Source organism: Mustela nigripes, chromosome 2, assembly GCF_022355385.1.
Source record: "Mustela nigripes isolate SB6536 chromosome 2, MUSNIG.SB6536, whole genome shotgun sequence".
NCBI lineage: Eukaryota > Metazoa > Chordata > Mammalia > Carnivora > Mustelidae > Mustela > Mustela nigripes.
The window spans coordinates 73507212-73579300 of record NC_081558.1 but is presented as its reverse complement, the minus strand read 5'-3'; the positions used below and the strand labels follow the sequence as shown (position 1 = coordinate 73579300).

The 72089-nt window shown below is 39.2% G+C and overlaps 1 long non-coding RNA gene across 1 annotated transcript; it reads right to left on the bottom strand.

Moving 5' to 3' along the window:
* Positions 1–36122: 36122 nt before the first annotated feature.
* LOC132009950 (uncharacterized) lies at positions 36123–69316 on the bottom strand. Its single transcript, XR_009402105.1, has 4 exons — positions 69228–69316; positions 58307–58395; positions 42179–42233; positions 36123–36293 (listed from the first exon to the last, which is right to left on the bottom strand). It is a non-coding gene; the product is annotated as an uncharacterized LOC132009950 (long non-coding RNA).
* Between the last annotated feature and the right edge of the window lie 2773 nt (positions 69317–72089).

The following is a 72089-nucleotide window of genomic DNA, read 5'->3' as shown; positions in this document are numbered from 1 at the left end:
TGAGCCAAAGGTAGAGGCTTTAATCCACTGAGCCACCTAGGTGCCCCCAAATAAACAAATTTAAACATTATTTCATCAAAAAAGTAAAATAAATGTAAAACTTTTTAAAATAAAATTATGCAAGTGCTTTTAAAAAGATATTTTATTCAAAAATTAAATAAAAAATATTAAAATATATACTACTTTGATAAGCAAAATACAATCAGAAATCATGAACATTGATTTTACACTGAAATTTATTTAAAGTTGAATTTTAAAAAATATTATTGAATACAGAAAAAAATCTTTTAAAATGTTTTTTAGAAAGTAAAATTTCCTAATTCTAACATTCAATATCTGTCTGGTTTATGATGAAAATGAGTTTATCATGTTTCATATGTTTCACCTAAACCCATATACATAACAGATTTAAAGAACAAGGCAAATTCTTTAATATTATAAATTGCTCATCAACTACTAAGGGCAAGCATTGTAAATATTGTGCTAATTCATGAGTATCCCCGAGCCCTGTATCAGAACATAAAGAGAAACAGGGAAATGATGTTTCATTAAACAAGACAATATTCCTTCCATGTTCTCTGAGAAGGATTTAACAAGTTGATTAAATTATCTTTATCTTTACCCAATATATTAATCATAACAAATACATAACAAATTGCTCAAAAACTTAGCTACTCCAAACAGCATTTATTATCTCACAATTTGGGTGGCTCAGGAATCTGGGTGTGGTTTAGCTGGATGCCTGTGGCTCAGGTCTTACAAAAGGCTGGATGATGAAAGTGTTTCTCAGGCTGTGTCTCAAGGCTCACAGAGGGGGAGGAATTCCATTCCAAGCATACTTACGCGGCTGCTGTTGGCAGACCTCAGGTCCAATCTGTCCATTGGCCAGACACATCAGTTCTTGGCTCTCTCCATAGGGCTGATCGCATGTCAGCTGCTTCCTTCAGAGAGACGGAGTCACCCAATAGAAAAATATAGTCTTGATTTCTTCTTATAATGTAATTTCCCAAGTGACATCCCATCACTTCTGTGCTACCTTATTTGTTAGAAGTTGGTCTCCAAGATCAAGCCACATTCAAGAGAAAGAAATTCCATAGGAACGTCAATACTGGAGAACTAGGACTTTTCAGGGGTTATTTGGGATGCTGTTGGTCATACCCAACTTCTTCCATGGGTCCAAACCTCCACAGGGGCCGAAGCTTGTACAATTTGGAGGCCCTTTTAAACTAAAAGAACACAAAATCACAAACAAATTAGGAACAAAAGTAATTATTTAGAATAAGAAAGTAAATTACAACAACCTATAAATCTAATAAGATGGGCAACTGCAGTAATGACAAAATCTAGAAAAATTAAGTATTTTTACTAATTCACTGCTTGACACTGTGTAATACTTTTTCCTTACATTTTTGACAGTAAAATCTTTGATCATTTCTTTTTATGACAACAATTTTAGTACATACCTTTTTTATAGATAGAATATAAAAATACTGTAGTCTTTCATCTGGCATGGCTGATCAAGATTTATTTTTCATTTTTGGTATTTAGAAAAGTTTTTCTCAGCTTTATACAACATTTTATTGGCAAAGTCATGAGATTTGTGACATCAAATTTGAGAAAATATGTATGAAGTTTCTTTCTTGCCTGAGCTGTAAGAACTGGAAGATTTTTAAAAAATATTTTATTTATTTATTTATTTATTTATTCGACAGAGAGAGAGAGAGAGAAAGAGAGAGCCCATGTGGGCAGAGAGGCAGGCAGAGGGAGAGGGAGAAGCAGGCTCCCCGCTGAGCAGAGAGCTGGATACGAGAGTGGAACCCAAGACCCCGGGATCATGACCTGAGTCAAAGGCTGACTCCTAACTGACTGAGCCACCCAGGTTTTCTTTACATAGACTTGTTTCTAGCACTGGACATTTAAAACCCTGCTTCTGTCCTATGACCTACATATTTCTTGTGCTAGGTGTCATGAGATACCCTCACTTCATAACACAACCTCTGGAACCTGGGCTCCTGTGTGGCACAGCTCTGGGTAAGTCAGCACAATTGAACTGGGAGTATTTCTAGAAGCCATTTCTACAATGGTACAACTATCAATAAATATATAACTATGTCAGCAGATTTTATAAATATGAGTTACTAAACATCCTTTCAGTTGGAACCCCAATCTGCTTCCACTTGATACAAGGATAATGTAGGAGATGTTGTCAGAGTAGAAAGAGACCATGGTCTAGTTTTAGTTAAAACAGAGCACTTCTAGTGTCATGTTACAAAAACACGACTGAAGACCTGGACTTTCTGAAACCTTTCCCATCATTCTGAAAAAAATCTTGAAGTCTAAGCTTCATTAGTTTCCTCATAAATCCACCTCTGTTCTTGACAAAAAGAAGCCAAGGGGGGAAAGAAATCTATATGGTAGTACACAGAGCAGATCTTTTAATTTTCAGAATTCAATAGAATTGAAGTTAGTCTTGATTTAAAAATGTAGTCACTGTGTGGATCCATCTTTCCTGAGGGAAAGAATAAGGACATGGATTGGCCTGTCCTTCCAGCCTCCTCCAGATTCTATGACCCTGTGATTCTTTCTCTAGTGCATTTGACATCCTTAGTTCATTCAACTGCTGAGGAAGACTCAAAGTTACCCACTTGAACTAGAGGAATTTTCCCACTGTCAGAAGAGTATTGATAGTGAAGGGGGAGTTGGCTACAGTGCTAAGATCTAAATCATGCTTCATGATGATGGCTCCAGGAGTAGGTGCCTGTTCGGAAAGCTGGAGCACCCATCCAGAATGGGGACGCTGACACAGGGAAACTCCTACGTTTCCCTGAACGTTTTACCTCTGAACCTCAGTTCTTCCTGTTTAATTTTATTTTCATTATTTGCCTCTGTTTAACCTGGTATTAATGGATTATTTCCTCTCAGATGGTACCATATTCCAAAAATAAAGTCTTAACTATAAGGGATAAAAGAATTCAGCCATGACATCTGTCATTGTTTAATTAATTAGAGTGCCTCTAATAAGACCCAGAAGAAGGAATAATATCACATCTGAACACAATTACATTGTATCTGCATGACGGCCTGTACTTAGCAATCCTGGGCTTCCTGTTTCTCCATATGTTACAGAAATATAGACAAATCAGAGCATGCCACAAATCTAATCCACGTTAGATTATAGGAACCTAACCTAAAGACAGGCTTCAGAATTCAATTTTACAAATACTCAGTGGAGGGATTTTTGCTGTTCACAGAGGTTAAAATGTCTCAGTGGAAATTGAAGTAAAATAATTAGGTGTAGGTCAGGGAATTATTTCAATGTTTTGTAACATGATCATTTTTACCAAGTCCCAGTTTATGTCCAGATTTTTTCGGAACAGTCCACGTTTCAAATTTACTGTCTTATCCCCACCATCCCACCCCCTAGGGAGGTTCACTCACATTTGTTGCATTTCTGTGACCAAATCTTTGGTTTCGAAAATATGAACATACAAAAGTTGGGCAAAAGAGAATGCGTGCTTTACTTCCTGGAATGATTTTCTTAATTGCTAAATCTTCAAAGATAGAAGAAGAAGATAGAAAAGTTGACATAAATTCTGCAAATTAACAGGCAATCTGAATATGCCTCTGTGGTATAAGGATACGGCTTGCTTGTTAATAGTGAAATTCAGGAAGAATCTTTAAATCAGCTTTTAAGAAATTCAACATGGGTTGAGCCAAATGTGTGAATAACATTCAGTACAGGTTGATTTCTACCGCTGCTTTTACTGGCAAACAATGGCCACCTGCCAAAGCATGGTCAACCCACACAGCTGTTTTCAATGATTCATTTCCCTTGATTTCCCAACAGACCCATTCGGAAGGAGAACAGCAGGTTTCAAGCCCCAGTTGCTAGCCTCATTGCTGCTAGGAGCCCTCCCCTTCAATTGTGGGAGTATTTTAAAAGCTAGAGTGAAGGACAGTTGCCCTCGGGAACCAAGTTGTATCCACGATTAGAGTGTAAGCAGGCAAGAAAGGTCAAGAAAAAACTGAAATGTTGATTTTATGGTGAGGTCCTCACCATAGCTCTGAATCATTATGTGCCTACCACTAAGCTTTCTGTCACACCCAGACTTCAGCACAACATTCCAACCATGCTAGCATTTCCAAAATACAGAAAGTTCTTTGAGCCATTAGTACCATTGCTATTCCCACTTACTGGAATATTTTTCCTTTGTCTTTGTTTGAGAACCTTCTGCTACCCACCACCAAGATGGAACCCAAGTATTATAGTCTCTTGGCATTTCTTGTGAACTTTCCAAGGTAGGTTAGACCCTACATTCTTAATGGGGGGATATTGACCACGACAGGGCGAAAATTTGTTTTCAAATTTTCAAAAGTTTTCAAAAAGACTCCTACTATTTTTATATATAAAGCACAGATACGCATAGAGTACCTAAACAGGCATATCATTTATCTGTGGTATGAAATTTTCATTTTTGGAATGCATTAGAAGAAAATATCTGAAAAGGCTCCTTAAGTGGACATTAATGAAAAAAGTTTGGGAAACCCTGGGTTATAATCTCCTTTATCTCCCTTATATGTACTTTTTAGCCTGAGTCATTGAGTTTGGATGGTTCGCTACTCATCATTACTGCAGCAGAACCTTTCTAAACACATCTTTCCTCCCACCCAGTCATGGTCATAATGTTCTTGAGAGCCAGGACACTGCCTTGTGTTCCACTGCCCTTCAGGACAACACACAGTGCTGGAATGTAGCAATTACTGAGGATACTGGTCGTTCAGCAGTTGTGTCAAGATCATGGCTTCTTAGTCTGGCTCACAACCCACTGTGCTCTAGAAAGGAAGTTTCAATCCTTCTATCTGCAACAGCCAAAGAAGTGGTGACTAACATTTGAACTTACAGTGTGGGTATGTCCTGTTCAAATTATCCAACATGTTCTTTGGCTCAGCCATTGTCTGACATGCTCTATTTCTGAAAGTGATTGTGCACACCGGGTAACCAATGTCTCTATCAAAACATTCTCATTTCAACATCAGCTGAGTCAGAAGAAGTACTGGGTGCCAATTTGCAGCTTTATATAATGACACAGATCCCTATGACTGTTTTAAATTACTTAAAGGTTGGTATTGGGAGCCCTCCTTACAATGATTTGTGTATATTATTCTTTTATTTGATATAACTTGTATCAATATCCTACATTAAAATGATGATGAAGAAGAAGGTAATGAGGGAGAATAGCTAAATCTATATAGCACATTCTATGTTCTATCCATTTTGCTAGGTATGTTCCATCCACAGTTCTCTGAGAACTGTATTACTCTTTCCTGATTTACAGATGAGGAAATTGATGATTAAGGCAAGTAAACAATTAGCCCGAAAACTCACATTTAGAAGTGGGAAAGCTAGAATTCAAACCCAGAAAAGTCAGACTCCAGAGCCGAAGTTTTAAAAACACTATGCCAATTAAAAAAAAAAAAAATCTGTCTCAAAATTACATGAAGAAAATTCTACATTCTAAAGGTATCTAAAATGATGGTGATGATGATTGCTGTTAACAAGATTAAATATATGGACAGGGCATTTCAATTTGCAAAGAAAGATGAAATCTTGGACTGGGATATGGGCCTAACATCTCAGTTACAGGTCTATGTATTGAAAATTGCCTGTCCCCACAAGAAGGAGCTGAAACAGATTCTAAGGAAAACATATAAATACTTTGGAGGATTTGCATAATCAAATTTGTTGTTAGTTATAATTTATAGAAAAGTATGTGTGTGTGTATGGAAGGGAGTAGTTGGTGAAAGAAGACAGAGAGGGAAGGAAGAGAGAGGGAAAAAACTAAAAGACCAAGTTCTAGTTCTCCACTCCAGTTCCTTGTATGCAGAATTTTTTTTCAAAGAAGGCTGGCTTAACAGTAGAACATCAGGTCCTAAAATAATAAAAATAAAAAGAACAACCCACATGTGGAAAGGAGTTCATGGCTCAGAGACAGTGAAACAGAACAAAACAAAAAATGTCCCCTTTCTAGGAGACATCACCTTTTCCTTGTGGCAACATTTCACTTGGCCATTTTGAAAGATTCAGCCTCAGTTTGTAGTGTTTCAAAGCAATACGGAGAGAGTGATATTCCTTAAACTTACATGGAATTATTATTATAATTATTATTATTATTATTTTTACAAATGGCCTTAAAACAGAGGGGAAGCATGATAAGAGCAAGATAGAATTCAACTCTTTAGCTAAGAAATTTCTTCCAAATGAAATTTCAGATTTTATTTTTATCCTGAAAAGTCCTACTCCCCAAGAAGCCCCTTTGTGAGCAAAAACACTTTTCCCTAAGACTTATCACTAAGGCTGGTTTACTTCTACTCATCAGCTCTTTTGTTATCGGGAAAAAAACCCCAAAAATACAGCCTAGGTAAAGGGCTGGTCTCTGGAGTATGACATACCACCACTGTGATCTCAGGCAGATGACTTCCCTTCTCTGACCCTCAGTGTCCACACCTAGCAAATCAGGCAATAATGTTTATTTCTCATGGTGAGGAGTTGAACGAGGAAGCATATGTAAAGTTTCAGCTCAGTATTTTCTCCCCTTTTTTCTTCTATTGTAAAATGACTGAATATTGGTTCACTGTCATTTCTCTATGATTTTTTCCAACTTTATAGTTCTATGGTAGTTGATTCACATCATTAGAAATGTGTTTTATATTCAGTTGGCTTCGCTGTTGAGTTTCCTGTAAAATTTTCATAGGTAGTGGGGAATAGGGCAAATAGGAAAGATGGCAAGGGGGAAATACCGTAGTGTGTGCTCATGTGCGAAGCTGAGCTCTGCTGCTTGTAGGCTGAATTAAGGAAAGCTGCACGGTCACCATTGGCACAGAAACTTTTAAAGTCACTCTGTAACTTCTAGCTAAGTAGATGTTTCTCAAGAATGCCAGTTGGAAAGAGTGATGGAAAGCTGTGAGGGACACAGTAAAAAAGATACTGCACGTTTTAGAGAAAAAAGGTCCTTCATTAAACTATTTGTTTAATCAGTGAGCACTTTAGCAAACATACCATGTACCTTACATGGTGCATATTTTCAAAAACACAGGATAGAAACATTTTAACCCCTTTTGCAGTTAAGAAAACTGAGACTCTAAATGTTCAGTCAGCTAGTAAGCAATTACCTCAGGATTCTAACCCAGTGTGGGGTCCAAATACTGTCCTTTTTACAAGTTGAATGCCAAAGATATATGAACCAGGATATATAACATTAGTCAGTTTAAGCAAATATAGGGAATGTGTTCATTTCATGAGCAAGTCATCGGAAAGAATAAGAAGAACCAGCTCTAATGGATACACACACAGTTGGGTTGCCCTATGCCTTCCCTCCTACTAGCCCTCCACCCCGACTCCCCACCTGTGCGGTCACTTCCACCTCTTGTCTGTTTCCCAGGGAATGTTAATTTCTTCTCTGCATCATCTTTTCCTAGGTCTGAACCCATGGCCACAAGCAGCTTCAGTGCTGTATATTACAACCCACCTGGCAAGGGAAATAAGGGTCTCCTCTGCCTTCTTAAAGACAAACTATTTAAGAAAGAACCCTTATTGTTTTGGTTCAGTTGCATACCCATATCTGAAACAATAGGATGGCACCTGGATATAGTTCCAATGACTAGGTCACACACTTACACGTATTACCAGGGGTCTGCAGCTTGGGAATTGGAAACCCCCTACAGAATCACAACCATGGAGGAGAAGCAGCTACTCCCCCCACCCCCCCGCCAAAAAAAAAGAAAAGAAAGGAATTGTTGTTTGGGCCAGATAAAGAAACAAATGACCACTCTCTAAGTAAGGAAAAACCCCGGAATTTGGAGGTGGGTAGAAATAAGTTTTAACTCTATTCTGCTCCTTCTTGAATGTATGACATTAAATTTTAGTCAAGGTGGTAAGTGAGCTACAAAGTAACAAATCCAAGAACAAGCAGTGCTAAATAACTAATTGCTAAATGAAAGAATGATAAAGTGCTAAGTAAATGCAGGTCCTCATATCAATATAACTTTGATCTGTGGTGTAAAGTTTTCCTTATCAAGGCTTATGATTTTATAACTACCCACCACCCCCATCCCACTCTCTGGCCATTTTCCCCAGACACTGTGTTTAAATAGACTCTAACCTCAGAGAAAACAAGGATGGCATTTTCTGCATCTTTTGTGTCCTCAGAACACCTGGCAAAGGTCTAGGCACAGACCTGTGTTAATAGCACTTTCTTAAGAAGTACTTTTTAACTTATGTCATTGAAAATATTTATAGACTTACCACATTAGGAGTCCATACTCAACTTGAGCATTGGTTGTGCTCTAGATGTTCTAGATCCTGGGCAAAAAAGTATTTCTGAGTATAGGCAGTCAGAGTGTTAACGTTCACTTCTGTCTAAAATGTGCAAATAAGTGACATTTTATCAATTTTTCTGGCCTAAAGTTACAAGGTTATGTTAAATCGTTTTCACATTCGATAACAGTGTTGCCTTGAAAAGGAGGAATATTATGGATGTTAAGCCCTTGCAACACACTCTGCATTATGAATTCCCATTATTTAATTTTGTTCTTCTCATGATCATTTTTCATGCATTTCCATTTATTAATTATGTTCACACTGATGTTCTGAAATCACCTCAGCCAAGCTCATTATATACTTTGATGGAAAGGCACTTAAATCTAAATGACAATTTACATTTACCTTTCTAAAATAGATTTGTAATGATGTTGAAGACTTTTCCCTAAATAGGTGCTTATTTTGAAATTCTAATTGAATTTTATATTTTGTCCCACAAAAAATAAGCACAGCATTATTTTGGCTGAAATTACAGTGTCTCTTGCCCAATTATTCATGGCTTTGAAACACAAGCTGCTCTTTCTTGTCCTTTTGTCATCCGGTTGAAAACCCTCTTCCACAAATGTTATGAACTGTGGGTGAATACGGAAGAGACATAGGCAGTCTGAGGATACCTAAGGCTTATGTGTATTGTGTGTGGAGAAGGTCAAGGGTCGAAGGTGCTAGAACACTAATTTGGATGTCAACATTTATTTTGTATGGTAATGGAAGGCATGAATTTGCTAACTTGCATTGCTGATCAAACTCCAGTTGGCTTGAGTTCCTTTTCTTCTGATGACTTTTCAGTAAATCTTTTGAAGAGCTTTCTGTTATTCTAGAATACATTCTAAATTGCTAAAGTTTGCCCTGAAGGAGCTGTCGATTTTAGCCTCCCTCTGTCTCTGGGGACTTAGTCACTCTCACCACGCCCCAGACACGCCCCAGACACGCCCCAGAGACGCCCCAGACACGCCCCAGACACGCCCCAGACACGCCCCAGACACGCCCCAGCCACAGTCTCCTTCAGTTGCTCTGATGAATGCGCCATGTTTCCTGCTACTTCATACAAAATGTGTTCCTGTATCTATTCTTCCTCCCTACAGTGCTCTCTCCTTGCTCTCCTTTCTTGGCTATTTCCCACCTGCTCATACATTCGTGCTTAAATATTATTTCCTCCAGACATCCTAGACCAAGTGAGAATTTTCAAAGAGCCAGCGTTTTAGTTTTAAATTTCTAAACTTAACCTTTATCATTGCTCCATAGTAATGAACAATTTTTTCTCAAGACTAGCGGGGACCAAGAAGAAAGAGCAGAAAAACAGGAACATGTGGATTCCTTAAATGCTTTTTGTGTCCTTTTCCCAGTTCTAGTTGCCCAGAGAACGAAGTCAAGGAAATAGGAACCGAAAAGGAACCAAAAGATGGAGCCTGCCAAAGATGAGCCAACAAATTCAATGGCTTTCTTGGGCTATTCTGTGAGTAAGATGAATAAGGTGCTCAGGAACCCACAGAGAGGAAGTGGTCCGAGAAATAACTCCATCCAGGCAAATGATAGTCCTGCCTGTCCGTGGAGTCTCCCCGGGCAGCTCTGAGCCCTGGATTCCTTACTGTCAGCAATGGTGCCTCTGAGAGCACTCTCAGTCTCTTACGTATGCTTAGCATTTTTAGCCCATGTTCTTATCTGTTTTTTATTTTATTTTTAAAGAATTTTATTTATTTATTCGAGAGGGAGATAATGAGAGAGAGCACAGAAAGAGAGTGAGGGGGAGAAGCAGACTCCCCACTGAGTAGGGAGCCAGATGTGGGACTTGATCCAGGACCCTGAGATGGTGACTTGAGCTGAAGGCAGACCCTTAGCTGACTAAGCCACCCAGACGCCCTCTCTCTCTCTTTTTCTTTTTTTTTTTTTAAAGATTTTTTTAAATCTATTTGAGAGAGAGATCTGTCTTTATTTTAAATAGTTTACAGAAGTGAAGAGCGTGTGTGCGTGTGTGTATATTCCGATGACTCTAAATACACTTCAGCCTTAGAGTTTTCATATACAGTATTCCATGTTCGCAAATGACATTTTCCTACTGCTTCTGAAACATAATGGGTGAGACCCCCTGAGCCCTGTGAGTAGATAAGAGGAGAGGAGAACTCTGCTGTGTTGAAGACTGACCTCAAGCTACAATTTCCTATCTACCATTCATCCCCTACTTTCCTTATTGGCAACATCCCAGCAATTAATTATTTTTTAAAATTATTTGACGTCTCCTCCCAGTCGTCTGTGTACTTCGTGATGTTTGGTACTGTCTTTTTTCTTCATTGCTCGAAGAAAGTTCAGTTCCTTCATTGAACATAGCAGATACTGGGCAAGTATTTACCAATTAAGCAAATGAGAGACTCAGGTGAGAAGAGGAGAAGGAGACCACAAAAGCAGATTCTAATTTTGTGTTTCCATGCCAGCTCTGGGCCTCAACATTCTGTGCTCCTGAAAGGCCTCTTACTTTCTTCTTTGCTCCTCATGTTCGAATGTGAGTTTTAATTCCCTTATCATGTACTTATTTAAATGCTCTATCACTGAAAGAAATAAATCACTCATTTTTGTGACTGTGGAGGAACCACTTTATAATTGTTCCTAGTTTTCACATTTGGTTAAATCTTACTGAAATCTATAGGGATACAAGATCTTTCAGAACAAGTTCTAAAATCTTGGTTGTTGACGTTGTTTCTCATACCCAGGTCAGAAAAGTTGATTGTGAGTCATCATTATTTTATTTGCATATAGTGAAAGAGTCATTCCATACATATTTCAAATAATACAGTGGCCAGGTACTTCTTTGAAATGAAGAGTAAAAGGTAAATACTGTCTTGCCCTAGAAAAATTACATATGACCACAGAGATTCACTTAATGAGTCCACAGACTACACAGTTGGGTTTCCTTTCAAGATGAGGAAAAGAAAAACAAAGTGAGAAAACAGCATATTACAGAAAACTTCTGATTAGCTGGTGACAGAGAATAATATCATATCACTGGGCTTATTCTGAGTTAAGCTAGTCTGAAACTGCGAAAAAGGTAGTTAAAAGCATCCAAATGAGTTGCCAAGAGACACTCTAATAGAGGTCTAAAAATTAAGCACAGGAGATGGGTGAGCTGTGTGAGAGGCAGTGTTCATTCTAGTTGACTGATCCATATTAGAAGAAGTGCTGTGTGTGAGTGGACAAGGAAGGATCCAGACAGGGGCCAAGAAAGGGCTGTGGGTCACCTCCCACTCTCCCCCTTCGGTGGGCAACTTTGTGGAGTGCACAAACCATACAACCAGAAGCTGTGGCCTGGCTTCCAGTTTTAGCAAGATACGAAACAAGTGGACAAAGGTTGATGGGAAAGATCCCTGTTGTACCCTGGTACAGTCTTTACACATTTATTTTCTTTTAATTAGCATGACAGGCACTTTAACAGAATGAACAAAGACTCAGGCTTTGACATGAGAGAAAACTGCAGGATAAATCCCAAGTTTATCCCCCAAGAGTTCAGAGACCTTTTACACTCCTCTCTGAACCTGTATCACTTTATTTTTTTAATTATTATTTTTCTTTTTTTTTTAAGATTTTATTTATTTATTTGACAGAGAGAAACACAGCAAGAGAGGAAACACAAGCAGGGGGAGTGGGAGAGGGAGAAGAAGGCTCGCTGCTGAACAGGGAACCAGAAGTGGGACTTGATCCCAGGACCCTGGGGTCATGACCTGAGCTGAAGGCAGACACTTAAGGACTGAGTCACCTAAGTAACCCTAGTCTGGATCACTTTAACTACAATATTGAAAGGATAGTGTCTTCCTTAGTAATTTGTTGTAAGGACTAAATAAAATGGGGTCTACATTGTGTCTAGAACACTTTTTGGTATATAGTAGGTGCTCCATAAATCGTTTTGCTGCTGTATTATTTAGGGTTTTGGTTTTTTTTGTTTTGTTTTGTTTTTAGGGTAGGATTTCATTGGGAGCCTTGTTTAAGGGAAGGATGCTTATCTTGATCTGAGTAAAAAAACAAAGATTGTCTTGTTCTGGGCCACCATAACAATTGCTGGCAATATATCAACATGTCAAATTAAGCTAAAACATTTTCTTAAATATTTAACTATGAACAAATAACAATGACAATTGAATGAATTGGAGCTCTTGGCTGATCTCTGACAATACCAAAAGGTATAACAAATTGTCCTTATTCATGAAGTGACCTAGATACCAATGGATCATAAAAATGCAAAATAGGCTCATTTCTAGGAAAGGATATAGTCTATGCCCACAGAGGTGTCCACTTGGCTTACACAACCGAGCCAGTGTTATGACTGCTTTTGTTTAAAAATATATATCATACGGGGCGCCTGGGTGGCTCAGTGGGTTAAAGCCTCTGCCTTCAGCTCAGGTCATGATCCCAGGGTCCTGGGATCGAGCCCCACTTTGGGATCTCTGCTCAGCCTAGCAGGGAGCCTTCTTCCCCCTCATTCTTTCTCTGTGTGCTGCTCTGCCTACTTGTGATCTCTCTCTCTCTGTGTCAAATAAATAAAATATTTAAAATATATACATATATATATCATAAAAATAAATAAAAATGTATTTAATCATATCCTCATTTTTTTCTATGACTTAAAGAAGTTTGTTTCTCTCTCTCTCTCTCTCATACACACACACACACGCATGCACACACACACTGCTTGTGTGAAGAGAGCAGAGCACACCCATTGCAGAGGTGAGAGGATGTGGGGTTGGTACTTGATATTTCAGTCCTAGCTTCCCAAGTAGTGATTTTGCACATGGATTTCAAAAAATAATCAAATTAAATAATTAATCAAAACTCTATTTGTTCCTCTGCATCAGTATTGATTTCACCTACACTCACCAAATTTATATTCAGTCTCTTTAATTGCCTCCGTCCTACTGCTTCTCCTTTCCCTGGGCTAAGGGGCACCCATGGGTCTTCATATCACAGATACACTCAGCCTTGTCCTTTGAAATAAGATGTCTCTGAAACTCAGATACAAAGAAGCAGGAATTAGGCTCATTCTTTTCCTACCTTTGTTTCTCATCAGACTGCCTCCTGACATTCTTTTGTTGACCCTTGTGTTTAATTTACATTTGTTGGATAAGCAAGTGATGATTGCATTCCATTTAGTTCTCCGAAAATGGATAAATTACCTCATTCTTGGCATGGCATTTTAGACTACAAAAATTAAATGGCAACTCAGATCTTTAGCAGCAAGTTAGAAAGCTAATATTAAAATGGTATGAGAGATCAACATCGAGTGTCTTATTCAAAGACACAGAAAAAATAAATAACAAATGTAATAAAGGTTAACATTTGCAGAAACATGAGCAGAAAATAAACAGTAATTCTTGTCCTATTATTGAAATGATGTTGTTAGTCAGAAATTATTTCAAAATTTAAAAATTTGAAAAGACAATGCCAGATAAAGATTTGAAATAATGATGACCCATGACCATGTCAGGTGGGGACTATGTGGTGTGATTTCGCAGAACGGGCATAATTAATGAGACCCACAGGTAAAGTATACAGTCTGAGTCCTTTAGATAACATCCTGCACCAGAGCTCAGTCACCTTTAAGACACGTTCATCTCATCTTAGTAAATCCTGATCAAGATCTTAATCATTTTGGAAATCCAACACTAGTCTTCCAAGTCACCACCAGCAAAATAAAATAAGATAAAACACAAAATAAAATAAAATTTGAAGGCTTTTGAATAAAGTTTGCTTTGAACATAATTCTAGCCAATATTAAATACCCTTGCTTCCCATTACTAAAGAATAGACCAAAAAAAAAAGCAACCCAATTTCCAAGTCATACACTGGCTACCACATCCATATCAAAGTCTTCTGTTGTTTTTGTTTGTTTGTTTATTTTCTAGTTGCTGGGCCTTTTAATTACCTCAGTGGTCTCTAGGAAACCCGCCAGGCATCCAGCCCCCACAGCACTGCCATCCATTCACCCCTCTCCCTGCAGAACAAAGCCATCTACATGGAAAACATGGCATTGCGCAGTAACATGCTTGGGAAATAAGTGTGCTCTGCAGAGTCTCTTAATCCTTTATTCACTTCAAAATCATGACATGTTATGGCCTCCCTCGAGAGACAACTCCAATTATTTTCACAGTTTATCTAGGTTTCTGGAAAAACCTGTTTGAAAGTTGCCTCCTTATCCCCTCTCCCCTGACGGTAGGCTTACTAAGGAATGCCTATTGCCTTTACATTTTTATTTCTGAGGAAAAACTGCTCACTGGACGTTTGTTTTCCACATGGCTCCCCGAGAGAGACACATACAAACAGGAAGACTGTAAAATAGAAAAGGATAAATTGGGACACCAAGATAAACATGTACTTCAGTTCTGAGGTCCTGACCTATTTTTAAAAGCTAAGGGAAGAACAAGATCTGTTCCTCCTCCTAAGAAATGCCATGGGAATTCTCGAAGTGCTGTAGTAACATAGAGCATAAAGTAGCTCTCCCTATTCCTGGAAGGGAAGTTCAGCTTTTTGAATTTCCAAAAGAAATGACTGTCACTCTTTCCCTTTCAGCAACTCTCTCTGTTTGGTAGCTCAGTGATGGCAGCTGTCAGAGCTTGGACTCAAACACTAGTATAAGCACTAAATATCCAAGATTCCTTAATTTTCAGAGTTTTCAGTTCAGAATGTTTTGGGAAAAAAGTCAAAAAACAAATAAACAAAAAACCCAGAGTTTGAAAGATCAAGTGTCCATTGCCTGATTATATAGAATGGCGTCTTTTGGGGAACAGAAACTGGGAATCACTGGGAACATGATTTCATCATCCTGATGGGAATACAATGAAATTTATTCCAAAGAACACATTGAACTGGAAACCTGTCAATTATAGTCAATCCCAGATTACCCACGAACACTACGGACAGAGAGGACAGAGCCAATGAGATTCCAGGATTATCTGGAACCACCTTTTGCTCCTTTCTTCTTACTCCCCATGTTCCTTCCTACCACAGGTTCTTTGAATATGCTATTCCCTATTGCATACAATAAAGCAGTATCCAAGTTTGCCTTTTCCTTATTTCTGTTCTTGTACCTGTGTTTAAGTATAATCCAGAGGATTGAGTCAGCAGAAGGGACCTTTACAAATTCAACAACTATTTATGTGGCCAACAACGGGCAGTACTTTCTTGGCATTTGTATAGGAATGAATAAGGTAAAGGCTTTGCAGTCAGCAAAGGAGACACAGCCATGATCCTTATTCTAGCTGGGTCAGCGCTCTGGCAGAGGCACGAATGGTATGGGAAGTGACATAACATGGCGGCTAAGAACTGGTGTTCTGGAGCGCCACTGCCTGAGTTTAGTGCTACTCGGTCACTTCCTAGCTGTGTGACCTCAGACAAGTTATCTACTCTCTCTGGGTCTCAGTGTCGTCACCTAAAAAATGCAGTTGATGTTAATATGGTATCTACCTCAAATGGTTGCTTTAGTGATTAAATAAAGTATAAAATGTGTTTAGAAGAGCGTCTGCATGGAATAGGGTTTGTTTCTATTAGCAGCGCTATAGGAGTTCAGAGGAGTATGTGACTAAATCTACACAGAGACTTTTCAGGAGACCTAGCATCAGACCTGCATTTTTAAGAGCACACCAGCTTAGAAAGCATCAGCTTCTCTTTCAAACATGCTGACAACACCGGAAAGCGTTTCCAGATTGCAGAGAGCCGACTCAGGACAGCTAGGTAGGTTCTAAGTCTCAAACTCATACTCTTGGCCTCGAGTTCTTTTTCTAACTCTTTGAAGAATCCATTCTTTTCTATTTTGAACAAATGTCACAAAACCATGTCAGAATTCCCTCACGAATGATTCTCGTTCTGGAGAGAGTATTTTCAACCACAATAACCAAAGTTATTGCACGGTGAGACATCTGGAATGTGTGTCCAAAATTTCCCTGGACTCCAGCTGGGCTTCAAAGGAAAGGAAGCTGATGACCTAACTCTGCTTGGGACATTCTGAAAGAGGCCACTTGGTCAAACTAGTTGGAGACACTTGCTGAGAACGAAATGGATCTGGCTGCAGTTGCCATTATAACTCCCTCCGTAGACTCTATCTCAGACCATCAACTAATAATTGTAACTGACTTCTGGTCACATCCAACCAAAAAGTTATACCCTGTGTATCAAAAAGAAGACAAACCTCAGATTGGTGAGTTCTTTTTTCCTGGACAGTATCCGTGCCATATGATACGTGAAAGGTTAAAAAAAAAAAAAAAAACATTCTGAAGGTTGGAGCTGCGTTAAGTTTCTGTAGAATGTAAACATGACAAAATAAACTGAAAACTCCTAATGTTTAAAGTGTTAAACTTACATTGGGATTTAAAGAAATTGAAACTATATGTATGCTTTGTTTGGCATAAAAAGCAGCCTTGATAAGAGGGGGAATGGCGTAAAGTGATCCGGCCGGGGACGAGAGAATAAATGGGAACCCAGTGTAGTTCCCTATAGAAATATTCAAAATCAGAGTGCCTGGGTGGCTCAGTCATTAAGAGTCTGCCTTTAGCTCAGGTCATGATCCCGGGGTTCTGAGATCGAGCCCCGCATCAGGCTCCCTGCTCAGCAGGAAACTTGCTTCTCCCTTTCCCACCGCCACCCCCCCGCTTGTGTTCCCTCTCTCGCTTTGTCTCTCTCTGTCAAATAAATAAATAAAATCTTTAAAAAAAGAAACATTAAAAATCGAAGCAATACTGTGCACTTTTTATATTCCCATAAGCTGATAGCCTTTGAAATTATTTCTGTACATTTATGAACTCTCCCAAATACCACTTAAAATGCTTAAAAAGACTAATTAAAATGTGGCCCTGGGCCATAGAAGTGCATTAATTGTTTTGTGATAAAAGAAATAAATAAAAGGAATTTTGGTTAGTTTCAAGTGAATGAAGACCTTTGACAAGATAGCAAGCGGTCAACCAAAAGATTCATTTATTTTTCGTTCACTCAAGAAGCACACTCATTGAGGGCCCAGTATATGGTAGGGTTGATTTTTTTTTTTTTTTTTTAATGTAAGGTAAATTTTTTAAAAAGATTTTATCTTAAAGAGAGAGAGAAAAGGAGCTCACATAAGCACAAACAGGAGGAAAGCAGAGGGGGGGGGGTAGAGGGGAAGGGAAAGAATCTCAAACAGACTTCCCACTGAGCACAGAGCAGGACATGGGCCTTGATCACATGATCCTGAGATCACAACATGAGCCAACATGAAGTGTCAGTTGCTTGACCAACTGAGCTACCCGGGGGTAAGGCAGATTTCTTTCAGTCCTCAGGGAGTGTGCCAGGAGACAGATGAGAAATTGGTGGATGTGACCCAGCTTAGGAAATGCCAAACGGAGGCAGGTGCTAACTGGAGGCACCTAACTCAACTCAGGTGGGGCAGAAAGGGGATGTGAAAAAAGTCCCGGAGAAGGCAATTCTGAGCTCCTACTCGGCTTGATGGTTGAGGCAGCATCAGCAGAGGGGGTCTTGGGAATGGTCTGCAGGCATGAGGAAAAGCAAAGGAGCCAAGTCCCAGAGCAGTGATTCCAGTACACATTCCAGAAAGAAACAGTTACTTCTGCTGAGAGAAGTCTGGAAATGCAGTATTAAATGCAGGGCGAGGTCAGGAGGTTGGAATTCTAGATCTAGCCTGGGGCCAGGTCTATAATCACTTTAGGAATGTAGATTCCATCCTTCAGGACTAAGAGAGCTGTGGAAGAGGCAGGGAAATGACAGGAAGAAATGAGAAAGATCTCTCTGGGCACAGTGAAAAAAGAATTAGAGAACAGGACATGGAGAGGAAAAACAGTAGGACTTCATTTTTTTTTTTTTTTTTTACTTTAATTAAAAGACTATTTTTTTCCCTTTGAAATAATGATATATTCACTATTAGCAGCAAAAATATTAGACAGAACCGATGTATCCTTAACCCAGCTTTTCCTAATAGCAACAACTTACTGAACTATAATATAGTATCAAACCAGGAAACTGTCATTGCACAAGACTGTTAACTAGATACAGACTTTACTCAAATTTTGTCAACTTTTGCATATCTGTAGTTTTATGAATTTTTATCACATATATAGATTCATATAATGGCCACCACAATTAAGATGAAATCTGAGTGAGTTTTGGTAAGGACTTGGGCAACAAAAAATGAAGAATAGGGGAGAGATTCAAAAACTAGTTAGAAGAAAAACTCTAATAGTTAAGAGCGTGGATTCTAGAGCCAGACTGCCTGAAGGCAGCATCCCAGCTCTAGCACTTTCTAGCTTTGTGACTTGGGACACTATGTTTCAGTTCTCTTGTCTGCAAAATGAAGATAATTGTAGTGATTTCTAGAAATATAATGAGAAGTAAGTTAGTGTTTGTAACAAGCATATGGTAAGGGCTATGAATATGTTATCCATTACTGGTAAGTAGAATCTAGAGATGGATGGGATGTGGAGGTAAAGAAAAAGTCAAGAAAAAAACAGAACATGGGGGGCGCCTGGGTGGCTCAGTGGGTTGAGCCGCTGCCTTCGGCTCAGGTCATGATCCCAGGGTCCTGGGATCGAGTCCCGCATCGGGCTCTCTGCTCAGCAGGGAGCCTGCTTCCTTCTCTCTCTCTCTGCCTGCCTCTCAGTGTACTTGTAATTTCTCTCTGTCAAATAAATAAATAAAATCTTTAAAAAAAAAAAAAAAAAAAGAACATGGGCTTAGGTTACCTGGTAAATGGCATTGGTATCCACTGAGATAGAAGGATAGATTGGGGAAGAGTGGAGCAGGTAAAATTTGAAGTGTCTTTTTTATTTAAGTAATGAAATACAAGAGTGAGTTCAGTATTCATTATAGAGCTGAGGTTTAGTATAACGTTTGTTTCAAATTTTTATTCCCTACGAAGTATAGCATGAAGATCATCTAGAAAGAAATATAGCTTTCCTTCTGTAACAAGTGCTTTTTATATATACAAATATATATTTAAATTTAAATAATTTCTATAATATTTACTATTGTATAACTATATGTTATACAATAGTATATATTGTATGTTATTGTATATATTGTATGTTAAATATATGTTAATATATTTAATACATTATAATATATTACATATTATAATTTATAATTATTTATTTATATATTCATATATATTATATAAATATAAATTTATATTTATAAATATAAATATTATGTATATTTATATATCTATGCAGAGAATTCTCATCAAAATAAAAATTGGAAACTAAATGTCCAAGGAAGTGATCATTTGCTGAAAAAAATAGGGTACAGCAATGTACTAGAATATTATACAACTATTAAAAATAATGATAATATATGTATATTTACTAACTAGAAATGATGCCATAAAATATTCAGTAGAAGAAACAAGTATAAAAAATATAGTATTGGTCTAATTTTCATAAAATAGCATGACTATATAAATGTGAGTGGGCATGGAAAGATGTGTGTATATGGGTGTACATGTAGCTGGAGAAAGATGTTTGAAAGGATATATGTCACATTCCAGAAAATGGAGACTATTTCTGAATGATGGGACCATGCCTCCTTTTTATTTTCATCTTTACTTTATATTGTTTCTATAACCTCCCATACATGTTATTTATAATTGGATTTTTTTGGAAACATGAGGTATCTCCTCTTATGCAGAAGTCAATATGTATTTTCTTCGGCAACATGGGAACATTTTTCCCACAGTTGTTTTATAGAGCAGGAAAGACATTTGAATATATAATATGTTCAGAAATATCTTGTATGGGTTAAGGATGTTGAACCCAAGGCCTTATATGTGTCATAATTAGGGAAGTAGCACTCATATTAGTTTTCTATGGTTGCTGTAAAAAATGAACACAAACTCAGTGGCTTTAAACAATAGAAACTTATTCTTTCATGGTTTTGTATATCAGAAGCCCAAAGTCACTATCTCTGGGCTGAATTCAAGGAGCTACACTCCCTCCTAAAGTTATAGAGGGGCATTTGTTTCTTGCCTCTTCCAGCTTCTGGTGGTCACCAGCATTCCTTGGCTTGTGGCCATCTTCTTCCTTATAAGTTCATATCACCCTACAGTAAAAATCTCCCCCTCCCTCTCTCTCATATGGATATTTTGATTACATTTAGAGTCCACCAAGATAATCCAGGATACTCTCCCCATCTCAAGGTCATTAACTTAATTCCAGCTGCAGAGACTCTTTCTTAATATAAAGTAACTTTTTCAGATATCAAGGATAAGAACCTGATATCTCAGGGACACATTTTTTTTATCCTACCACAATATGCTATCCTAAAAATAAGAATCCCTGGATTTAACATATATTGATTAATATTAACCAAAATGAGATCTTGTTGCCACCACCGTGCTGATATGGTCTATGAGCTAGCCTAAATGTTTAATGCAAAAGGACAAATCTGCCACCTGATTTATAAACCCAGTGCTTCTAGTGTCCAAGAGAGGCTTCAACCTCTTCCCTTTTCTGAGATCCCGAGTTTATTAAAAAATTAGGAAATTCCAAACAGGGGCCACTGGATGGTTCAGTTGGTTAAGCGTCTGCCTTCGGCTCAGGTGATGATCCCAGGGACTTGGGATGCTCTGCAGGGAGTCGACTCTCGCTCTGCCCCACTCCCCCTCATTCTTTCAATCTTCATCATTCTCTCTCTCTCAAATAAATAAAAAAACTTTTTTAAAAAGAAAGAAATAATGGAAATCCTGGGGCACCTGGGTAGCTTAGTTGATTAAATGTCTGACTCTTGGTTTCTGCTCAGGTCATAATCTCAGGGTCATGAGATCATGCCCCACACTGGGCTGTGCACTCAGTGGACAGACTGCTTGGGTTCTCTCTCCCTCTCCCTCTGCCCCTCCCCCTGCTCTCTCAAATAGATAAGTAAATCTTAAAAAAAAAAAGAAAAAGAAATCCCAAATAGCTTTAGAAAAAATGGTATATAGTACCTATATTGCCTGATCCTCCTAAGAAGTTCTGCTAGGAGGTCTATATTTTTGGAATTGACCATCCAGCTTTCATACCATCATCTTACTCATAACCCAGTACAGTGAGCATTTTCTTTTTGGTCCATTTAATGTCATCCATAGCCAAGGCTGTCATGCTGTCATATCAGACCATAACTAACCTGGCCATTGTGCATCTCCAAGATGCCACAGCTGTCTAGCGTCTGGGAGAGGAAACCATAAACGGGTGAAACTGTGTCCAAGGAGTCCTAAATATAAAGCTGAATGAATACAACAGGAAGCTGAAGATAAGCCAGACCTAGGACAGATGAGAAAGGGACAGAGTATGTATGAGGTCTAGGCTGTTACAGAAACTAAGTTCAAGCCAACAGAAAGTTCAACCTGGATATTCGAGCAGAGCTGTCAGCTCAGGATGTGAGGTTAAGAGGCAGAACCTGGAGAAAGTCCCCGGAGCTGGAATATTGAACATTTTTTACTTTATACCCATCACCGTGGCTCAGTGCTTTCCATTCATTCTATCACGCAACCTTAAACGACCTTGCAAGAAAGACATGATGATCTTTATATTACAGATGATGGAACTGAAGCTAAGAGAGGTAAAGTAAACTTTTCAAAGTTATCTTGGGACAGAGACTAACCCGCGAGTGGAGAGGGAGATGTTCGGGAGAGCCAAGTTGGCTCCAGTAATTAGAATACTCTTAACTCCTTTCCCTGGGCCTCCCTAAATTTATGTTCAAATTACTACCCAGTCATGCAAAATGGGTGATAATTGGCCATCACATGGTTGGGAGAAAAGCAAATACGTGACAAATTAGCTAATTTTGTATCTGAGAATAGAAACAGGCTCTAATTGTGAGCTGTCTAGGTTTGTCCTGGCTCTTTGTCTCCATAGCCACAAACTCTACTTTCCAACTCTTAACCCAAAGGAATCCTATGCACCACTGCCCTATGGTTTCCCTGCCAATAAAGCTGTAGTGTGTCAGGTCACCGAGTGTGTCCCAGAGTGTGTCCCCTCCTCTGAACATTTGTTTGATCTCCCCAAGGCTCTACCCTCTTTGGTTTTCTCAAGTTTCTGACCTGAAATGGTTCTCTCATCCACGCCAACCCCAACTCTCCCAGGTAGGATTCTACTCCCTCCTCCTAAGCCTCAGGACCCCATGTTCAGCTCTGCCCTGTTGTAATCACCCACACCAGCAACCTAGTCCTTCTTGAGGAAGGGAACACCTCCAAGAACTACCATGGTAGAAAATAGCCCCCACCTCTTTTCCAAAGCAATAGAAAACTCTGTACCCATTGGTCTGTCTCTGCCAGCACATAGGAACTAATTTCTACAACCCTGTTGATGGATAGCAAAAGCAAGGGATATTTTAAAAGGTCACATCCAAATTTAAATGGGCTGAAAGTAAGAATGATTCCAAAAGCCTGACCAAGAGCATAGATAATGAAGAGGATAGAGGATAATAAAGAGGATAGAAATGACAGGTGGGGGGGGGGGGAAGAAGAAGAAGAAAAAGAAATGGCAGGTGGGTCTCGAGGGGGCTTCTGGGCCACAGACAGAGGCTTTGTGTGCAGTATTCCAGGACAAGAATGTGCAATGGGGTGGGGATAGGTAAGGTCACTGTGCTGATTTGGACAATGAGAAATCTAGGGCCAAGACTAATGCAAAACTTCTTGTGTGACTTCATTCCTAGGTCTGTGGTCTGAGTCACGAAGTAGCCTTTCTGAATGCCAGGCTGCTGTTCATCTCTTGTTGGAGGTGAATGCAGTAAGGTTACAGAAACTCTTTATAGGAGCAGAATTGCTACCCCAGGCAAGTGCGTGATGAAGTGACACTTCCAGGAGGTGTATGTTGCAGGCTTTTTGCCAATCCCTGAAGTATTTTAGCTATAGTACATTCACTGGGGCCACAAGAATGTGTCTGGTTAAGGCCCATTAAAATAGAGGGAAAAAAATGAGAAACTAAGAATACCTGATCCTCTGAAGAATGCATTCAACAGACAGAACAGTCTATTGGAAGGAGAGTAGAGCCATTCAGAGCCACCTTTGTTAAATCCTTTTGCAGTGTCCTTGTTTTTAATGCAGCCGATGGATGCCATCACATCTTGTTTTTTATGTTTGTTGGCTTACAAGAAGCACGCCGGCTCACTGACAGCATGTCTAGTGGATATAATTTTGACCAGTCTGTCTTCTTTCTTCCTTAACACAAACCTGAAGGTTGACTTTTTGCCTTTCAAGTCCAGACATTTTTTAAGATGTTGTCATGCTGCTTGAGAATGTCCAGAGGAAACAGTTCCCCTGGGAGGCGTGCATGTCCTCCAGGCAGGGACGCAGAGCGGTCTCCTTGGAGCACTTGTCCTCTTTGATCGGCCGAGCACTTCTCCAGTTAGGAAGAGAGGGCAGAGGTCTGCGGCCACCACGGGAGCTCCCACTCCCTCAGAGCAGAGAAAAGGAAATGCTTTTCTCACAGAGATTGGGCTGAGAAGTCTCAATCCAATTTAGGTCGATGGCTGCCACTTTTCTGTCCTCTAAATGCTTCTTCAAAGACAAAAACTAGTCTTACGCTTCTGCCTGTAATTTCAAATTTAAAAGAACACCTGGCCCTTCTGCCGAGGTTGACTCAGACAGCTGGTACAGCCATCGAGAAGCCGAGCCAGGAGCTGGCGGGACTCCAGTGCTTGCTCCCTTCTCAGCACGCTCCACACTTTCTGGGGGTAATCAGAATATCCCTACGAGTGAAGAACGGTCTGCACTTTCTTCACCCTTCTGAAGTGCTTACTGTGCTTCTACAAATGGCAAATAGAGGAGCAAGTACTTTGGAGAGTGTTCTGTGTTCCTAGATGTCTTAGGTGAAAGCCTTTCCTCATGTAATAATGGGATGGCGGCGTGGTTCTCCTGGCTTGGCCACCTCGCTGCTTCAGTCTCACAGGCACAGTTGTGATTTGGGATAAATACTCTCACCCTTGGATTTTGTCATTTAAACATAGCCCCTGAGCATTGCAAGGAATTCTGTTTGGAAAGAGTTCTTGATTCCTTTCACTTCCTGTTTTTCTAAAGTCAGAAACAACCAGTAATTAAAAGAAAAAAAAAAGTTTCAGTTTCTACTTAAGATGGAAATGATGGCTTCCTCAAATTCCTGCTTCAGAGAATGTTCTGTGAGATCAGCAGCCTGATGCATGCCAGTTTTTCCTGGGAGGTTTGAAGAGTGGAATACACTCTCTAGGACAATATCCAGGTTCCAGCATTTTGAGAAAAAAACATTTATTATATTTGAATTTTTAAAAAGATTTTTATTTATTTATTCATGAGAGATAAAGAGAGGGGGAGGCAGAGGGAGAAGCAGATTCCGTGGAGCAGGGACTGCAAAGCAGGACTCGCTCTTAGGACCCAAGGATCACTACCAGAGCTGAAGGCAGCTGCTTAACCGAGGAGCCACACAGGTGCCCCATACCAAGTTTAATTGTTATCTGTATTTCCATCTCGGTCCTCCCAATGGATGAAAACACCTCATAGAGCAGGACTGTTGGCTACTTGACTCATAGATCAGAAAATTACACAGAACCTAGGTTACTGCAGATGGGCACTAAAGTTACTACATAAAAATAGAGGGGAATTTTAGAAAATATCTCTGGGAATGTCTTATACATACACATTCTCTGGAAAGACAAAGGCAATTGGGATGCCTTAAATCAGGAGTCAGTCAGCTACAATCTGAGAATTGAATCCAGCAGCTATCTTTATTTTTAATAAAGTTTTATTGACACACAGCCACGTTCATTTGTTTACAAAATGTCTATGGCCACTTTCATACCACAACAGGGTTTGAGTGGTTGTGGCAGGGGCTGTGTGGGCCACAAAGCCAAAGATATTTAACATCTGGCCCTTGATTTAGGAAAAAAGTGGCTAAGCCCTGACTGAAGTGGAAAAACAAATGCAGCACACAAGTAAGTAACAAGTAATTACTGAATGCTTGTCATGTGCTTAATATTATTGCAGGATTTGCAATAGATGCAGTGAGATGTATCTTACTTTTGTGAGTAACAGATACTTTAACCATTTGAGGGCATTGATTTTAGCAGCTGAGCCAGTAAAGAAGAGAAGGAATCATCCATGAGTTGGAGTGAAATGGAAGTTGTTGAGATGGGACAGCTGGTAAATCAAAGAGGGGGTGGGCAGAGGGGACAAAGCAAGTGTACAAGTAGAAATTACTTTGAAGGCAGCATTGACAACAGCAACCAAAAGAACACAACCATCCTCCAATCTTTACCATCCCTGTTTTCCTGGAGGAATAGGGGGGAAGCATTGCATTCTGCATTTTCTGTATAAAGTTCCATAGAATGAAAACTGGAACAATTTTCCTTGGATATTGAATAAAAAATGATTTCAGAAGGGTGAAAAACCTGGTGACAGGTTGCAGAGTTTTGATCTCTACAGAATGTAGTTATAATCTTTTTTTAAAAGATTTTTATTTATTTATTTATTTGACAGACAGAAATCACAAGTAGGCAGAAAGAGAGATTGGAGGAAGCAGGCTCCCTGCCGAGCAGAAAGCCCAACGCGGGGCTCGATCCCAGGGTCCTGGGATCACGACCTGAGCCAAAGGCAGAGGCCCTAACCCACTGAGCCACCCAGATGCCCTAGTTATAATCTTTTTAAATTTTACTGAAGACCGACTATGAATCAAAGGGCCATGCTAAGTGCTTTATATGTTACCGAATTTAATTACAGTTTGTGTGGGAACCTTATTATTTCTGTTGTATAACATCAATATCTTCATAGAAACCCCCTAAGCCTCACAGTGTATGAGTCAGAGTAGGCCAGATTATGCTTCAGTAACAAACAGTTCTCACACCTCAATGGCTTAGCATGACATTTATTTATTTCCTTTTTACGTTACATGTTTACCATAGGTCAGCAGGGGTCACTGCCTTCTGTAGTAATTCAAGGAACCAAAGTGGTAGAGGGTCCATTTTGACCACCTTGCCGGGGCAAAAGAGCATTACAGCATCTCCTACTAATCTACAATATGTCTTGTCCAGAAATGACACAAATCATTTTTCCTCACATTTCATTATCAGGATTGAAACCCACTTCTATCTGACTACAGAACCCATTATTGTTCTACCAGTGTTCATAGTTATACAATATGTCCATATTAATATAATACTGTGTCTCCTGGATCTTTTTCACCCAATCCCTAAATTTACACAGGCATATGCTGACATTTACTCACTTAAGAAATATTTATCAATGTCTCCTAGGAGCCATACATTATCTTAGCTACTAGGAATGCAGGATAAAACAAAGTGGACATAACCATCCTCTTGCATTCTACCAGGGAGAGAAAATTAACACATTAAACAGATGACTTAGTAAATAAAACAGTAAAACATGTATGATGGTTACTGAGAAAGTAGGACCTGGCAGGAGGTAAACAATGCTGGAGGCTAGGAGCTGAGATGCTCCCCCACCCTACACAGCCCTTTAGCATTTATGCCTGAGCATGCCACATGCCCTAGGGAGTCTAGAAATCTGCTGCTTGATGGGAACTAGTGTAAGAGGCCGATCTGTATTATTTCTGGCAGTCTGCAGTCCCATACACATCCTGAGGCCCTATGTGGTAGAGAAGTGAGGTGAGGAGTTGTGGTCTTGCAGGGACATCTAGTTTTTTGAGGCCCCTTCCAGATGGAGGTGAGGAGGTTGTGGGAGAGACAGGTGTAGGACAATATTCAAAACTTGGACTCTTCTATGCCTCCTTAAATAAAATATAATTATGGCCAAGAGAATAAGGGTCCATAAAGAAAGTCTTCATGGGATATACTAAAGAGAGGAGTGGGGGTGGTCAGTTTGGAATTAAAAAAAAAAATCTGAGCATGCGCCTTAGGTGCGTGTGAATAGATGTTAGATCTATGCCAGCTTTGGGCTTGGCTGGTAGAGGCATGCAATATTTCTCTTTATTTGTAATGAGTGTCATGTTTGTAATGAATTTTCCTAGCCCAAATTTGGCTCCTCATTTTCCTTTTCCTAAAATAACTCTCCTATGTGCTCCATTCTACTACAGCGCCCTCTGGCCCATTCAGTGTTTTAAAACCAGACAATACTTGTTACGTTCAGCAATGCCTTTCTCTTTTCCCCTGCAATTTTTCCAACTTGCTATCAATCTTCATGTAAAGGTTTCCAGCAAAGTGTGTGGATAAAGAATATCCTCTTTATAAGTGGCTTTTTCTATTAACCTGGCTCATCTCACCTTGTCAAAACACTTAGCTTGGAGATAGTAACTCCCTCAAAGTCCTGGCTCAGATTTCAATTTGCCAGTGACCTTGGGTGGATGAATCACTTTGCTATCGTGACAAAGAAGGCTCCTTGGGGAATATAGGATTATTCATTTTCTGTACAGCTACAGAGTCAGAATTTGAGCATTTCTTTATATTTGACCAGTGCCCTATAATTGAAAATAATGATACAAACATCCTATTTGATTACCTTGCTCAGGTAGAGATATGGGGGAAGCTGGTGTCCAGCACACCCTCAGAGCTCAACATTGTTTCCAAAGATCAGAACACCACTGTAGCTTCTCAACTGTACCTTTTTCTTAAGCCAGCATCACACCCCTGACCCCCACCCTCTAACCTGCGGACTAGGACTACCTCCCTCTCTCCCTTACCTGCTCTAATCTACTCCACAATGAAAATATGAGTCCTCTCTTACTGAATGCTTATGGTGTGCCAACCACTGTACGATATTGTATAAAGAGTCACAATTATTCACATGTCTATGTTTCCATGGTTTCCATGACCTTTGCCACATGACTTTGCAATTCCTCTCTTGGATGTAGGATGTCCCTCCTCTGTTGATATTGGGTTTGGTCATACAACTTGCTCTGATGGGTAGAATATGGTATAAGTAATGTACCACTTCCATGCTTCAGTCTCAAGAAGGCCTGAATATATTCACTTTATCTCTGAAACCTCTGTCTCTGCTATGAGAAAAGACTGAACCAAGTACCTGGAAAATGAGAGATACATGCCCCAGTTGCCTGAATCACTTCATTGGCTAGCCAACATCTGGTTAATCTCCTGGCTTGTGAACAAGGCCATCTAGACCGGCCAGCTGCCAGCTGACTACAGGTATGTGGGTGAACCACATAATATCAACCAAGCTTGGTACAGGCAGCAGCAATGTCAAGCTCACCCATAGTCTCAGGAGAAATAAGAACTAGTTTTTTCTTTTTCTTTTTCCATGTGTGTCAGGATGTTTGTCATGCAGCAATAGCTAACTGGCAAGCATTTTACAAAGATTACTTTATTTAATCCTAATAATGATCTTATATAGTAGAGTCAATTACTATTCCCATTTTACAGGAGAGGAAACTGAGACCCTGAAAGTTTTAAGGTCTCACAGTCATGAAGTAGCAGAATCAGGCTTGCAAACCCAAATGTCTAATAATTCAAAATCTGACATGTTTTACCATATATCCCTGTGGACACCCCTCTCTGTGCTTGTTTTGCTCTTTTCGAAGGGAAGGGCTTCATTCTAACCAACCGAAGTTTGCTAAAACTCAGGATTTTCCTTTCAGGGTGAATTCCTTTTCCTTAGACTCAAAATGAAAGCTTCAGGTAACTGACCTTTCTTGGAGTCTCTGTTGCCTTGTGAAGTTCCTCTGAAACCGGTGCTGGTAAAGAAAAAGACATAGGGCATTTCTGAACAAGTACAGAAACATTTTTCTTATGGTAATAACTTGTTTATGCAAATAACACCATTGTATAGTCTAAAATTGCCCAATGCCCTTACCTCATAAGTTAACATAATTGGTGGATCCAATCACTCAGTCAGAAATATGTTTGTTCCTGTCCTGAATAACTAATTAAACAGGTCAATACATACACGATTATCAGGGACAGCTTTGTGAGAAGGAAGAAATCCTTGCTGGAAATTACTTAAATTTCATGTAGGTAGTGGCATAAATCTTGGCATATTTCTTTGGACTAACTCCTCTGGTTCTCTACAAAGTTGCCTTCAATCCATACACCTTTTGTAGAATAGAATAATGAAGTGATTATTCTCTATTCTTGTATGATACACATAAGAAATGCTTTCACTCTCTAGAAACATGAATTGGTTTTTATTCTTTAGATTTCAATACATAACCTGTTCTCTTAAGCACTCATCTGCTGTTAATTTGCTTTTCTTATTTGCAAATTCAGAATGAAGACTTCCTTTATTTCAAGCAGTTTTTGTTTTAAACACTCCATAGTTGCTCTTCCATCTTGTTTGAACATTTTGTAGAAGTGCAGACAAGAAGTTTCAACATTTCTAGTGTGTCATGGAGCTTTTCTATGGCTTAACGAGAACAAGGAAAACAGCTACTATCTTTCTGCTCACAGCCAGTAAATCTGTTCTATTACACATTGCTATAATTACTTTCCAAACACACAGCTGAGAGTGCGAAAAAGTTGAATGCTTGTGATTCAGAATCATTCAGACCCTTCGTGTTTGTTCTGTTGGCAATGACAATTGCATGACATTTTTCTGATTTTCCATTCTATAAAAAGTTGAATAAGTTGACATTCTTCTTCTTCCTCTTCTTTTTTTTTTTTTGGCATTCTTCTTTTGACTCATTCTCACAAAATGGGAATGGTTCCTCAATAGGACTTCTTGACAGACTTAAGGCCTAAATAAGTGAAAATTAAATACAATTCATTTTAAAAAAAAAACACAATTACCAAAAGCTATCTTGTTTAATGTTGAGAATACTAATCTGCCAGATAATCCTGTAAGGATTAGAAGCATGATGTAATTTAGACCTTTTTTTTCTGCCTCACATTACTACTTAACTTAAAAAATATGTTTTGATTCAAAATGAATATAACATTCTTTCTAAGGTATTTAGCTAATACACTCTCTCATGATGGTAGTATTTTTGTCAATCATTTTCCATTCATTTAATTATTTAAAAGCTCTTAATAATATTTGGCATGTGACATTAACAATCACTACTAATTATTGTAGCATTTTATGACTGAATGAATAAATGTAAATTTATATGCAAATGACTGCTATGTTTATCATAAAAAGAACATGAGAAGCTTTTTCACTTCAACGTACATCTGAAAAATGTACTTATATTTGGAAGTGAGTATCCGTATATGAACAGTGAATCGGAATGCAATTTCTCCCTCTTTTTCTGCTCTGATTATATGTTCTTTAGAAATGATGGTAACCTTCTCATCACATGGGTCTACAACATGTTTAAGGATACCAGAAAAGGTATGAAATTTCACATGAATTTTTGGGCTGAATCTTTCAAAGGCCAATGGTAAGGCTGAAGCTGATGAGCACATTTTGGCTAAATACCCAGGTCAGAGCTCAATACTGATGCATCCCTACATAGTTTCCATTGAGAGATGGATATATTTTAAGACATAGGAAGGTATATTTTCCCAAAACATTTTGGATTTCTCTTTTATATTTGGGTGCAGTTCAGAAAACATTAGATTCTTTCTCCACTCAGTTCCGCCAAATTTAAAAGGCAGCAGTTAGCAAATACCAACCATGATTTGGTCTAGTAAATCACACCCTTTGCCTATGGGTAAAATGACTGACATTCAAGAAAGAACAAAAGGAATGACATAGAATGGAGCACGAAAAACACCCAGAAATGAGGACTTGGGGGCAAGATGAAACAGTTAAGCAAGGCCAAGACCATCCCAGTCCTCAGGATCTAGAGTTTAGAGTTTGGGCAATGAGACATTTGTGGTCTGGGGTCACACAGGATCTTAAGATGGATTGTCTGTGACAAAGTTTGGCAAATGGAAGTAGACCAGATTTGACCCCAATTCTGCCTCCTTGGGCTTGAGTTCTTGGGCAGTGATAGGTAAGGGTACTATCTGGAGCTAAACACTATAGAAATACAAAAAGAGGTGTGTTGTGCCATTTTGAAGGGTTAGAAGGATTCTGAAAAAAGTATCTTTAACCTGACTTGTTTGTCTGCGGGCAGGACCAGCAACTAAGTCCTGAAGTGGACATAGATACAAAGGAAACGATCTGGCAGTTCAATATGCCCCTTTAAACTTTCAAAATTAATTTATTTTGTGAATATTTGGGAGTGCAAATGACAAATTCATATACCGACTCCAGAACAGAAGCCCATGTTGATGTCACTCAAATCATCACTGAAACAAGATGATTAAGACAAACAGAATCTCACATCTGTAACTTACTAGCTTTTTTATATTGCCAAAATTATGGAGATTCCTTTAATTTCAGTATAGTCTGCTCTGAAATGAGAATACTAATAGTTTCTGGAATGTTTAAATGAGATAATGCATGAAGAGAAGGGTCACAGTTTAGTACAATACAACCTGGAAGGTACATGGAATTCAGATTCTCTATTTCTATAACAAGTACAATTTTTTTGCCATTCTTATATCCACTGATGGCAGAAGTAACAGCAAACTTTCCAATTACAAGTAATAAAGTTTCTTCTATTGTAAGCAGTTTCGTTCGGGGGTAAAATAACGTTAGCGTGTGTCTTTCCGAAAGAGCTCTTCATCTCCCATCTTCTTCCAAAGATGGCACCTAGACAGGGAGAAAGTTCACATAGGGAGCCTTCTTTCTCCGTTCTGTGTTTCCCAATGGCTTCTATTGACCCACAGGTGAAGTGCGGCTGCTTGTGCCTGTTCTCTACGCATTAGGTCCTGCCTTCCTTGTATCTACCTCAGAAGCGTTCCCAAATGCTGCAACTCATGGGCTGGCCTCTTGGCACCATAAAGACTTGGTTTCCGTACATCACTGCCTTGGTACGACTTCAGCTCTTTCTTATGACACAGACTGACAGGGATTCAGCAGTCACTTCACTCCTCATCATGACCATCCTCGCTGCCACTGCCCATCTGGTCCTCAGTTTACTTCTCAATGTATCAGGAGCCCATAAGAGGGAGCACCCTATTACTGAGTCTCAGTCTTTATCTTTCCTTCATATCATCCTTCCAAATCTCTTTCCGCCTCCCATCTGGACAGGTGCTATTTTCTTTTCCTCTCTGAGAACTCTCCCTGCATAGTACCATCCTTGGTGCTTTATTCTAAGGTTAACCCCCTTTTCTTTTCTTGGCATGAGAGTATTCATGACTGAGGTGTACACTTGTGAAGGGGTGCAGAAGGAGGAAACAAAAGGATGATCAAAAATCCATCAAAAGGTATTGCATAAATATTACTCCATTATATGAAAAAGTACTGAGAACATTAATGCATAACAAAAAATAAATAGAAGCCGTTATTTAAGATTAAAATAGCACAGTACAGCCAAAGCTCTGAATCTTCCCTTTCTTATAGCTCAAGAGGAAAAAGCAAGCAAGCAAAGAAGTCCAATTAAAATAGACTAGTAGCAGTCATAAGAATATAGAATAAGTTGGTGGCCAGTAAGAAAGATTGAATATATTAATAATTGGCAAGGCTGAATATGATAGGATTATAAGAGGGCCCCCCAAATTCCCAGCCCCTGATGTACATGCATGCCTCTTATAATAACCCCCGTCCCCTTAAGTATGGGTGGAACCTATAAATATCGTGGAATAGCACACCTGTGGTTAGGTTACTAACTGGCTGACTCAGAATTAATCAAAAGACAGATTATCCTGGACCTGATTTAATCTAGCGGAAGAAGGGGAAGCATCAGAAAAGAGAGCTCCTACTGGCCTGGGGAAAAGGAGCAGCCACACTACAACCTATCTAGAGAGCTTCGGGCCTGAGAGTAACTTCTGGTTCCTAAGAGGGGTCCCTGGCTGGGAGCTACTAAAAAGGGGGGAGGTCAGTCATAGAACCACAAAGAAATTAAGTCTGTCAAGTTATCAATAAAATGAGCATTTTTCAAGATCACCAGTGGTGAGTGGTGGATCCAGCAAAGCCCTGGTTCCTGGCGCATGGGAATGGTAAGATACTAAACAGGGATGTTTGTAGTACTTAATTACTCAGTAAGAGACAGCTAATATACTGGACCTGGCAAGCATCCAATTCCAAAGTCTGACTTCCACAGAAGCCATGCAAGGGGCAGTGTAAGACGAAGGGAAGGTAAAGGTAAACGTACCCCTCCCTCTTCCCCTAACACACACATCCACACTCACACAAACACATGAAACTCTTAAAACACATATCCAACTTGGAAAGAAGTGGAAGGACAGTTACTGCTGTCAGTTCCAAAAGGAGAAGTAACAATTCCCACAAAAACTCCATCCTGACCACCTCTGAGCCCTAGCAGAGCCAAGGACAAGCTTTAGAGGTTTTAATTTTAGAGGAAAGAGAGGAAATTAGAAAGAAAAAAGGATTATTTAATTTCCCAATCTAGTTGTTTCTGGCAATTACATAGAGATTTAATTTAATAATCTATTCTCATGGCGGTATGAGCAGGCTTCAGCCCCCCACTGCTTCCCACACTATTCTACCCCTGGAGCTACATAAACAATACCTTTAAATTTCAAGTTATAAAACAATAAAACAGTTTTCAACTGGATTGGAAAGGGAGTCACTGAGACAGAAAAGAGAGTGGTGTATAATGCATCTCTCCAAGCATGTGCAGTAAAATAATGAGAGATAGACCTACAGTGTGGCAAAAATTGATGAAGAATCTGTTCTAGAAGAAAATATAAGCCCTCATAAAAAAGGAAAATTTTTTAGAAATGCTTTGGGCTATAAATAAACTAAATAAGACCATGAATTTAAGAAATAAGTGTTCAAAAATAAGAGGAAAATACAGAGAAAGAAAAAAATGAACCAGATTAAGAGATTAAGATGAAGAGTTCAGTGTTGGAGAAAAAACCTGAGGATAAAAATTTCACAATTACAGATAGATACATATTTTTGGACAAACAAATAAATAAGCATGGATTATAACCTAACTGTTGACAAAGAGAAAAAGCTAATGATAAAATACAGAAGGCAGAGAAAAAAATTTGATATATTAATAATTACAGAAAAGAAAATAGATATCATAGTGGATAAAGGTGTCCACCAAAAACATAACTGGAGTCCTTAAAAAAGAAAACTCAAAAAAAAGGGGGGGGGAATATCATAAGTGTCATAATAGAATATATTCCTGAAATGAGTGGAAAACTAAATAAGTAAATTAGAAGGAAAACTGAGGAGTGTCTAGGCGGCTGTCAGTTAAGCATCTGCCTTCAGCTCTGGTCATGATCCCAGGGTCCTGGGATCAAGCCCCATGTCAGACTCCCTGCTCAGCAGGGAATCTACTTCTCTCCCTCCCTCTCTGCCACTGACCTCACTTGTGCTCTCTTGCTCGCACTGTCTCTATGATAAACAAATAAGTAAATAAATAAATAAAATATTTTAAATAAATAAATAAAAGGAAAACTGGTGTGAACAACTGACATGAAGACATACTCTGGACCAGTATTGACAACACCACATGCTGGTGAGGCTGAGGAGCAACTGGAACTCTCTTTCATAGCTGGTGAGAATACCAAATGGTAGAGTTACTTTGAAGACAGTTTGGAAGTTTCTTACAAAACTCAAGATATTCTTATACAACCCAGTAATTTCACTCCTTGGTATTTACTCAAATGACCTGAGAACTTATGTCCATATAAAAACCTGCACTTGGATGTTTATAAAAATTTATTCAGAGATGCCAAAATTTGGAAGCAACAAAGATGTCCTTCAGGGGGTGAGCTGATCAACCAGAAAGCCAAAACAATGAAACATCTTTCAGCACTAGAAAGAAATGAGCTGTCAAGCCAAGAAGAGAGATGGAAGAAACTTAAATATTGCTAAGTGAAAAAAGCCAATCCAAAAAGGCTCCTTACTGTATAATTTCAACCAAATGATATTCTAGAAAAGGTATGCTGTTGACTGTGAAAATACAGTTATTGCCAAGAGTAGAGGGGAGGGAGGAATAACTAGGAAGAACACAGGGGATTTTTAGAGCACTGAGACATGATTCCACAATAGTGGATACATATCATTATGCATTTGTCAAAATTCACAGTTTATACAACACCAAGAATGAACACTAATACAAACTATGGGCTTCAGGTGATAATGACGTGTCAGTGTAGGTTCACAGATTGTACAGATGTAGCATTGTAGAGCATGATGTTGGTAATGGAGCAGCCTATACTTTCTGCTTAATATTACTATTAACCTAAAACTGCTCTGAAAATAGTCTACTTAAAACAAAACACAATTATAGGGGTAGATATATTATTGAAATATTCATTCTTGGGGAGCTTGGGTGGCTCAGTGGGTTAAAGCCTCTGCCTTTGGCTCAGGTCATGATCCCAGAGTCCTGGGATCAGGCACTGCTTAGCGAGGAGCCTGTTTCCCTGCCCCCCCGCCCCCGCCTCTCTGCCTACTTGTGATCTCTGTCTGTCAAATAAATAAATAATATCTTTTAAAAAAATTCATTCTCTCAGATAATGCCAGGATTTGTGCCAGGAGAGAGAATAAGATGTGTTTATGAATTGTAGAAAATACTGTCTTCCATAGTTCACCAAAAACAAATTGATTCTAGTGGGTGATAATGGATATATGAATGAACCCTTCTTTTAATAAAGGCATTTCAAGAGTAGAGGGCACAGTGTTTGCCTTTGGAATTGGATGATGTCTCCCTTGTCTTCCTCACTGGATCTTTAATTTCCTTTTACGGTTTAACAATACATAGGTTTCCCCTCCTCAAGACTGAACCCATTACAGACTTACACATTCAGAAATGATTCAAAAAGGGTTTTGTTCTAATAGAAATATCTATTTCCAGATAACATTAAGAATTCTATGCCCTTACTCAAATAAGATAACACCAGATTAAGAAGGAAATACAAGTCCAAGGTCATCTGGGTGGCTCAGTCAGATGGTTTCAGCTTGTCATGATCTCAAGGTCCAGGGATTGAGCCCCACATCAGGCTCCCTGCTCAGATTCTTTCTCCACTCCTCCAAGCCCTCACGCCTCTTGCACTTTCTCTAAAGATGAAACAAAACAAAGAAAGAAATGTAAATCCAAGTAATCAATGGGGTAAACACTGAGCAAGGGTTTTCAATACTGTGTCTCAAGTTTTGGCACCATCCTTAAGAAATGTTCTCAGATTTACAGAAATCACTGTATTTCTATATAAGAAGTTCCATTTAATTTAACATGAAAATATGAGTATCCCCTCTCCATTTGTGTGAATAATACCACTGCAGATAAAGTGCAATCTAAATAACAAAAACTCATTTTTATTTGTATTGAATTTTTTCTGAGTGGGAGGCATTGTGTTAAGAACTTTACAGTTGTTCATACTATTTAATTCTCTTAACCTACAAAATTAATAATTAATCCCAACTTTTTTTCCTAGATGAGGATACCATAGATCAGAGATGGTAAGTAACCTGCCCAGGGTTGCACAGCAAGTATGTGAAAGAGCCATGATTTGAAACCAGTCGTGCCTAAATCAAAAATATCTGTTCCTCACTTTATTACTCTTCTACTTATTTTGTTTTTATTTTTTTTTTAAGATTTTACTTATTTATTTGACAGAGAGAGAGATCACAAGAAGGCAGAGAAGCAGGCAGAGAGCAGAAGGGAAGCAGGATCCCCACTGAACAGAGAGCCTGATGTGGGCCCCAATCCCAGGACCCTGGGATCATGACCTAAGCTGAAGACAGAGGCTTAACCCACTGAGCCACCCAGGCGCCCCTCTTCCACTTGTTTTAGATTCTCCATCGTCGTCGTCGTCGTCTTCTTCTTCTTCTTCTTCTTCTTCTTCTTCTTCTTGTTCTCTTTGTTTAAATTTAATCTCCACAATAATTTTGTGATAAAATTTAATTATTTTGATTTACAGTTGAAAAAAATAAATCTTTTAGGCTTAGGTGCTGACTAAATGGAACTTGTCTGAGATAACTTTCCATGTGATTTGAACTGGGCCTTGCTTGTTTATTCTCACTTTTAAATATTGTTTCACATCATGTTTAAAAAGGGTGGCACTAAGTTTCAACTACGACATGTAATTTCTACGGCAAAGGTGCTAATATGGGACTTATTAAATAATTAAATAGGGGCACCTGCGTGGCTCAGTCGGTTAAGCTTCTGCCTTCAGCTCAGGTCATGACCTCAGGGTCCTGGGATCGAACCCTGCATCAGGCTCTCTGCTCAGCGGGGAGCCTGCTTTCCTCCTCTCTCTCTCTGCCTGCCTCTCTATCTCTTTCTCTCTGTCAAATAAATAAATTCTTTAAAAAAATAATAGTAATTAAATAGTTTGCTTTCTTGCTTTCTCAGAAAAACCGTACTTTTCCTCTCTGCCTCTAAAATGCAGGGACAAATGAACAATCTTAATATAAAATGCCCCCAGGAATCAGCACCAAAACTCCCTTTCAGGAACTGTCAGAAGTTCGAAAATGGTGGCAGGCCAGCAAAATGTAATTCTTTTAAAATCTTACCTCGGAGTCTAAGAAATTCCTCACAACTTTGAAACCTTCAAGAGAAAGGGCTTTGAGGGATAGTTTCAATTGTGGCAAGATTGTAACTTTCCCATCATCAGACCCAGTCCAAAATGAAGGGCTTCACAGGTGTAATGAAAATTCTCTGAGTCTGGCTGCTTTAGACTCTAGCACAGACTTGAAAATAATTAGTGAACTACCCTAGCCATGATGCGCTCCTTTCTGCCAGCAAAGCTCTTCAGAGGCAATAATTTGCCTCTCCTCAGGAACATCAAACTCTTCAACTGAATAACGATGGGCTGGAAATAATATGGGTCTGAACTAGATCAGTGAGAGTCCGATTCTTGAAACCTGTAATCCCATTTTACTGCTTAGAAATTGAAAGGGCTGTGAGAGTAATGAAACCACATGCCACAGCCCTGATGTGGCCTCCTCACAGCAAAAGCACAGGAGCTAAATTCAGGTCTCATTTGACAGCTGGGGCCCTCTGACTAGGAACCCCCTTCTGCTCCCTTTACCCCATTGGCAAAAATATCCTACTGCCCTATGCTCCTCCTTTCTTGTGGCCTGTGCTTTGGAATTTCTGGAAATCACCATCCTCATTAATATGAGACGCCTAGACTATTAGATGAACAATACTTTGGTCGACTTTGCTTTGTGCAGAAATTATTAAAACAATCCATGTTCACTGTAGAAAATCTCGAAAATATGAACACAGGTATATAGAGGTAAAACAGCCTAATATAAAAATCAAAGAGTAGCCCTCTCAGGGTTATAGAGGAATGTAGGGGGTGGTCTTGACAAAAAGAGAAACGATGGAAACTTCTGGGTTGCTCAGCATGTCTTATATCTTGATCTGGATGATGGTGACATGGGGAACACATGTTCAAAATATGAATTAAGTGACACAGTTTTCTATATATTCTACTTCAATAAAAAAAGAAAGCATTTGAAATCATTGATCACCTCAAACTTAGAGCTACCTTTACATTTTAAAATATTTCCTTCATATCTATCTGTATCTATATACATATATATGGTATGTAGCATGCACTTCTGCTCTTGGTCTGGAATTCTTCATTTTTACCTAAAATACGTCCCTCTACTTAGTAACATTCAACTTGCAAATATTTGTAGATAAAGCAAAGCTCTGTGCAGAACAAGTGGAAACAACCTCTGCTAGAGAGAGCTATTAGGTCTTTGTTCCATGATTCTATTCTAGGGAACCTCCACACCCCTTCTTTTTATTTTTTTCTTTCCTTTTTTTTTTTTTTTTTTTTAAGTCTGCAAGATCTCTGCTATGTGTTTATTTCTAAGGTATTTCACAAAATCTGTGACTCCATTTTCTCCAATAATTCAAAAGTCACTGAGATGTTGAAATTATCAGCAGGAAGAGGGGAATGATGTGGATGGAAGGAAAAGACCAGAAGCACATGGAAGTGGGGCTTGACTCACGCAGAGATGCCTGGCTGGGCTTCACTTTCTCAGGACTTGGACTTGCGGTTCAAGCCAAGTTTAACCTAATTTCCCTGTGCAGCAGGCTCCATGTGACATCTGGTTTGTGTCAGCAATTACCTTTTCTTCCTAGCCTGTAACTTCATATAGAAATCCCTAAAACAGTAACCTAAAAATGAATCGAATTTTGTGGGAGCATCCCGTTTTTGTAGCAGAATGGGCTTGCTTTTCAAACTGACATTCAATTATCTAGACATCTCCAACACTGGATTCTTAGCAAGTGGAAACATTCTATTGTCATCATATCACCCCTGGACCAGTTCTAAATGTGCCTCTCCCTGGTGGATATTTGTGTCCAATCCAGTTCTCAAGATGCAGCCTTTGAGACATGCACTGGTGTACTGGTGGCTTATTAAGGAAGATTCTAGGAGAAATTAGTAAGGGCAGCAGGAAGCGGAACAGGGAGAGGAAGAGTCCAAATAGGCATATGACTTCAGGCAAAGCCCCGGCCAAACCTAAGCCTACAGGAACGCTGGAGACCAAGGTAGAGAACACTGTTGGCTGGCCTCCAGGCAGGAGAGGTAGGCTTTCATACAACTGCAAGAGTCAGTCCTAGGTGGGGGTCTTCTCTAGAGATTATCCTCTCCTAAACACCTCCAAATTTCCAAGCAAAGTGGAAAAATGGCACCATTATCCTAAGGGGCATCCTCAGAAGGGAGCTGTAGGAGCTCCACTTCGGGAGCAAGGGCACACGGAAACTGAAGCAAGGATGTCAGATAAAGGGATCCTGGGGGTGTGGGTGGAGTGTGGTGTATCTGGGGCAGTGACTATGAAACTTCCCTGTCTTAACTCTGTCACAGCTCACCCCACAGGACAAGGGACCCGTCCTCCCTTCAGTCACCCCAGTGCCTCTGTCGTGTTCTCATTTTTAATGACCAAGTCATGTCATCATTTCCATGAGTGATGTCACCTCCAGGTTGAGGGCAAGTTGCTGTTCTTAAAAGACTTCATCTCTATAGAACAACCCGGAGGAGCCTTGAGAGCTAAGTTTTCTTATTCTCATTTTACAGCTGAAAGAAACTAAGTCTCACATATGAAAATTGTTTCTTCCTTGTGTTCTTAGTCTGTGTGTTGAAGAAAGACATCTAAGGTCCCCAGGCACCTGCACAGTGCTGACTGGGCACTGTCTTATTCCTGGAGGCACCATTCCCCCAGGCTATGCTGTGCATGGCACCCCTTGAAGGTGTGTAACTCCCCATATTTATATTCTACTCCCAAACTCCTAGCATCAATATGGGGTTTCCTTGGGAAGAGAAAAGATACATTTTGGTGCTGCTTATTTTTTTCGTTTTTGAAGCCCCCAAACATCTTGACCAATATTTCAACTGTTTTAACCTATTTACTCAATTAAAAAACCTCAGATCTCCCCCTTCAAATCTTATGGTACAGCCTCCTAAAGGGGCTATATTCTTATTTTGGAATCATTGTGTCTTCTCTAACTCTCCATCAAGAAAATATGTTCTATTTTATGTTAGAAAAGCATTTGGGGGGCATTGCTTCTCCTTTCACACATTTTGAACATATGTTCTAAAACTGCACACTTTTTACCTCTGAAATATGTATGTGTCTCCTCTCCTAATATTTCTGAGATTTTAGGAAGTAGCCAGATCCTGTTTCCTATGTCATATGACAGCACGTACTCTTAAGAGTTCCTTCAGTGATTGTCTTATCTGAGTCATAATGACAGAAAATTAGGCAGTGTGGTGATAATCATATATTTAAAAAAACAAAATTGAAGGGACACTTCGGTGGTTCAGGCCGTTAACTGTCAGACTCGTGGTCTGGGCTCAAGTCCTGATCTCAAGAGACCTGAGATCGAGCTCTGCTCAGGGTCCATGTTCAGCGTGAAGTCGGCTGGAGTTTCCCTCTCTCCCCCTCCCACTCTTCCTCTCTCTCTCTCTTTAAAACAAACAAACAAATAAGTATTTTTTAAAAACCAGAAATCTAAGAGTTTTGGAAATGCCTTCAGAAAGCATGCTACATGCCGCAGAGTACTCAGAGCTCCGTTCTCTGACATAGGACAGCCCCTTGCCAGCCCAGCTCTGGGGTGACCTGCGGCAATGACTGAAGTTTCTGTATCCCACTTTCTTTCTGTAGAATAGGGAAAGAGTGTCTACTTCTCAGGGTTCTTGAAAGAGTTCGACGTGATCACATTTGTGAAGCTTTGACTCACTGCCTACATGGAAAGAAATCATCACCACCATATATGTACACTTGCAGGTTTGTATGTCCATATGTAGAGATGAGGGCACAGGAGGGCCCATTGCACAGGGAGGCAGGGACGCTGTGTTCTACTGCTGGTTCTACTCCTTACAAGGAGCTTGCCATGAGCACAAACAAGCCCTTTTCATCTACAGATTGCGGTTTTCTCATCTGTAACATAACATGGTTGGATGAGCTTATAAAAGTTTTCTTCATGACCTAAAACCTTTTTCTCTTTTTCCACGGATCCAAGTGTCCATTCATGTCTGTGATACCTTTCAACTCAAAATGAACAACTAGATGGTAAGTATACCTAAATGAAATCTCTCCTTCCTTTTTCTATGCCAATGATCATTAAAAAATAGATATGTTTCCTCCTAAATGACCAGAAGACATCCAGAGTACCTGATTCCAAAGTCTTACGATCTCAGCCGTGTTGTTAAGGTAGTGGACACCACAAAAGAAATCAAAGCAATTTAATAGAGCTGGATTTAACTAATAAGTCTCATAGCTACTGGCAACATCTCATCGCTAATTCCAGGAAGGAGACTTACCTAGACACAGATATATTTAGCATTAGCAACAATATTATACTATTGCAGAATTTTGTAGGCCACTAGATACGCTCTTATGTGTGCATGCCCAAGGCAAGAAATAGTTCATGGTGTGCCAAATATATGTTTAATTGTTAAAAATTGTTAATTTTTACTTACTTTATTGTCCATTCTATATTTTGAGCTCCTTGAGGGCCAGTACCTTTTCTCACATCTATAAAAAAAAAATTACTGCCTATTAAAGTGGTATATTAACATATTAACATATATTAACATATTTTACCTATACAACACAGAAAAGAAATACAAAGAACGCGATTAGACATACATGAGTGTTCTGCTGCATGAATGCCAGGAATCTGGGAACATTCCAATTTTCTGCTTTACCATCTCTGTGTGTGTCTTCCATTCTCAAGATCAGCCCACGATTCAGTATGGCTGCTAGAGTTCCAGCTATTATGTTCATTTTCCAGAAGGAAAGAGAAAAGAAGGGAAAGGGGATCTAACTCCCAATTGTGTCAGAAACTTTAAAGACCCATTTCAGAAGTTAGGAAGAACACTTAGGCTAAAATCTTATTCGTGAGAACCTAGTTACAAGGAGGCTAAGGAGCACATTTATTCCTGGAGACAATGTCCTGACCTGTAACCAAAGGGAAAAGTGATATTGAATAGGCCACTGATGTCAATGTCATCTCCATGTTACAGATGCAGACATTAAGGTTTATTGTGGTTAAAAAGTTGTGCACAATCATAAGTCATTACAGCCTCATCCCTAAGCCAATGCACTTCTCACAATGTAACACCTCCATCCATGTGACCCTGCAGAGTAGTCAGGTCGGAGATAGTCAATACTCATTTGTGCAGCGAGGCACAAATGAGCACCTTGGACCATCAGCAGTAAAATAGTGAAAAGCACGGGCTCTTGAGCTGTTCTTGTCAAACTTTTGCACACACATGATTATCCTGCTTATCTCATGAAAAGGAAGACACTGATTTGGTGGAAATGGGGTAAATCTGAGAGCCCGCATTTCTAACAAGCTTGTGGGTAATAGCTGTGCTGTGGGTCCATGGAACACTCTTTGAGAAGGAGAGAATTACATTCTCCAGTATGCTTGAAATGCGGCTACTCTGAATTGAGATGTGCTGTGCAGTACATGTAAAATACGCAGTGGACATCAATGACTTAATATGAAAAAAATACAAAATATCTCATTAATATTTTAAATAGATTTCATATTATACTTATAGTATTTTGGTCATACTGGATTAAATAAAATATACTATTAAAATTAAATTAATTTCACTTCTTTCTTTTGATAAAAATTTATTTATTTATTTGTCGGAGAGAAAGACAGAAATAGAGCACAAGCAGAGGGAAAAACAGGCAGAAGGAGAAGCAGACTCCCTGCCCAGCAGGGAGCCTGATGCAGGACCTAGTCCCAGGACCCTGGGATCATGACCTGAGCTGAAGTCAGACTCTCAACCAACTGAGCCGCCCATGCGTCCCAATTTCACTTATTTCTTTTTACTTTTTAAATGTGGCTACCTGAAAACATAAAATTACCTACCTGTCTCCTATTCTGTTTTTATTGGACAGTGCTGGTCTAGACTGAGCCTTGCTACTTTGTGCAAATTCTGAATCCCTACATACTAGCAAAAAAATCATGATCAGATTAACTTCACTAAGTTCAGTTTTCCCTCATAAACTAGGAGTAAAAAAGTGTTTTCCTTCTAGGGTTGTTGTGATTACTGAACAAGAGAACCAAATAAAATGCTTAAAACCTGGTAACTCTGAAGTTGAGCTGTAGAGCTGGGATTTCAGTAAGGACCACCAAACAAACAAAAATCATATGATGCTTCATATTTTTAAAGATTTTAAATGCTTATTTCTTTTTTAGAGAGAACAAGAGGTTAGGGGGAAGGACAGAGGGAGAGAGAATCCTAAGCAGTCTCCATGCCCAGGATAGCACTGGATATAGGGCTCAACCTCACAACCCCAGGATCATGAGTAGGACGCTCAACAGACTGAGCCATCCGGGTGCCCCCGATATTTCATATTTTTAAAATATGCCAAACATATTAAAGAAGTACTTTCATAGTCTTTCTCGCCAATCATTTGAAAAGTGATTTTGGCCAAACACATCACAGAAATTTTGCCATGCTCATTCTCCTTATTTCCTAAATGTGATAAAATTGGTGAGGTTTCCAGTGAACACAGGGCTACCGAGTCGAGGTCTATCATCAGTGTCTGACATAACTAGGGCACCTACCTTTCCAGGCTGGGGATCACCTGAGCCATGACAATCTTGCTTGCACAGAACTACATTTTACTCTTGGTCCTCACAGCAATTTACATAAAAAAAAAAATTATCTCTTCCAAATTCCATGTTTTCATCAGTCTATCTCTTCTCAGAACACCCAGGGTCTAGATGAATTCACTAGAAGTCTATTTGCTGAGTGGACAGTTTGTCTAAAGCCAATTAGTGGAAAGGCTAATTTGCCAAATGACTGATACATCAAATTCACTTACACCTTTCAACTATTTAGCTATGGTTCATGGGTTTTGATTTTGTCCTCATTGCAACATTTCAAGACATGCTTAATTTGTTTTTGTCACAGTCCCCACTGCTCTGGATAGAACAAAAGGGCAAAGAGAGGAAGAGGCCAAAGGAACAGCAGAGGGATGAGACCTGAGGAGGGGAAGCTATGGAAAAGAAGAGAAACACTGCAGAGGTAAGAGGTACATAATTATAAGATGACATTCTCAAATAAGGATCATTCTTATGAATATATTTTTCAAGAGTATATCATTAATCATGCAAACAGACAATGGTAATAGTTCCTGATATGCAAGAAAATATTCTAGAATGTTTTTTGAGTATGTGGAGAATCCTTAACAATATAATGTCTTTGGGCATTGCCATTTTCATATTCAGTCATTGCCCCTGTGAAATACCTTCCTTATGCCCCAGTCTCCATGTCTATCTGTTTCTTTCATTCTCCAGCTGGTAGTAATAAGCAGCAGGGGCAAAAATGGAAAGTAGTCCCTCAGAAATAGCTTTTGAAAATGGAAGCTGAGTGGATTGGTCACCCTGAACACATTTGCCTTGGGTATCCAGTGAGTCAACTTCTGGAAGCTGGCTTGCCTATGGATGGACAGGAATTTGACAATGGGTGAGTTAAGGGGGAAAAGGGAAGCCCAAACAACCAAAGATGTTGCTCCACTTTTGTAAGAAAAAGGTTTAGGCAAACAATGATCAGAAATGTACTTTTTTGTTTGTTTGTTTAAGTTCCCAAGCTGTAGTGATCTAAAGCAGTATCAAAAAATGTTTGACCCTCAACCAGCACCCTGAGCCCTGCCCAGCAACTCACCAACCCATCACTTAGCAACCATGCTCTTCCTTCCTACTTAAGTGGATGTGATGGGAGAACCTTCTGACATACTCCTTGGTCACTGCACTTGGTGTATGTGATAATCAGAAATCGAATTGCCATCTTGAGTCTCCCAACTATATTAGCACAGTGCTTGCTTCGGCAGCACATATACCAACTATACTAGCACAGAAGTGTGAACAGAGGTGAGCTTAGAGATTAGAAAAGAAATATACCACTGTGTTAATGAGATAGTATAATTCACAGATGAGTGTCTAGACCCACACTGAAGGTGTTAGTATGACACAAGAATGAGTTGGGGAACAGGGGCACAGAGAGATCTGAAAGGTCACACCGTCAGTGCTCAACTCAGATCGAGAATGCCCCTTGTGGGGGCACCTGGGTGGCTCAGTCGGTTGAGTGCCTGGGATTGAGACCCTGGGATTGAGCCCCAGGGTCGAGCTCCCTTTTCAGTGGGGAGTCTGCCTCTCCTCCTGTGCCCCACCCTCTGCTCGTGCTCTCTCTCGATCAAATAAATACATAGAATCTTTAAAAAAAATAGTAATGTTCCTTCTGCCTCTCTCCACCTGTGCGGTCCTAGATGCAGGCATATTCATCTCATGAGATGGAAACCTGAGGTCATCAAACCTGCCTGATGCAAAAGTTGCTTACTAGATTTGATTGTCTCTACTCTTCAGTGTTTGCACAACAAAGTTTCTAAATATACTTTGGTTCACATGAGTTACAAATTATGAGTTTCTGAGTCTCTTAGCAGATACTGTTTTTTCTATAAATTCTGCTTTATAATCATTTCCAGGACAATCAAAGCAGCCAATTTACTCCATCTTTACATTCTGGGATAGATATTTGGATCCTTGTTTATAAAGGAAATAACTAAATCTCAAACATGTAAGGAATATACTCAGGGTATCGCAGCTGTTCAAAAAACTTGGACACGTATATTTGACTCCAAAGTCTCTGGGACACAACCTTTGCAGCCTCCAACCTTCAAAGAGTCACTAGCAAGTCACTCTTGGGAGGTGACAGAGCTGTGATCTGAGCCTGATTCTGAATTAGGGAAAATCCACGCTTTGTCAGGCAGTCTTTTCTGAACAGTAATGTCATAATCACATCAACTACTTGCAAGTTCCTGGTTTTATCCTTTTGAAAGTTGTATTATTGTGAATAGTAAGAACTATATAGAGGTGCTTTCTGCTTTCCGTTTTTCTCATATGTAATTCATATTTTAATTATTGAAGTAGGAAAAAGCTGGCACTATTTTTTGTTTGGTTTGGTTTTTGTTGTTGTTTGTTTGTTGTTTGTTTTTTGTTTTGTCTACAAAACACCAATTAATGGGTGCCTGGGTGGCTTAGTGGGTTAGGCCTCTGCCTCCGGCTCAGGTCATGATCTCAGGGTCCTGGGATCGAGCCCCACATTGGTCTCTCTGCTCAGCGGGGAGCCTGCTTCCTCTTCTCTCTCTGCCTACTTGTGACCTCTCTCTCTGTGTGTGTAAAATAAATTAATAAAATCTTAAAAAAAGAAAAACACCCATTAACTTCTCACATAGTAACAGCACTCTCAGGTGAACACAGGATATTACTGATAAGGTGACTAGACTCTAGAAATAAACCTTTGGGTCAGCATCAGCTTTGGGCTGAGGTAAGGAGTTATGCCTTACCTACCACACACACACACACACACACACACTCACAAGGAATAAAAATAAAGTCAACCAAAAACTGACTAACACAGGAGTCCAGCCAGTAGTGAAAACCAGAAATTCTAGAGCTGACAAAAGCAAACATTAAGATAAAACTCAAAAGCAAAAAAAGAAAAAATTCACAAAAAACTAAACCAAACCAAACCAACAAACAAAAAAATAGGGACAAAGCAGAAATAGCTCTAGGATTAACTCATCATAATAACCTTGAAAATGCTCAATCATCAAAGTTTCCTTTTTTTCCCTTGTGTTATAAATATTTGTCTTTCACAATTTATGACTCCCTGAGTTAGTACTTGGATCCCTTGGGAGACAGTGAAGACAGACCAAGGATTTACCACTTTCTCAGTGGAGAGAGTAGAAGGCTTCACAATGGGATCCTTGATAGGTACATATGATAATTCTCAGAATATTAAGCTTATCAGGACATCCTGTTCTTTGGTAAAATAAGGTTTTCCTGATACAAATATTCCTGACCTTGGGAAAGTGTTTATGATTGTTATGTACAAAAGGATGTGTTTTTGTATTTGCATCTGTGAAATGAGAGCAATGAATGATGCTAGGAAATTGTGGGAACACAATTCATTGGTGGGAGTGCTTCCAATATTTTAAAAGGCTCAAATTGGCATTAGAGGATAACATGAGAATTTACCTTAATGCCACTTAAGCCTTAACAAAGGAAGAATGACAACTAACATAGAAAAAAAGAGTTTCTTTCAGAACACAGGAAACTGAGTCAGAGAAAAATCTGGATCTCAGATTCCAAGTTCCAATTTTGGCATGAATGAGGTCATTAGGAAGTAAGGGCATGTGAATGACAAACTTTCATTTGAGGGAAAGGCAGTGATAAGATGGCAAATGAAGCCTGTATAATTCAACCAACAATCCTACTTGTTATAAAAAAAAAAAAAAAGGAAAAAGAAGGGAAGGGAAGAAAGAAAGAAAGATAGAATGAGAGAGAGAGAAAGAAAGAAAGAAAAAAGAAAGAAAGAAAGAAAGAAAGAAAGAAAGAAAGAAAGAAAGAAAGAAAGAAAGAAAGAAAGAGGGAGGAAGGAAAGAAGGAAGGAAGGGGCAAAATATCCAGCAAACAGACAAAAAACTGAAAACCATGTAAAGGCCTAGTTCTAAACATAGAGTGGGATCAAAATAACCCGCAGGACATTCCTTGGCAGACAATGAAGGAACAAGAACACAGTAGTAGGTGACAAGCCTGACACCTACAGGATCATATCTACAAGAGCATCAGCCAAATGTGAGCCTCTCTGGGTACATACTGACTGTGATTCGGCTGGACTCTTTTGACTTGGAAATGGGACGTTAATGTGAAAGGTGCATCTGTTTGTATGAACTTTTGCCAAAGAAAAACTCTCACCTGGGTCCCTTGGAAGATGGTTAAATCAATGGGAAAAACAAACAAACAAGCAACAAAACCAGCTTTTGCTTTACAATGATTCTGTATTACAGTTAAATTTCCTAAAATATATTGTTTTGTATTAAGCCAGTTGTGTCATTCAAAATCATCATGCCTTTTTGGGTCCATATCAGTAACTTCCAACTGTTGGTGGTATTCTTTCTCAACCATCATGACCAGGTTGCAATGAAAACAAATCAAAGAACAAATTCTTTCACACATAGAAACATTTAGTATCAAACACGTGTAACAGTTTATAAACTAGTGAGTAAACTTAAGGAGTGCCAGCCCTCTGTCCTTCCAAGTGCTCTGATGGCGCATACCAGAAAGAGGCCTCAGGACAAATGCACCAGTGTTTCACTAGCAAGAGTCAGGCAACAAAGAAACCTAGGAATCTACTCTGCCTTTGGGATAATTTGGATCTATCACCTTTATCTATCTATCTATCTTTCTATCTATCTACCTACCTACCTATCATGCACCTACCTATCTACCTATCATCTATCTTTTAGAATCTAAGATTTGTTTATTTCTTTGTTTATTTATGTATTTGAGACAGAGAGAGTGTGTGTGTGAGAGAGAGAGAAAGATCATAAGTCAGGGCAGAGTGGGAGAGGGAGAGTCAGACTCCTTGCTGAGCAGGGAGCCCGATGCAGAACTTGATCCCAGGGCCCTGAGATCATGACCTGAGCCAAAGGCAGACCCTTAAATGACTGAGCCACCTAAGTGTGCCCCAATCTTGTAGAGCCTAAAGTTCCATTCTAAAGCATACAATGCAGGTTTATTAGATTCTTGTACCCTTTGCATGTCAGCTTGGAAATGCCTATAAAATGTGCCATATGCTAAGCTGTAGAATAAAGGCACCCAATGCTAAAGTATATAGACCATATTCTCTCAACTGAAGTGCTGATTACCAGATGTAATCTGAATCACTGAATTCTCTCAACAACTTCATGACATTGGATTTACCATTATTCTTATTTTATCAGTGAGGAAACTGATGTCAGAGAGTCTAAGTATTTTGTCCAATGTCACAGCCTAGCAGGTGGCAGTGGAGGTCATTAGACCCAAGTGTATTTTGGGTTTTTGGTTTGTTTGTTTTTTAACATGGGAGTTTTCCTGGCACCATCATCAGAGCTCTGCATGACTCCTGTGTTCCTAAAAGCGAGAGGAGGAAACTATTAGAGAAAAAACATTAAAAGGTAATACTTCATCATGAGATGAAGTAAAAGGCATAAGGGAGAAAAGAACGGCATTGATTTCCAGTGACAGACCTTTATCACACGTGTCCCCTTCCATGGGGGCTCAGGAGGGTTTAATTGCTGTCGAACCAAATGAAAATTATGAAACAGACTCTCTCTCTCTTTTTTCCCTGTGTCGTAATAAATGACCTCTCCTGCCAATTTCGAATTGCTAGACAATATTTTTTGTTCATTAGAAGGACGTCAATTCTGGTAGGGGATGACTCAGCTGATTGAGTCACCATGATTTTACACTGCTTGGTTTAATTACAGTTTTGTTCTTTCACAGGATGTTTTACCAAAACTACTTCTAAAACCTCTGATTAATATTATAAGTCAGTCTATAAAAAATAAAATCAAGTTCAATCTTTTTTTTTTTTTTTCAAAAGCGTGGTGAATTTCTTCTTAAAGAGTAGAACACAGGAAAACATCCAAAAAAGAAAAGATCTCACCATTTCCTTTATTTATTCTCACTTCATATGTACTAAACTATCTTCAAGTTGAACGAATTCCCAAGAAACTAAACAAGCAAGCACACTGCTCAGACCAGTTCTGGCATGCCCAGTTCTGTGTGAGCCAATGGCAATCCTGAGGTAAATAACTCAGTTCCACACTTCTCTGAGGAAAAGATTATAATTGAATATTACCATGGAAGCATATGCTTGTGATGGCTTTAAAGATATATATTTTAAAAGGTTTGGATTTTAGGGCTAGGCTAAATAAAGACAGGTGCCTTTCTCTGCCTTTCTTTGCCTTCTCTTCTGCACTCCCCTTCTTGTATGTACAGATCAAATGTGCGTTCAGACCCCCACACATATTCAACATTCTGAACCAAACTGCACGTCCGTGGGGACAACTGAACAGTATTGGAGACTTTGCTGCCCCCCCTCCAATAGGCAGTGTTGAACTGACAATTTATGCCTGCAGGTGGCTGCTTGCAAATGCAATTAGGCCCTGCTCCCACTGGGAGGGCTCAAATGCACCTCATTAACTGGCCTGAGACTGTATTAATACTAGTAATTTTCCACCTGCAAGAAAAATGGAGAGCTTACTCCAAAGGAAGTAAAATATATGGTCAGGCGTCTAGGCCACATAGCCAGTGTGATTTTGTAAAGACAAGTATCCAAGCCTTGGGCCCTTATGCTTGCATTGGGTTGGATCATCTTAGGCTCATTAAGAAAGATCTTTCTCAACAGAAAAAGAAACTCCTGCTCCTGCTTGGGGGGTTTTGAAAAATACAGCATGTGGTCTTTCCAAAGCAAGGTGTTTCCAGTTTAGTGGAAGAAACACAGGCTTTGTTTGGAGTAAGACCAACAACCTACGTTCTGATCATGGCTTGAAGATGTGAGCAGACTGATGAGTCGCAGAATCCGAATTTGAACATGGATTTCTTCATGCTAGTCTCATGCTCTTTCATCAAGTACTCAGGATCCAGGACATAAAACCAAATGAATGAATGTCCTGTCCTAGGAAATCAATAATGAAGGCCTTCATCAGTTTTAGTTAATCATTTACAAAACACAGGTTTATAAAAGCAGGTTATGTTATTATGAAATAACATTTTAGGAGATCTTTCTGGGATTATGATATACCATTAGACATCATTCTCAGATGCAACAGAAAGCATGTTTCTTATGATTTGTGGATTGTTGAAGCTGTATGTTTCTGTTAGTTAGAAAATAAAACTTAAAATAAAAACAATGGGCTATTAATTTCAGATAATTCCTAATGTGAGTCAGAAAAAAAAGCAGGTGGTTTTGAAGGTAAGAGAGGAGGCAAGAATTGAGTTCTTACAGTCTAGTAGCCCGAGGGGAAGAAAAGAGTTCCAAGGATAATGAGGACTATGGAGGGGAGGAGAGAGGATGGTGACTCACTCTACCCCACAGCCACATCCAGGACATGAGTGTGCTGGGTGACAAATAAGCAGTCGTTGCTAGGACCATGCAAATTTCAGATCTATCTGCTTTAGAATAATAGGCTTTCAAGTTTTCTGGTAAGGTGGTGTATTAGCATATTTAAGAGTTCAGTCTCCAGATTTGGAGCATCAGGGTTTGAATCCTTGTTCTATCACCTACTGACTGTGTCTTTTGCAAGTTACCTGATCCATTAAAGCCTCAAATAGACACATTAGTATTACCTCTCTTGCAAGCTGATTACAGAGGTTAAATGGAAAAATCCATGTAATGTGCTTGGCACAGAATAGGTACTCAACTTGTTAGCTCTGAGTATTGGGTCTTGGACATCACTCTCACTCTTTGCTCTGATCCTTAGCTTGGTTTACAAAAACACCACTAGGCACTGTTTCAACATGTTCCAAAACAAGAAAAAGATGATGCAGAACTATGAATAAAAAATGAAACAAGAGTTCTTGGTCCAGCCAATGCCATGTGCTCTTTTAAACCTTTATCTCTTTTCTACCAACCCTTCAAGGATCAACTCAACTCGACCTTTATAAGTTCCAACCCCCACCCCCAAATCAGATGAATCATTCCTCCTCTCTTCAAATTGCCAAAACGCATGGTGTCTACCCCTACTTAGATCAGTTAGTTCTTTCTGCTTGGTACAGTGGTTAATTGTATGACTATCTCACCAACTAACTTAGGAAATACTTGAGGACTCATCTCTGATTCCAAACAGAGGCTAATGCTTTCAACATAGCAAATAATGCTATCAATGCCTATTTAATTAATATTGAAACAAAAAAAATTTTCATGGACAATTAAGACACTGAACATACACACATGCACACACACACACATAACCTAACTTTCACTAACTTTGTCTCAAAAGTGAAAATGTACACATAGCCTCCCTGTACAATGCAGTATTTGGAGGGGAACAGTGCATTTTTCTAATCAACGAAAGATGTGAAGGCAGCTCTACACTCTTCTCAACTTGGTAGCCTTAATTAGCCTCACAGAAAAGATCAAGGAAAGAAAACAGACCAATAGTCCTGCACATAGAATTGTATTATTGAGAGAAAATTCCTGTAGCTCTTTGTTGTTCTCTGTAATGAATGAAAGGAAAGATGGGAACCCACCTGAAAAAGACAGTTGGAACACAGAGTTAATGACAAATTTCCTTGTAATTGCAAAGACATATATTTTAATACATATTTATATTAAATATATATTTATATTTATATCTTTATAAAAATATTTTATATGTGTTATGTTTTATAAAAATATTTTATTATATATAAATATACAAAATATATTTATATACCATAATAAATATATTTATTAAATATATGATATATTTATGTTATAACAAATATACCATATGTATTAAATATATTATATTAAAATATCTAAAATAAATATATTTTATAAAATATTTATATCAATATATAATTATAGGAATAATATACATAATATATTTATGTATTATATATATATGTATATATATAAATATATATATTAAAAAATTTCTCACAAAGGTTATTGTTACAAACCAGGGGGCCTGAGTCTAGGACCCCCCCCATACAAATAATTCCTGTATAGAGACATTTATTTATTTACTTATTTATATTATTGAGGTATAGTTAACAAACAGTGTTCATTAGTTTCAGGTGTACAACATAGTGACTGAACAGTCTTGTACATTACTCAGTTCCCACCATAAGTACAGTCACAGTTACTGTCTGTTACAATACCACATGATTATAATATAATTAACCATATTCCCTATGCTGTACTTTTCATCTTTTCATCCCCGGGACTTATTTATTCTATAACTGGAAGTTTCTACTTGTTACTCCCCTTCACCTATTAGCCCACCCCCCCACCTTCCCTCTGGCAACCACCAGTTTGTTTTTTATATTTAGGTATCTTTGAGAGATCATTTTTAATTAAATTATGTTTAAGTACCCAGTACAGTTTCTTATCAAAACCCTGAGCGCCTCAACCAACACCTACAAATTCCCAGGTTACTTAAAACAAGAAATGTAGGGGTCCCTGGGTGGCTCAGTGGATTAAAGCCTCTGCCTTCAGCTCAGGTCCTGATCCCAGGGTCCTGGGATTGAGCCCTGCATCAGGCTCTCTGCTTAGTGGGGAGCCTGCTTCCTCCTCTCTCTCTCTCTGCCTGCCTCTCTGCCTACTTGTGATCTCTCTCTGTCAAATAAATAAAATCTAAAACAAAACAAAACAAAGCAAAAAAAAAAAAAAAGTAGGTCTGTTGTTTGGAAAAAAAATGTTTCAAACTCTCTCTCCTCTCCCTCTTTCTCCTACTCTCTCTCTCTCTCACACACACAAACACACACAAACACACACATGCATACTATATTTTGAGAGCACAGAGTGATCCCAAATGTGCCACCAATCACCACCAGCATAGCTCTTTCCCTTGCTGTGTAAGAGGAATTCAGATTATTTTTTTAAGTCACTGTTTGGATCCAGAAAGCCTTTTCTTTTTAGTCTCAAGAAACACAACAATCAATTCCTTTAAGAGAGAAAAATGTGTGTTTCCCAAATATGTTGCACAGAAAAGATAAGGTGGCTTCTCCCTAGGGAGATGGGAAGAACAAACAGTGTTGTCAACACAGGAAGGCCGCTGCAGAGGTGGACACATCCCCCTGCCACCCTGATTAGAGAAAGCCAGGAAGTAAAGGGCTGTTTACTTGGGAACTGCCATGAGAACCAGCCTGTAGCCCCCACCCCAAGGGGGGAAGAGGAGAAACAGCCCAATCTGGGAAAGCCTGGGATCCCAACAGAGCCTTCTTCTCCCATCCTCTGCGGGGTGATCTGTGTCTGAACTTGGGACTGGGGTGCCAAGGAAGAAGCCACCATGCCTGCTCTCCCCGGGACAGAACTGGGAAGAGGGCCAGAGAAACCCGACAAGGCTTTAGGATGGGAAGAAGAGCTCTAAGACTCTTGACTTTAGACTGTCTCTAGGGAAAAAAGAGCTCTAGAGGGTAATCTATGTCACATGGATGCTGTGACAATTTCGCTAAGCAGGAACTCAGTCTGTCAGGATTCCTTCCATTGCATAATCCCACGTTATCATGGGCCACGAAAAACTTACATGGTGGCATATGAAACTCTAGCATAAATCGTTTTATTTTAAAACTCTGAAGGTCAGTGCACGCGCAAGTGGGCATGCGCAAAAGAAGCCAGGCATGCAGGTCCTTCCGCTCCCCAGTGAGGGTCCCGTCTGGGATCCCAGCACCCAAGCCTGCGCATGCTTGCTTAGCACTGTGATGTAGCACATATTTCTCTGGCAGGTCACGCTCATCATTGACGCTGGAGGCTTCAAGACACAGGCTGCTGGGTCTTCCAGTGTGTCCCTGTGGGTTTCAGATCGTCCTCCTGCATTTGTCTTTTTTTTCCCCCCTCTCCTACTTCACATCTGTCTTTCCTTCTCCACCACCTGCCCCGCTGACTTCAGACTCTAGCTTCAGCTTTAGAGACAACAGCCATACATCAACCCCTTAACCACCTTCCATAACTGTGAAAGGTTACATTTCTGTAAAAAGACAGTTTATTCTTTATCTGGTTCTCTTTCTCTGGTCGAAGTCTGCCTTATACCATCTAAATTCCAGAAAAGAATTTGCCAGTGTTCTTGGTACTGGGGTTGACATACCACATGATTTGATATAAGGCAAAATGGTGCTTTTGAGATTTCTGATAAAATTAACTCATGAAAAAATAATTGTAAAGTTGAAGAATGGGACAGGAGCAGATGGCAATAAACACCATTCAAAAGCAATGAAACTGACAGCTGAAAACCTTGTGGATTCTGGATTAGATAATGTTTCAAGGAATATATGTTCATTTTATATGCATAGACCTATGTTATGTTTATATATACACATGTAAGTGTGTGTACTCATAGAGAGTAAGAAAAACAACATGTTAGCTAGCAAACACCTCCATGGGACTCTTTTCTTAAAATAAACATGAATTAATAGGCTGCCAAAGGAATACTGAAATGTGAACCTTTAATCCAAGCTGGTTTGGAGAACATAACATTCCTCTCTGTAAGGAGAAATAAAAATGATTGGCTACAATGCTTCATATATTACTTCTTTACACTTCAACTCATTTCCAAAAATGCTTCAGGTAGCTTGCAAAATATGTACACAAAAACAAAATAAAGTAAAATAAAAGTAAGTAAAATAAAATAAAATCAACCATTGTTGAACAAGGTAAAATAGGACTCAAAATATAAAACAGAGCTGGTTTAATATGAATTCAACAAAATGTAGAAATTTAAAAGAACACAAGCAATTAATTCCTGTGCAGTTGGTAACAGGTACCAGCAGCATGAAGACCTGAAAAACTAATGTAGTGTTAAACTAAATTAATCAAAATTTAGTATCCTGTATATGGAAACTGATTATTTAATTTTACCCTTTACTAATCAAGTCCTTTCTATAGTATTTATTCAATTTATGGTTCCAAGTCCTTAAAGATTTAGACAATCAGGAAAATGTTCAGTCAAGATTAACAAAATAGTGAAAAGACTTAAGATGCCTTGGGAAGAATGGTTAAAGGACCTGAGTAGTTTTAACCTAGAGAAGAAGGATTTTATGAGACAGAATAAATTTTCAATTTAAAGGACTCCCATGTAGAATAGGGCACATTTGAAATATGTTGCCTGGAGAAAAATATAAAGTCAAGAATTAGAGGTAGAGTAAATAAATGTAAGCTGACTGTAATATTCATATCCATACAAACGTAAATATGATATAAAATGTTTTGAGTGATTTTGAGCTGAGGTCTTCAAGGAAGCGAGCCTCCTTCTCATTGGGGATGTCCCCAAAAGAGGCAAACACTGGGCATGAGCCTGGAAAGAGATAATGTCAACAGTCATTTCCTGTCTTAATCCATATCATAAACACCATCCCAGGACTGGTAGTATACGCTTTTTCCAAAAATCAGAGGTCAAGTCCTTGCAGTTTAAGAAACAGAACAGAGCCCTAAAATGTGAATGCTTGGGTGCTTTGTTCATTTTCCTGGGGAGCTAACATGTGAAAAATACCCATACCTGAGACACACCTATTACCCAGTGATACCCTGCCCACTCTCCTTGATTTCTCCTTCTACAGTTTATGACCTTTCCAATGTCCCTCTTGGAATTATAAACCAGAGGTTACCGGAACCATTTCCAGCCTACAGATAAATACGTTTAACCCTACATGGAGTTTAAAGTTTTAAAATTAGTTTCCAACATTTAAAAACAAAGAAAATTCACAGGAAATGACAGACTGAAAACTGGTCTTGTAAATAGAAAGATCTGGAACTGCTAAACTTTCTTCCCTGCATGGCATTATCATGATCGAAGCTGAATTTTATTTTTCCTTTTTAGTGAAACCTAAGTCCACAGTTTGCCACCACTCTTCATTGTCTCCTGCATGTATGTTATCTAACTGGCCTTGCTGAATTTGCAGTCCTTGCCATGTACTCTGAGCACACTGACTGTTAGACGACTTTTTTTTTTTGACTGGGAAACCTTTAGTAAATGTTTATATATATTCTTAAGAATGTCTTAGCTGAGTTCCCTAGAGATTAGAGCTTGAGGCAAGGATTAAGTGTGGGTACTTTACTTGGGATGTGCAAACCGAGGGCAACAAGAGTACAGAAAGAAGAAAGTGAGAGAGGAAATCAAAGGAATCAATTGCTTGGAGATGTATAATGTCGCTGGGCACAGCGCTGCACATGGCCAGTGCAAACACCAGCCCAGTGCGATGTCTCAGGACAGTTTGTAGAGGAAACTGTATTACCATGGACAGATAGATTAGCTCCCTCCCTCTACTGCTTCCTACTGGTCTAAATTTGGCCCATTGGAAGTTAACCTCTCTATGCTTCTGGCTTGCATGATCTAGTCCCTTCCATGACTTCTATGATGTCAGATTTACATCCTGAAGTGCAGGTTTTTCACCCTATTCTCAAAATGGGAGGCGAGACAAAAGTTCTGGGTGTATGACTGGTGAGGCTAGCTGTCAGTAGCAGCCAAGGGCATTGCAAATAGGTGCTCAGCCCCCAGTGCTGGAACTTGCCACAGACAGGTCTGAATGGAATCAGTCGGCCTCCAAGGAAAAGCAAATGAATGAGAGGCATTGGTCATGATGTTGAGGAAGTCAAAGGCAAGGGTCAGCCAAATATGTATGCCCTGCAGGTCCAATCTGGTCTGCCACTTATTATTATTATATATTTTTTTTACATCCCATGAGCTAACGATGATTTTACATTTTTAAATGGTTAAAAAAAATCAAAGGGAGAATAATATTTCACAACATATGCAAATTATGTGAACTCCCAACATCAGTGACCATAAATAAAATTTTATTGGAACACAGACACGGTCATTCATTATGGATTGTCTATGTCTGCTCTTATGAACAGAAACTGTGCAGCCTGCACACGATAAAATATTTACCTAGAGGCTTTTTGGAAAAGGTTTGCCAATCTCTGGTCTAAGGAAGCCCATTTATTATATCAGAATCAAGAAGCAAAATGGAACATTCTCAGCAAAATGCAATAGGGCTATAATTGCTCAAAAATTATGTTAAAAGCTATTATAATTTATACATACCAACTTACATTTTCATAATTGTGAATGTAATCACAGTCCCATGTGCCATCCAAAGAGCTTTCTGTGGTTAATGTCCCATGTCTATGTATGAAATCACCTACAAAAAAGACAAAATAACTTTTCTGGCTTTAACCCAAAGAGTAATAGTCACTCTCCTCCAGATGAAAATAATCTCAGAGCATTATTCAGACATAGAAGAGAGCAAGAAAAAGAGGTGGTATTAGTAATTAAGTTTCTTATTCAAGTTGCATGTTCTGAATTTAAAAATCCTACGTGAGGGAAAAAAAAAAAAAGATGGACACACCCAGAGAAGCCACATCTCCAAGCATGTTCCTCTACCCTAGTGGGCACCTGATTTTCTGGGGTTATCCTTTGAGTTGAGTTGAAGGTCCACAGTGAGCCCACACGGTGCCAGGTGAGAGGATTTGCAGCCACATCAGTAATAGGACCAATTTTGCTGGCGGGTAGAACCACAGAAGCAGTCTCTGTGACTGACTATATTAAGAACTCCGGACAAAAAAAGATTTTGAGCATTTAGAGGCTATCTTTTATTTGGGGATTAACGAAATGCTGTTTATTTATTCACTCGGAAAGCATCTGCTAAGAGCCTATTATGTATGAAGTGCTAGGGATACTCACACAAACAGGACACTGTGTCTGCCCTGGCCCTTGGGATAGGATCCAGTGACGCTCCGGCCCCTATGACTGGATGCCATAAACTATGCATTTGCTCCCAGAATAGCCCTCCCCGGGGACCTGGGCTCTCAGTGGAACAGCATCTAACTATTCTTGGCTCCCCTTCCCAAGACGAGCCTGACCTTTCGTGGCTGCTGGAGAACACAACTGACTGGAGTCATGCAAGCCTCACCCAGGACATGCGCCCCAAAGCCAAGCTTCTCCAGGGCCTGGGCTCCAGGAGGCCTCCTCCACTCGGTCAGCCTCTCAGACGCCAGCCTAGCTTAGGATAACCAGACATTCTTCTGATCTGTTTAAGTGTGGATCTTCCTTGGGAGTCTTAGAGGGCTTTGGGCTGTGAAGCTGGGCCTGACTTATTCACGTGCTTTAGGAGCCCTGAGTTCTTCCTTTTGGATAGCATCAACAAAGCCTGGGAAGGAGTCTCTTGGAAACAGCCTCTTGGTCACGCTCTGTGCATATGCTAACATGTTCTCAATACTGACTCCTAAGAAATAGCACTTTTTTGAAAGTAGTTTGCCATGAGGCAGCGAGGGGTAGAAGGACACACATACATTCTCTTTGATTACTTTCCACCATCTTTGGTCATTACATGTACATCGCTAAGTTCTACAGTTCTGCCCTAAAGGGGAAGGAAAGCTGTATCTCTGGGTGTAGAGTAAGAATTCTGTCACTTGAATGCCTCAAAAGCAGTTTATCTTGTTATTTCATAATCTTAAAGAAGTTATGGTCATGACATTCTGGGAAAGGCAAAACTATGGGGACAGTAAAAAGATCAGGGGTTGTCAGGCCTTAGGGAAGAAGGGGGATGAATAGGCAGAGAGCACAGAGGAGTGTTAGGGGAGTGAAAAATACCTACATGACAGTGGGATGGTGAATAGATGCAATGATACATTTGTCCAGACCCATAGCATGTACAACACCAAGAGTGATTGCCACGTAAACTTGGACGCCGAGTGACGACAACATGTCAATGTAAGGTCATCAGTTATAACAAATGCGCCACCAGGAGTGGGAGGCTAAGGAGGCTGAGCATGTGTGGGGGAGGGAGTGCATGAGAAATTCTCCGTACGCTCCTCTCCGTGAGGCTGGGAATCTAAAACTGCTCCAAAAAATTAAAAATTGAAAAAAAAAAAGTCTCTGAAAAATGGTGGTAACAGAGAACACTTGATGGTATCAAAGAAATGTAAACAGATGGTTCCATGTAGAAATATAAAAGCAAACTCTTCCAGGGAGACAAAGTCTTTGCCTTCGGCTGTGCGTCGGTGTCCTGCGTGTAACTGGACAAGTTTAGACCACCTTGAGCTTCAGTGTCCTAGTTTCGAAAATGACAAAGTAGGGCAAGGCTCCTTGTCTATGAATTTTTGAATGCTAGAAGAGCATAAAAATTTGGCTTATTGTTAATTTAATTTATTGAACTGAATCCAGCTCTCATCTTCTATGGCGGCTCTTTTATGTGATTCCAGAAAAATCTAGGCTAAGCTAGAATGTTCTTTCAGTTGACCATTGTGCATGGCTTGGCTGCTGGCCTGAACTCTTGTCCTTCTGCATCTACATCTTCCCTTACCCCCTCAGCTCCTCTGCCCACCTGCAGTCCCAGCTCACCAGGCTTCTGCCCCATCCCAGATGCAGAATTTCAGAGAAGGCCATGATCTTGAGTATAAAGAAAGCATTTTGAAGAAAATGTTTCCCAGTGTTTTTACAAGGATTCTACACACATTCCGCAAAGTGCTGGGTTAAGCTTTAACACGCAGTCCCCTGGGAACGGGAGTACCCTGAAAGGAGAATGAGCATTGTTCTTTCCCGCATCGTGCCATGAGTGTTAGGGGCAAGGCCTTCAGATGAGCCTTTGGGAGAATATATAGGTAAAAACCTAAAAATATTTCCTACAGATTCATATTTTATACCAATGGGTAGGCTCTAAACAAATAAGACAAAAATCATGTGTAGTCAAACTAACAGCAGGAAATACCCAAGAGTTCTCATCTTCTAGTATTCTAGTGTAGTATAAATGTGAACGATGTCCTCTACCTCCAACCCTTTCTTCCCCAGCACTGAAAGAAAAATAAATAAATAAATAAAATTCTTTCTATAGTTGAATGCCAGAGTAGACAATTGGCTTGCCTTTAGGGGCTGGGTTATATATAAATATGTATATTATTTTTAAAAGAAGAATCATAATTAGTACAACAAGTTCACATTATGGAATGTGGGCTTATCCTGGGTCTTACACCTATTCCGTGGAATGGCAAAGGGAAAATAAGCTGTTTTCTTCATTTTCTCTCTCTTTGCTGACCTGTAATAGTTGGGGTTTTGTGTTAAAAGTTTGCATTATGACATTGCCTCGTATCTATAGGAAATTCAACATCAGGCCTCAGTAGAGTCAGTGCATGGGGCCAACTGGAAGGAAAGATTTCTGGGGCAACCTGAGAGTAGGCAGAACCCTTATAGGATGATAGGTTCTGAAAGAGGGAAAAGAGTTGTTGAGGCAGGAGATAATGAATGATGGGTGCTGGGCTCATGCTTCAAGGGAGCATAGGTCATCATCTCAGAAGGTCTGGCTCTGGATCCAGGAAGGTGTGACACTGGGCCTGGGGTAGAGCAAGAGGATCCCTAACTGCAGAGGGCATGAGTATGAGAGATGGGCAGGCCCCTGTGGCATCACAGTGCATCCTTAAGTGAATTAGAGCAAGGTTCTCCTTTGGCAGACAGCCCTGACCCAAGGTGCACAGCTTGGCACCAGCCTCTCAACTGAACTCCTGCCTCACCCCTCCACCCCTGCCCAGCACTTTTTAGTAGTGCTCAGACTGTGCAACACAGTGGCCTAGATGAGGAGAGCCACACCACAGGGGGAGCGATGGTCAAGATTTGTCTTAATCCTCTCGCTTTGTGAAACCAAGATGGTCTCAGGGCTTGGGGCGTCCTAGCAGGTGGGGGCTGCCGAAAGCGGAGGAAGGCAGCCAGGTCTCTCATTTTGTGCACTGCGCTCGAGAACAATCCTTTAATCCCAAAAACAATCCCTGCAACAAGAAACACTGATTCTCCTTTTATTTAATTAGAGGACTGTTTTCTCATGAGCATTCTGCCTGATTTATGAATACCTATTGTTTAAAAAGTAATTGCGGATTCAGCACTGCTCAAGGGAAGTGAGACCATGTAGGCTCGTGCTGCTTACTTTACATTTTTCAAAGCTTATACTTAAATGTATATGATTCATTTTATTATGATGCTTAGAATCAAGGCATTCCAGGAGGCACTCCATGACTATGTGTTATTTTTGATAGTTGTTAAGACATGTGGAGAAGGCTGCACCAAACCAGTCAGAACCCCGTCAGGCTGCAAGACAAAAAGTCTTGCAATTTGGAGCCGTGAGCAGGCTAAGGCTGAGTCTTCAAGATGCCCCCCAGCTTCAGACATTAACCCAATAAACAGGAGATCCATTTCAAATGAATGAAAGATTGAATCGTACTTTCAAGGACTTACTACCACCCAATGGCAATCAGGTACATTTTTCCACAGATATCTTGATGTTCTCTAGACACCCACATGCATTTTAGAGAAAAGTTTACAGGTTTGGGGAAAATTGTACATGGTAGTATCTGCCACCATGGGGCCAATTCATTTCAGTTTCCTTCCCTGCGGCATTAGGAGCTGGAACTCTACAGGCAGGCACGTGTGAGCTCAAATGAAAGCTCTAGCGTCATCATTTGATGTTTAATATCATGCATTCGTCTTATCCTAACTTTATGATTTCTACCATCTTCCATCATTAACTCCCACCCTTCCCCCGTCCCAGGCCACCAGCCAAAAGGAACTCCTTACTCACTCTTCCCCACACGGAGCTAGGCAGTTCCACACCCTTGCCTTTGGCCGTGTTGTTTTTTTCTGCCTCATCTCTGTTCCCAAGGCAACGAGAATGACAAAAATGTCCAGGAGGCTAAGACTTATTTACAATTGCAACACTACATTTAATAGACATGAAGTAAGAGTGTTGGCCACACCCTAGTAGGAACACCGTCTTCTCCTCTCAGAGAGCAAAATATTCAAATATACATTTACTCTTTCTCAACAGCTATTTACCTGGCACCTATTATGTCCTAGACTTTGTTCTGAGCATTGGAGATACAGCAGTAAAAACAATCTAAAACCCTTTCATTCACAAGGGCTCCCAAATAAATCTATTAACTGCTTTATGTTCAGAAATATATTTGGTTCCCCATTCTAACTCAAAAAAATACCTGAAGTTACACAATTAACCTGAAATTATTCCATTAATATCTGGAAACTATTTATAGTTGGCATTTTAGTCATATATGTATGACTAGAGGGTGTTTGCACAATGTTCTCCAAAGTTCTAGTTGAATAGTCAACATTGCTTTCCATTGTCTGTAGGATAATTGCATACACTTACAGTTGGGGGAAAAAAAGTTCTGGTTTTAAAAACTGACTGAGTTTTAGAAAAATTTTCACTACTTAAAATTTTAAATTAAAGTTTTCAGGCTAGTTTTTTAATAAAACACATATACAGAAAAGTACACAGAACATAATTGTGACTTTCAGTGAATCACATGATGAATTTCTCAGAGCAGACTGCATGTTACCACCACTCAGATGTAGAAAGAAAATATTACTGACACCCTCAGAAATATTGCTTGTCTTGTAGAAGTCAAAACACCCACCCTTCTCCGCAAAGTTGACATCTAATAATCTTAACTTTGACTTAGTTTTGAACTCCATATAAATGGGATTTAAAAATCTGTATTCTTACATGTCTGGCTTTCTTTGACACAACATGATGTTGTGAGATTTGCCCATGTTATGGTATGTGGCTGTATGCTAGTGTGTGAATATGCCACAGCTGATTTTCCTGTGCTATTCGTAATGAAACTTTCTGCTTCACTCTAACCCTTACTTATATACAATTCATCTTTCAAACTTGAAATCTACACAAAGACCCATTTCCTCATTTTATTCATATTCTCGCCTCTTGATGACATCGATCAAAGAATGAGTCTCTTCGGCTCTGGTATGTCAATTAAGCCTCTGTCCCTACAATGAAATAGTGAAAGTATGGTGTGTGTATGGATTTTAACTACCCTCAATAAGACTTTGCCAAAAATTTTCCCTAAACATGGTAAATTTCCTTCATCACCTCCTCCTGTAACTCTCAGAAGTCTATTCCTGTGCTAGAGTACGTAGTTCAGACTGATTTGGAATACGCTTCCACGTGAAAAGGGGTCCCATTTGTGGTTTCTAAATATCATTGATTCTCATCCTGTCTTAGAGACCTGCCCTTGTGGACTCACAGATCACTAACATTCCACCTGTTTTTATAAAATTACCATCTATAGATGAGTTTATGTTACATGGATTTTTGCCTGGTCAGCACTGAGCAGAAGGAAAAAAAAAAGTCACCTCAACAGGCTAATGATGAAACAAATAGGATGGTCCTTAGCCAGCTATGTCTGCCAAAGCTACAGGAGTGGATTTCTGAAATCTGTTGACTTGACAAAGAAGTTGGTCATTGCCTCCTGAGGTTTTCTTTATGTAGCACCCTGAGGAGAAGTCCCTGTCAGAGCTTTGTTCCAAAATCCGCTCTACTTCCCTGAGCAATTATACTGTTTTTACTTCAAAGAGCTTAAAAATGTTAAAATAAGGTTTTCAGAATATGCAAAGCCAGATTCATGACTCAAAGGCACATTTTTCATTTTATCTCTGCTCATATCTTAACCTCACTATCTCTTTTCTTTTGCCCATTTTTTCCCCTTTTATCCATTTTTAGCTAGCAATCTTGAGTGGTACTGTAACCTGAAATAATATCTGAAACAAAGTAGAGGAGATAGTTACTAACACATGAATTGTGTTATTACTGGTTTGGTTACTGACTGTTCTTGTGATTCAGAAGCACCACCATTTTTATCAGGGCACACAGATGAGAAAATGAAAAGCCATATTATCTGTCAAATTTATCATGGTCTCTTGGGTTCAAACCATGCTATAATTATTTTCTAAATTAATCACAATCTCTCAAATTTTAAAATTCTATTTTTTTCTCTTTGAGGGATTACTTGATAACTTAGGAGAAAAATTACTGAGAGGCAGTTTTTCTGGAAACATTTTCATGCTTCTGCCTATCATTCTACATTATTGTCTGGTACAGAAAAATTTTTAAGATATTCTATTTAAAAGAGAAAAATAGTACCCTATGATTTTATTCCCTTGAATAAGCATAAAGTATCTCTAGGAAGATACACAAGTAACTGATAACAAGGGTTACCTGTTTGCCGGCTGGTAACTGACTGAATGGAAGAACAGATAAGGGTGAAATATTTCACTGTCTTTGTATTTTTTTTTTTTTTTTAGATTTTATTTATTTACTTATTTGACAAAGAGTGAGCACAAGCAGAGGGAGCATCAGAGGGACAAGGAGAAGCAGGCTTCCCGCTGAGAAGGGCTCTATCCCAGAACCCCGAGATCATGATCTGAGCTAGAGGCAGAGGCTTGGTTAACTGAGCCACTCAGGCGCCCCTAACTGATGCTATCTTTACTGAGTTTTGGCACACGTTGACAAGTTACAAAATCAAGAACTTAAATAAACAAACAAAAAAATCATACAGAAAAAGTTTTCAAAACAAAAGCACCTCTACCCCAGTAAAACCAGGACAATTATCATAAAAGCTATTTCTATATAGCAGTGTTTTTATATAGTTATGATAATGAGGCTTGAGAAGTCAATTAAATGCAATTATGTCAACATGCCAAAAATCTAATAGAGTAAATTTATCTATGTATATATATGTGTATATATGCATGTGTGTGTGTGTATTTATTTATTTTTACTGTGATCTTCAAAGGGAAGGGTATAAATTTGCTGCTGGCCATTATAGAACAAGTTGCACTAGGCTGAGCAAAATAAAAATTAGACAACTGGAAAAAATGCATGTAACATTTTTTAAAACATTGAGCTACAGGACAAAGTAGGACATGATCCTTGAGATAAGGAAACTAATGTGGGGAGTCCTAGAATCAACCCCACTTTCTGCCTCAAAGCATACTCCAGACCACAGTGCAGTAAGGGAAACCAAGTCTCTGGTGGTATACGAACTGAGCTAAGGAAACGGCGATCAGAGTCAAGGGAGGCTGGGGCAGCCGGAATCTGTGGGACAGACTGGAAAGGAGGAAGCCACGCAGAGATTGACATTAGGGTCTTAAGTGTGTTGCTGAATTCTGGGCCGCATAATGTAGGATAAAAATCCACGAGTCTGGGAAAAATGATTGGAGATCTGTAATCTGATCATTTTCCAGAGATCTCATGGAGCTGGCAGAAGTTTGCATCCTGGTAAGTCAGTGGGGAGAGTCCTCAGTGAATGCCAGAGCATTCAATAGAGACACCAGAAGAGAAAATAGTATGCAAATAAGACTAAACCAGTCCTAGAATAAAAGCAACTTGAAGCCAGCTTTCCTATAGAACTTGCTACATTTATGGAAATGGGTTGTATTTGTATTGTGCAAGACACTTGCCACAAGATATGTGTGGCTTCTGAGTACTCAAAATGTGGCCAGTGTGATTACGGAAATTAAATTTTTTTTTTTAAGATTTTATTTATTTATTTGACAGAGAGAGATCACAAGTAGGCAGAGAGGCAGGCAGAGAGAGGAAGGGAAGCAGGCTCCCTGCTGAGCAGAGAGCCTGATGTGGGACTCGATCCCAGGACCCTGAGATCATGACCTGAGCCGAAGGCAGTGGTTTAACACACTGAGCCACCCAGTGCCCCCAGAAATTAAATTTTAATTGTCTTTAGCATTCACTAACAAATTTAAATGGCCACATGTGGCTAATAGCTACGTGTTACCCCTAACTTCAGACTCACTATAGCAACATTAAAAACTTGAAAACAATCTTCAGAAGGATCAAGCTCATTCTAAAATAACAACTGCCTTTGAGAATATAAAGTAATTACTTTTTATAAAAGAAAACAAGGGGCATCTGGGTGGCTTTGCCGGTTAAGCATACATATGACTCTTGATCTCAACTCAGGTCTCAGTCTCAGGGTTGTGAGTTCAAGTCCTGCATTGAGTTCCATGCTAGGTGTGGAACCTACATTAAAAAAATGAAAAACAGAAGGAAGAAACAAAAAGAAAACAAAATATTCGCTCCTGGCTCAACCATGTGACAAAAAGCAGACTGTAGAAGTAACAGTGTTTGACTTCTAAGACTAGATCAGAAAGGCATTGGAGCTACCATCTTAGTCTCTTAAATCTTGATAAGAAAAGCCATCTGCCATGTTGGGGAAACTGAGCAACCCCTCCTCAATCCTCCCAGCCTCGCCAAAGGCTAGAACCAGCTTGCCAGCCATGTAGGTGAACTATGTTGGAAAAGATCTTCTGACCTCTGTCACTCCATCAGATAACTGCAGCATCAGGGACTTCTAACCACAACCTGATGACAAACTCTGAACTAGAACCAGTCAAGCCACTCCTGCATTTCTGGATGGCAGACAGGATTAGAGGCTATAAAAAATATGTCACTGCTCTTTCACACCATTATGTTTGGCGACATCTTTCCAAACACAGTATTAGATAACTCAGGAGATAGGGAATTATTTAATAACAGTAAATTTGACAAACCTAAATGAAAAAATACAAATTGCTCCAAACATACTAATTATCACGACTGTCACAAGAAAAAAATAGAATATATGAACAGCTTGTTATCTATGAAAGAAAAGGAATTTGTCATTAAAATGTTCCCACAAACAAATTCCAGGCTCTGATGACTCACTTCACTGGTGAATTCTACCAAAGTGTTAAGAGAAAAGAAAATTATATGACTTCCTCCAAACTCTTCCAGAAAATAGAGGAGGAAAAAACATATCTAAACTCATTTTACAAGGCCAGCATAACTCAGATACCATATCCAGGAAAGACATTAAAGAAAAGAAAGCCACAGACTAATATTCCTCAGGAACATAAACTCAAATATCCCTAAGAAAATACTAGCAAATTGAATCCACTTATAAATAGAATAATGCATCATGACCAAGTGAATTTTTCTCAGGATTACAAAATTGGACTAACATGTAAAAATCAATTAACGGGAAATGTTTTGAAATTAAACATTGATAATGGTTGCAAAACCTAAAGAATATACTAAAAATCACTGAACTGTATACTTGAAAAGGATAAACTTTAATGGCATGTGAATTATATCTCAGTAAAGCTATTACAAAACTTGCAATTAGTATAAGTCATCAAATTAAGAGAAAAAGAAGGAAAATTCATGATTGTCTTAAAAGATGAATAAGAAGTACTTAACAAAATTCATATCCCACTCATGTTAAAAACTCAGAGAAAGTTAGAAACTTAGCCTGATAAAGAAAATCTAAGAAAACAAACTGCAGATAACATCATCCTTGAAGGTGAAATGCTGAATGCTTTCTTCCTAAGATCAGGAACAAGGCAAGGATATCCACGCTCACCATTTCTATTCATCATTGTGCTAGAGATCATAGATAAGGCAAGAAAAATAAATAAAAGGACAAAGCAAAACTGTCTTTATCTACTGACAACATAAGGGTCTCTAGAAAAAGCCCTAATATAATCTAAAAAAAAAAAAAAAAAAAAAAAAAAAGCTGTGCTAACCAATGAGTTTAGCTATTTTGCAAAATGAAAAACCAACCCACAAAAGTCTATTGAGTTTTTATATACTAACAATGAACAACTGGAAATTGAAATTGAAAAATAAAACAACTTTGTTTATAAAAGCAAAGACATCCATTTTTAGCCAAGATGGAATAACGGGTACCCTTCTGCCCAAAACGGTTTTTTTAAAAAGGACAAAATATATGGAACAAAAGTTTTCAAGATCCTAGATACCAGATAAAGAAGGCCTGTAATTCCTGAGAGACAGAGAACAAACGAGGTGAGTCATCCAGTTGCTTCATACTGTCATGAGACAGTTTCCAGGCAGGCTGTGGTAAAGCGGGGGGCAGGGCGGGAGGGTCCCCAGGGAAAGGACTCCCTGAGTTGAGGAGATGAACTTAGGCATCCAGAAGGACCATGGCAGACAGAATTTACCAGACAGAATTTACCTACGGAGAAGAGATAACTGAATACAGAGAGAACGTGGAATTTCGGCAGGGTGTGGGAAGAAACTGCCAGAACCCACAGAGAGAATTAGAGGTAATAGTTCCCAGCACTCACACTAGTCTAGAAACCATACCATTATCTACCTACCGGAGTGGAAACCCTCCTGATTCATTGGGCAAGGGGTAGATGGCCAATGTGTCTCGTCCAAGTAGTGCCCGACAAAACTTGAAATCAAGACTCTAAAAGATCAAACTGTTTCCAAATGACTTCACTGCAATCCTGGCGCCAATCTTAAGGATATTTATAGGAATACAAAAATATCCAGCTCTAACAACACAAGTTTTACAGCAGTGGAAGGTCAATAAAGAATTACCATGCGTAATAATACAATAATAACATAAGGGAACACTATGCAGGTGTGAAAAAATGTAAAGATGAAGAAAATCTCTCTGAAATAACATGGAATGATTTCCAAGACAGTTTACAGCGAAAAAAATGCTAAGCCCTAAAAAATTGTCTAAAATTGTTTGTTACACATTTTTAAAATTAAATTTTATTTGTCAGAAAGAGAGAGAGAAAGAGCACCAACAGAGGGAGCAGCAGACAGAGGGAGAAACAGGCTCCCTGCTGAAAAAGGAACCCAATTTGGGACTCGATTCCAGACCCCTCTAGGATCATGACCTGAGCCAAAGGCAGGTGCTCAACCGACTGAGCCACCCAGGCATCCCAGTAGGTTAGACTTTATAGAAGAAAGGAATATAAGATTGTACACCTGTATCTGCTTATTTGTCTAACAGTGATTCTCTCCTGGCTACATTCCTGAAGAAGGAATTCTGGAAAGATAAACTGGAGACTAAGAAAATGGTTAGCCACAGGGGTTTGTGGGAAAAGGTTGGGAATAAAGAGATGAGGGAATAAGGTACCAGGGTTGAAGGGGGAGTATACTTCCTTGAATATAACTTTTGAGCAAACTCTGACTCCTAAAACTATAGTAACATTTCATACATCCTTCACATACCTACCCCAAAATTACACAAATTATTAAAAGCAATCAGGACATGAGGATAACTCAAAATGGAATACTAACACTAGCAAGTGAACCTGACTCTACTACAGATAAATACACACCCACACCTAAGGGTATGGGAAGGAAAGAACTATGCAAAGTCACTCTGGAAACCTGTGTCTTGACTGGATTCTCTAAGGCTAAAGACAAAAATAAACATTAAAATCTAGTTAACTAATTTTTTGTTTTTGTTTTTAAACAAAGGTAATGTCTAGGGATTTGGAAATTACCTTATCTTTATAATGAAAAAAAAATAAAAGAATAGATCATAGATAATGAGATCCAGGGTTTCTTAATGTTAAAAAAGGAATTTATAAAGAAGGAAAGAGGGAGGCCTAAAATAACCTTCATGGTAAATAGAGATAGCAGTATTAACTCATGACTTTTTTTAGTATTAACTCATGATTTTTAATGTATGTCTATAGACAGACAAAATGTATATGTACATATGGATGAGTATACATATATAAAATAACTAGCTGTTTTTGCCTGAAGGTCAGAGCAATGATAGCCCAATAACAATGAAGCCACCTAACACTCAGATACTGGCTCTAAACACTTCATTCAAATAAAAGCAACCAGGGCTCCATCGAGAAGTGATTAATTCTAGGGCTGGAGCATTGTAAATGTAAAGTGAACTAGAAGAAAAGATTTAAAAAAGGATATATAAGTAAAAAAAAAAAAAAAAAAAAAAAAAAAAAAAAAGGAACTAGGAACATGATGCGGGGCCAGAAAGTTAAGAAAATATTAAAAAGTTGGGGGGAGTCTTGATAAAAGAACACAGTAGCCCACCTGAAGGCCTTAATCTCCCAAACTGGAAAAATGTTAGCAACAAAATTTTAAGAATGAATCTGGATTTTAATTCATGAACAAACATCCATGAGTCCTTATTGTTATACATAGATAATGAAACACGTAAGGAAATATAGGAGAAGAGATAGTTCTTCCTCACAAATAGTATACAAATTGGTAAATGGAGAAAGGAGGAAAGAGTCATTACTATAAGTACACCATAGAAATAAATGATGCAGACAAGATTTGGGAAACGTTGGTTGCTACTCACTCCAGTAGAATTTGCATACAGTAAAATGCTCCATTTTATGTAGATGGCTCAATGACTTTTGACAAATATATACACCTATGTATCCATCATAAAAATCATGATTTGGAATACCTTCATCTTTTGAAAAAGTTAAAGTTCCCAGCATGACCCTTGCAGTTTATCTGTCCCATCCCTGGGTCAAGACCACCACCGATCTGCTGTCACTATATATTAGTTTGGCTTTCTCTAAAATTTTATATTATATTACTCTAAAAGCATTCTGACCTAAGCTGTAAAGTCAATCAACAAACTCTAAAGAGAATACAAAGGTTTTCTTGCTTTTCTTATGTTCTCTGAAAACATACCATATAATCTCTAGGCCTCAAGCTGGGCTTCATTTGGAAGGAGATTCTCCCTGTAATAGTGGAGATTCAGAGAGAAAAAAACAGAGCCTATGTCATGTTGTGCAACAGATGAAATTTAATGTTGGACATATCAGCTGCTACCAGCTCTAGGGCTGGAAGGACAATAGGAGGAGATGTTGTAGCACAGCTGGCTTGAAACCCCATCCAATGCTAGAGTTGCCTGGAGAGACTGGAACCAGGCAGGAAGGGCTGCTTTCCTCTCCTCCAGGGTGTCTTGTTGGTTGAGCATTGGTGGAAGCAGGTGGCAGAGGAGCCTGGAAAAGGTGGTGTGGCAGGAGCAGCCCCTGCAGTGCTAGGTCAAGCTGGGGAAGGCCAGGAAAGGGGTTTCAGGGCAAACGGGCAAACAACCAACCCCCTCCCAACGTGAAAGGCTACTTTACCTTCCATTTTGGGGGGAAAAAACTGGAGGGAAAAATGGGGTGGTATGGGAGGTTCGAGGTTCTAAATATTTTATCTTGACCTTCTCAAGGAAGGTG